This window comes from Kogia breviceps, chromosome 4, assembly GCF_026419965.1.
Source record: "Kogia breviceps isolate mKogBre1 chromosome 4, mKogBre1 haplotype 1, whole genome shotgun sequence".
Classification (NCBI taxonomy): Eukaryota; Metazoa; Chordata; class Mammalia; order Artiodactyla; family Physeteridae; genus Kogia; species Kogia breviceps.
Genome location: NC_081313.1, coordinates 87,030,194 through 87,102,282, shown reverse-complemented (window position 1 = coordinate 87,102,282; position 72,089 = coordinate 87,030,194). Strand labels below are relative to the sequence as shown.

At 37.2% G+C, this 72,089-nt stretch overlaps 1 long non-coding RNA gene across 2 annotated transcripts; it reads left to right on the top strand.

The window, feature by feature from the left end:
* The first annotated feature begins 15,246 nt into the window (after nucleotides 1-15,246).
* On the top strand, nucleotides 15,247-48,309 carry LOC131754746 (uncharacterized). 2 transcript variants are annotated; one of them, XR_010840538.1, is made up of 4 exons: nucleotides 15,247-15,754; nucleotides 26,836-26,887; nucleotides 44,498-44,532; nucleotides 47,749-48,309. It is a non-coding gene; the product is annotated as an uncharacterized lncRNA (long non-coding RNA). The 2 variants fall into 2 exon arrangements; XR_010840537.1 differs by lacking the exon at nucleotides 47,749-48,309 and having other exon boundaries at nucleotides 44,498-45,336.
* The last annotated feature ends 23,780 nt before the right edge of the window (nucleotides 48,310-72,089 follow it).

The window sequence follows — 72,089 nt, the reverse complement described above, 5'->3', positions numbered from 1 at the left end:
GGCATTAAAATAACTTAAGCTATTTGTATGTGTTTAGAAATTAGTTTCCAAAAGGTTTTACTGTTTTACTTAACTATTTGTTAAATCTTTTATTTACAAAGTTAAAACCCCTGATAAAATAATCTGAAACTAAAAAAATAAAATAAAATAATATCACAGTAATTAAGAGCATCAGCTTTGGAGTTAGTCATTTTAGGTTTGAATTTTACCTGTGTGACTCCAGGCAAAACAATTTCTGAGTCTCAATTCCACATCTGTAAATTTGGGATTATAATGCCTATTTTATAGCGTTACTGTAAGCTTTTTTTTTTTTTTTAACATCTTTATTGGAGTATAATTGCTTTACAATGGTGTGTTAGTTTCTGCTTTATAACAAAGTGGATCAGTTATACATATACGTATGTCCCCATTTCTCTTCCCTTTTGTATCTCTCTCCCTCCCACCCTCCCTATCCCACCCTTCTAGGTGGTCACAAAGCACCGAGCTGATCTCCCTGTGCTATGCAGCTGCTTCCCACTAGCTATTTTATGTTTGGTAGTGTATACATGTCCATGCCACTCTCTCACTTTGTCCCAGCTTACCCTTCCCCCTTCCTGTATCCTCAAGTCCATTCTCTAGTAGGTCTGTGTCTTCCCGTCTTGCCCCTAGGCTCTTCATGACCATTTTTTTTTTTTTAGATTCCATATATATGTGTTAGCATATGGTATTTGTTTTTCTCTTTCTGACTTATTTCACTCTGTATGACAGACTCCAGGTCCATCCACCTCACTACAAATAACTCAGTTTCACTTCTTTTTATGGCTGAGTAATATTCCATTGTATATATGTGCCACATCTTCTTCATCCATTCATCTGTTGATGGATACTTAGGTTGCTTTCATGACCTGGCTATTGTAAATAGAGCTGCAATGAACATTTTGGTACATGACTCTTTTTGAATTATGGTTTTCTGAAATGAGATATACGAAATAATTAGAACAATTTCTGGAAATTTCTCACTTGTTAAATGTCTCATCCATCCCATGCTTTAAAATGTATTCCTGTGCTGACAAATCACAACTAGATAGCTCCAGCTCAGCCCTGTTTTCTGAGTTCCTGACTTGCATATTCAGTTCTCTACTTGAAATTTCCATTTGGATGTCTCACAGGCACCCCAGTCATAAAGCTCTCAAAACTCTAACATTTGGTATATTTTCTGCAAGTTTTGTTTACAGGGACATATGCAAATATATTTTGTTTTACAAAATTATATCATTATTATATGTAATTTTCAAGGTTCTCCATAGAAACAGATGAATCTATATGTCTATGTCTATGTCTATAGAGAAAGAGAAAAGGGGATTTTAAAAAGTTGGTCCATTTGATTGTAGGGGCTTGGCTAGTCCAATATTTACAGGGTAGTTTGGCAGTCTGGAGACTCAGGGAAGCATCAATGTTGCGTGTCAAGTCTGAAGGCAGCTTGGAGGCAGAATTCTCTCTTCTCAGAGATCTGTCTCTTTCTCTTAAGGCCTTCAGCTGATTGGATGAGGCCCACTTACATTGTATAGAGCAGTCTGCTTTGTTCAAAGTCTACTGATTTAAATGTTAATCTCATCTAAAAAATACCCTCCAAACAACATCCAGACTGGTGTTGACCAAATATCTGGATACGAGGACCTAGCCAAGTTGACACATGAAATTAAATGTCTTGCTAAGTGTATGTGTGTACTAATTACTCATTAAATGACTCCTTACTGCATAATCATATGCCTTTTACAGCTTTCCACATCTCACTATATGCTTTCAGAATTTATCCAGTTGTACAAGCCAGATAACTGGAACTGATACAGTCTTCTCCCTTATCACCATACAAATCCTTCATGAAGTTTATGTATTTTGCTTTGTAAATGTTACTCCAACCTACCTTCTTCTCTCATCTACTTCTACTACCCTTGCCCAAGTCCCCATTGCCTCCAGTCTGGACTCCTGCACTGTTTCCACTCTTGCCCTGTCTATTTTCAACCTGGCAGGCAGAGTCATCTTTAAAAATCCAAATTTTTACTTTAAAAGTTTCCTATGTCTCTAAGAATAAAACCTGATTCCTTACCATTACCTATGAGGCTATGCATGCTCTGGTCCCTGTCTACCCCTCTGAATATATCTCCTGCCCTTCTCCCTTATACTTACTCACTCACTCTCCAACACTGCTGTCTGTTTAGTTCCCAGACTGCCTCAACCTTTACTGCTTCAGGGCCTTTGCCTAAATTTTTCCTTCTGCAAATTCCCTTGCTCCCTAATTCTTTGTGTGCCTGGGTCCTTCATATTCCAAAGTCTTAGCTTAAATCTTCCATAAAAGCAGCCTTCCTGGAATACTCTGCCTAGAGCTGTCCTTTTTATAGGACCTTGCTCTTTTTCCCATATGAGTAGCCACAATATATTGTAGGTATACATTTAGTTGTTAACTGAATGTCTCTCAGACTAGTCTATAACTTCCATGAAGGCAGCATGGATCACAGCTGCTTGATCCACCATGAACATCTATTGCCTAAAATACTGCCTGCAGGAAAAGGGCATTTGGTCAGTATTAAATAGATGAAAGAATGAATATAGTCTTACTTAATATGTAAGAGCTACTACTTTTTATAATTTATTATCATTAAAATTACAAGATTGTAAAAATTTGTTATTGGTTACAGTGGGTTGAATGGTAGCCCTAAAGAGGTACGTCCATGTCTTAATTCTCAGAACCTGTGAAGAAGGGTCTTCGCAATGTAATTAAGGCTCTAGGGGTGAGATCATCCTGAGTTATCCAGGTAGGCCCCAAGTCCAATGAAAAATGTCCTTATAAGAGACAGAAGAGAAGATACAGACACACAGGTAAGTCTATGTGAAAACGGAGCAGAGATTGGAGTGATATCCTCAAGGATTGCTGACAGCCACAAGAAGCTGAAAGAGGCAAGGAAGGATTCCCTACCAGAGCGTCTAGAGAGCGTGTGGGCCTGCTGGCACCTTGAGTTTGGATTCCTGGCCCCCAGAACTGTAAGAGAATAAATTTCTGTTGTTTTAAGCCACACAGTTCATGGTAATTTGTTACAACAGCCCTAGGAGATGAATACAGTAGTGAAGAATCTGGTATTAAACACTTGAAAAATTTCTACAGCAACCTTGTAATATAAGAATGTTCATATCATTAAAACCATTAGAAGTGTTATCTGTGTAAAATCCTGACATTATTAATTCAGAATATAGACCACTGTATTGTAATACTCATTATTATCACCACACATACACACAAATTACAACTTATTTGCTGAGATGAAGGGATGTTTGCATTTTTCTTTACCTTTTTGTATCACTGATTCCTACTGTTAATAGATTTTTCTTCCTAAAATAAATGCATCACGTATCATTATGAAATGGGTTCCACTTTCACTGTGCATAAGGAGAAGTTTAAATAGATTTAGCCATAAGTTGTAACGAAACAATAATTATCATCATTTAATACTCACAAGAATGTAAGGTTAGTAGTTTTACTAATTGTACAAGGGAGAAAATGAAGATTAAGTAACTTTCAAATCCACAGCACTAGGCAATGGAGAGTGGCACTTGGATATGGGCCTGTTTATTCTGTATTCTTAACCAAGACACCATAATCCAGGTGATGGTTGTGCTATGTTCCTTCTATAACTCACAGGAAGTGATTCGAAAAATCCATTCATTTTAATTGGCTAGAGATTTAATGTAATAGTTCCCCTATGGAGACATTTTGTTTTGTAAGAATACCTGGGCATAAAGCACTTATAGTAGAACTTATGATAGAAGGAAATTTTTAGGACATTCCTCTTGAATTAAAGACAGCCTAGGAGATGAAACTGTTTACTGTGCACACATATAAGGTTGACCCTGAACTTGCAGGATGTGACTCACTTGAAACAGAGGGAAAATTGAAATCTGATTTAGTGATCTGGGCTGACTATACAGTTTTATTCAACTGATTAGCTTCATATATATTTGTATAAAACATCATCTGTTCTATACAGGGGGAGGAACTCAAAGAAACTGTGCCTGTAGTATAATGTGGGCTGCTGAAGACCCACACATGATGTGCAGCTACACTGATCAATGCTGAGTAGCTCAAAGGTGGGAGTGTGAGAGCCTTCCACCCTTCCAGCCATTGATGTTCTCTTAATCAGTATGATTTTCTAATGTTTGGAGCAATAACCTCACCTTGCAAATGTGGAAAATCTTACTTGGAGAAAAATTATTTATTTGTGTTCAAATTCTCACTTTGTTACTTACTAGCCATCTGACTTTGAGCAGATTAACCAACTTCTTTGAATTCTGGTTTCCTCACCTTTAGCATACTGATGAAAAAATATCCTGGTATTGTTAAAAAAAAAAAAAAAAAGGCCCAAACACATAGTGCACAGCCTACCATATATTTATGTACTCAACTCATGTTAATTTCATTCTTTGAATCATTCAACAAATAGTTTTTGAAAACCTGCAATGTGCCAGTCAGAAAGAAAGCATCATCAGTTGACTTGATGTCGAGATATGTAAAAATCTGATCAAAAAGTTTTAGAGGTACCCATCTTTCCTTTTGCTATCTCCAACTATCCAGTTCAGGGGAAATCTGAGAAAATGAACTGGAACTCAATGGCTTTGGTGGAAGACTGACCTGGTGGAATGACATCAGTAGCTCCAGAGTTCTCTCTCTGGCAAGCCACCAGGGGGCACTGCTGTAGTGACCAGATGATGAGGTTGCTCAACATCACTTTGTCAGTAATGCTTTTTGACAGTTGTCAATTCTTAGGGAAGGCCTATATGGACGGGGAACTGTCTGTGTAGGCCGAATTATGCAGGATCAGAGACAGGGCTATAAATGACACTTCAAAGCACCTAATCATGCCAATGGAATGGAATTGGAAATGGTACTGGAAGACACTGGCTGGCTTTATGTTCTGATAGCATTTTTGCCTTAATGTTCTACTGGTTAATGTGTTGGCTAGCTATAATTCCAACCCTTTATTTTGACTAAATCATATGATTATATCTTCCTTAGTTACACCCATAATTCGGCCAAAACAAAAATATTTACATCAATTACTAAAATTGCTCTGTGACGAGAGGAAACTCAAAATGTATCAAGTCCAAATAGGTATATATTACTTGCAGGTACGGAGTTGGCTTGTCAAAAATACCAATTGAATGAATAATGTATGTAATTAACGAAAGAAGAAACAAGAAGCCTGTCCTCTAGGAGCTTGCAACATAATATTGGTGAGAGGAGAGTCCCATAAACATATGTAGCCAACAATAACTTTTTCAAGGGTAATGAGTGTTATTAGAATGATAGGATAAAGGCAATGTGAATCTGGGAAGGCTTCATGGAAAATGTGAGTTTTGAATAAGGTTTGGAATGTTTTGAAGGGATAAGTCTCGGCAAAAAGATTGTTTTGGGGCAACACAGGCAATGAGAATGTCATAGGCAATCATTTCTCATTTTACATCATTTCTACATCTCTAGGCCACATCAAGTCTTCAAACATTTCTGATTTGTTGAATATTCTCAAATTTGCATATGCAACCCAGTAGATCCAATTTCCTACTGATATATTTACTTGTCTCCTCCCGAAGATTCCTAAATGCAACCTATTTAAAACAAAACTCATCAATATCCTCTCCCTCCCCCCGACCCTGTTCCTCTTCCATACTGACTCTCTCAGTGAGGGGCATTATCATCCATCCATAGGCTTAACGAAGAAATTTATGGCTCATTCTTGACACCCCTACACCCTCACTCCTACTTCCAATCAGTGGATAAAGCCTATCAATCAGTTTTAATGCAGAAGTACTTCTATTAACTATCTACCCTTCTCCACCCTCACAGCATGTTCCTAGTCCAAACCATCCACAAGAACCTCCAAATCTATTTCTATGTAATCACTCTTGTCCCCTCCAGTGCATTTTTCACCTTTTACCTAGAGTGATCTATAGATGCAAGTCTGATCATATTACTCCTCTGCTTAGAATTCTTCATTGTCTTTCCATTATTAGTAGGTTAATAACCAAACTTCTCACCATGGATCGAGACGACTGCTCTACAATATCACCTCTTCAACCTTCATTTAGTGTCATGCTCAGTTATACTGGATTCCTTCCAGTGTCACAAATGGGCCACCATCTTTCTTTTCTCTGATCTTTTGCAAATGCTCTTCCCTTTACTTGGAGAAGCAATTGGAAGGATCCATTCACTCAGAAATAGATACTTACAGACCGTGATAAGGGCAACGGAAGAAAAGTACAGGGTGTGATAAGGAAATCCAATTAGAATGGAGGTTGGAGGAAGCTGCTGAGTAGGTTTTGGCTAGGGTGGGGTAAAGAACATTCCAGGAAAAGTGACAGAATGTTCAAAGGCTCTGAGGTAAAAAGAGCATGTCAAGTTAGGGGATATGAAAGGAAAAAAAAAAACAGTAGTGCTGAGTTGAGGCTGGAGAAGCAGGAGGGAGCCAGAAGACAAAGGGTCGTTGATCACATTGAGGTTTTCAGTGTGAGGAAATAGCAGTTGTTCTGTGTAATGGGGTCAGATAATCTGGAAATAGAGGCATTCGTTTGTAGGCTTTCAGTACTAATGCTGGTGGTTGTAGTTTAGCTGTGGGAACAAGGTGGAGCTATGAACACATGAGCCCAAATTAGGAAGGATAAATTGGTAGAATTTGTGCTGAACCTTGGGGAAAGAATGCAGAGGGGCTGAAGGGGACCCCACATCTATACTGCATGGTGCCTAGATGGGTAATGGTGTCCTCTGACCAGGGGAGACAAGCTGAAATGGAGCAAGGGTTTGAGGGAGAGGACACTGGGCTCAGCTTTGTCATAATTAGTTTCAGATCTTGGCAGATCACCAAGGAGAGTTATTTTGTAGACAACACAAAACACGTCATTAGAAAAAGGATGAGGGGTCAAGACCTGAGATATTGATCTGAGACCTGTCTGTGGTCAGGGAGAAGCAGTTATGTTGCTTTGCAGTAAGCAAGCCAGTGTGACAATATAGAATTTATTAGACCAGGTCAGCTGGGTTCCTGGATTTTCATTAACAGTGCTTAGCTGCATCAGCATGGGGCAGAAGTATGGACAGTGGTGCTTGCAAGGGAAAGGGAAAGCGGACAGAAGGGGAGGACAGAGAGAATGAGAAATGCATACAAGCCTAGTGGCCAATGTCAGGGTCAGAGTTAAGGAACACCTACAAAGAAAATCGTGTTCACATCAACACTTGGGAAAGCTTTGAACAGTAGCAGGAAGAATGCAGTATCAGAATAGGGGCTGAAAAATATATGCAGGTGGGAAGAATGAGTTGGTGGTGAGTTGATTTTATACAAGGGGTGTGTGTGTGTGTGTGTGTTTGATGCATTAGGGGCAAGTGTCTCCTTTTTTTTTTTGGCTGCTCCACATGCAGGGTCTTAGTTCCCCAACCAGGGATCATATCCGTGCCCCCAGGCTTCCCTGGCGGCGCAGTGGTTGACAGTCCGCCTGCCGATGCAGGGGACACGGGTTCGTGCCCCGGTCTGGGAAGATCCCATGTGCCGCGGAGTGGCTAGGCCCGTGAGCCATGGCTGCTGAGCCTGCGCATCCGGAGCCTGTGCTCCGCAACGGGAGAGGCCACAACAGTGAGAGGCCCACGTACTGCAAAAAACAAAAAACCAAAAACAAAAAACCGTGCCCCCTGCAGTGGGAGCACAGAGCCCTAACCACTTGGACTGCCAAGTAATTCCCTTGGTTCCTTTTTGAGTGAGAATCTGGCTATGGCATTTGTTAGCATGGTGATCTTAGAAAAGTCACTTAACCTTTTTGTATTTAAGCTTCCTCAACTTTAAATTAGAGAAGAGAATGCTACTCTATCAGGTGGCCATGAGCTTGAAGTGAGCTGAAGTACAAGAAAATGACCAGCAGTATGTCCACCCCATTTCGTCCCTCCAAGTTTCAGCAGGTAATTGAGGGAGTGAGGATCGTTGCCTCTGTTTCTGCACTTGCTGCCCACTGCTGTTGGAGCCCTCACACTATTTCACAAGGCCTCTTCATTTAGGAGGAAATCAGACGCCATCTGCTTGACGACTTCATAGATCTATTTCTATGAAAGAGATTATTGCCACGATTTTTGAATTCATGAGGATTTCATCAATGCAGCAATGAGCATCAGTGTCCTTGATAACTCTTTCATCTCTAGGTTACACAGAATAAGACAGCACCTGTAAACTCACTGTAATTTGCAGGGCTGTACATATCTTTGAAAGATGATTTGTAATTCTCATGGCTAGCTCTCAAAGTATTTTTTAAATGACTCTGAGCTGAACAAGGACAAGTCAACTACATAAGGCTTTAAAGAGACACCTGACAGACATAGATATCATACATCTGTTTTGATAGTCACTGGGACCCTAGGAAGAGGTCTAATTCAACTGATCACAAATATATTTCACAAAGACTTATACTTGATTTTTTTTTCACGTCCCTCCTACATTCTACAAAAATATGTTACTTTTGGAACTTTGCTTTCCTTGACTTAGGGGAACAAAAAAGTAAAAAACATCTTAGATCTTTTTTCTTTCTTTTTTTTAAAGACTAACATGGATTCCAAAAGCACTTATAAGCATAATAACAAGGCAAACACAGATAATGTTATAAGGATTGCTACGAATAGATGCTCACTTATTTCTGACTACAGCCAAAAGATTCCAACTAATAATCCCCAAATGGCTTGCCAGAACAAGTTTATTTTTCTTCTGGAAATATTTCAAGTTTCTACATTAGAATGCAGCAAGATACATTTTATTTTTTTTAAACTTCAGATCAGGGCAAAACCATATGCAAACGACAAAACCCACATCCTTGAATGATCAGAACACACGTAGCATTTAAGTGGGAGCTACTGGAAGATTTGTTCTTACAGTGGGTGAGAAATGGAGTGTTTGGGGACCCATGTTGTGTCAGGGCCAGGAGCTATCCCTGACCTTGGAAGGTAGGGCTGTAGTACGAGGCAAAGGTGAAAGAAAGTCTTAAACCTCACCTACCTACAATTAAATACCCTTTCATTGGCCCAAGGCAAAACTGTTGTGTTCACCCACATCTTCAGAGAAGCCTCAGGCTGCATATTTTGGCTTCGCACATCAGTCTTTTAGGTGGTCTCTCACTAGTACTTTACTCTGGGTTCTCTTATGTAAATATGTTGGAAGGATAATGAGAAATTAGCAATAATTAACTGTCGCGTGTAAAGCAAATAAGATTTTTGCCTTGAATACTGTATTCATTCTTCGGAATAAATTATACAAGTTTAACCTGAAAAATATGGTTTGATCACTACTGTCTCACTCTCAAAGTGATAACTTTGGACTTAATAATAATTAGCAGTAATAGTCATAGCAAAAAAATCATAAAAAATATGAAAGGATCACCCACATAAAAACTTTTTTATTTTTAGCCTATAGGTTTTAGTCAGTTAAAAGTCATTTTGTTCCTAAAGATTATTTGATCAGCTCTGTTTTTCTTATGTCTTTTTTTGAATCTGTTTTCTTGTTGCTAGCTAAGTAATTTATTTAAAATGTGACATTATTTAAAGCATATGATATTAGCATGATTTGCTCTGAGGGTGTTAACCTAATTCTTAAAAATTTTAAATTCATTTTAATATCTCAGTGGTATTATGCTCTGTTAAAATTGCATTTCTGGAAAAACTCACTCATCTGTAACAGTTTAAACATGAACCCTTTACCCATATATTAGCTGAGTAAAAAATGAATTTCCTTTTTACTGTTTTTCTTTTCAATACATCTTGTGAAACCATAAGAGAGTTCTGCAATTTATATTGGGAAATTTGGCTGCCATTTGCTTGGACTGTGACATATGACTATAATTTGTAACTTTCCTTCCAACACTTGGTTATTTGTTATCTGAATATCTGAGTTTCAGAAGTATGAATTAGTGTATGAACAATGGAAAAAGAAAAAAGGTACTCTGTAATTCTCAGGGGTTTGGTATGCGACCATCCTCAGAAATATGGGCTGGGAAACACGGTTAGGTACAGAATTTGTATTCTGCTTATCTTGGTGATTTACATGACTCTGTGTGACTTGCATCTTCATTTGATTTTTACATCTTTTTATTTGCATGTTATTCATTTTGTTTTGTGTCTGAGACTGTCCATATCTTTGGCTTTTTCCAAATGTCTCTGAAGCTTTATCAAAATCACAACTTTATTCTCTGGGTGCATTTTAAAGAAAAATATGTTAAAGCCATATAAGTCTTGCAGAGTAGGGCATTTATTCCTTTAACAAATATTTATCAAGCCACTGTTATCTGTCAGTTACTGTACTGGGCACTGGGAACACAGAATTAAATGAGGCAGACATGGTCCTGTCTCAGTGAGAAAACAGTTGAGTGGAGGTTACAGAGGAGCAAACATGATGTGGTAAGGGATAGGTGGCAGCACTGAGGCACATAGCGGGGGTACCTGCCCCAGAAGTGGCAAGTGAGAGAGGGCTTCCAGGAGGAAGTTACTCCACCTTGATACTTGAAGGATGCATAGGAATTAGTTAGACAAAAAGATTTCAGGGTTTGGCTGGGGGTAGTGGATGGGAGGATAGTGTTCTAGTCAGAGGGAACAGCTTTGTTATGCAAAAGACTAGAGGTGACAGAGAGCATCATTCTCTGAAAATTAAAATTAGTACACACTGGTAGTGGAGGTAGAGCACTAGAGACACAGTTAAGAGATATTTGGAAAGTAATATTCAACAGAGATGGTAATTATTGATTGGATATGGGCCTGGGAGAGGTAAAAAATCAAGGGTGACACCCTAATGTATTATTTGAGCAACTGGATAGTTGAAGAAGAGTAGGTTAATTGGGAACAAGGTGGGCCAAATTTGTTTGGACATGATGAACTTTAGCAACATTAAAGGAACATAAAATAACTCTAGGACATTTAGGTGGAGATAGGTTAGGTTGATATGGAGTTCAGGAGAGACATCTGGGCTGGACTTATACTGCTGGGATTTCTTAACATATAGATTGTATTTGAAGCCATGGGAATGGACTTGATAAAGAGTTTGGGAGGGGGTCAGTGTAATTCACTGGAATTTAAGCCTGGATAATAACATGTAAAAGAGTTGGTTCAGATGCCTACAAAACACCTGAAGTCCCTGCTTTGAGAGACCATATGCCACACTGAGTTAGAGTAAGTTGTCATCAAAGAGCATGCAAGAACCACAGAGGTCCTCTGATGGCTCCTGCTTAAAGGCCCACATAAATAAGAATGTTATAGAAACATAGTCTTAGCTTTGGTTTATGCTTCAGAGGGAAACCATCCTCAAAGATGGAGAAACTAGCATGATTTGAACTGAAATCTAAAGATCTTACTGGACAGGTCCATCATAATGCCTGCTGTACCAACAGTTTCCTTCTCCGGGAACGTGCCTCACCCACAAGTGGGCTGTGGGAGCAGCCCTGGGTCGTCATGCATCCCCTTTCTACAGACCTATCTGATTGGACCAGGGTGGTCCTATCCCTAACCAATCCCTAAGTTGGCCAGTGTCCTATGAGATGGTTTGGCATGAAAAACTGCCTGAACAGGCAAAATGGTGATTAGATGGGTCAGATGTTCTAGCTCAGGAATGTGAACTAGGGCATTTGGGAAGGGAGTCAATTAGTTGGTTTTGGGAGGGAGTATAAGCTAAAAAGAACCACAAGAAGAGGCTTTGTGGCAGCAAGAAAGATGAGAAAAATGATGGTAAAAGTAAACAGAATTTATGAGTAAGCAGAAACTGAGAAAGAAATGATAGAGAGAAGAGGGTAAGGTGGCTAATTAATACCAGTGAGAGGAATAGATGCAGCCAGAAAGGAGCTGAGTCACCACCATAAAGGGAAGAGATAAAGTCCTCCTGTTAAAGGGACAATAAGGTCAGTGGCCACTGGAACCATGCTGGAGTTTTCTTATTCCCAAATATCCTCATCTCTAAGGGTGTTCCATAATACTCTTTTGAGTCCTTGAATACCCTTATAATAAGCTCTAATTAATTAGGGTACCAAAGTAAGTCTTTATTTGTTGCAAACAAATTGCTTTACAAACAGAATCCTTCAACCCCAAAATTTCTTTGCAGGCTTGCCTGACACACAGCATGATGAAATACACCGTTAGAAATGCATTTCTTTGGGCTAAGAAATTGGGGGCTCATGATTCTTTAGTAAAATGTAAATATCACCGAGTGGTATGCTATAGAAAGCCATTTTTCAACACAAAGAACAATTATTGAACCTCTATTACGTATTGAATATTTTGTGTGTGTGTGTGTGTGTGTGTGTGTGTGTGTGTGTGTGTGTGTTGAGATGGGGGTGAGGATGAGAGAGATGTTGGTGAGAAGCTCTGAGGAATACTGAGTATGCATAAGAAAAAGTCCTTTCCTTTAGAAGTTTACAATTCCGTTAAAAATACATTCAGGACTAGGAAGGGCTTTAAAGATTATCTAGACTAGGGTTTGAAACTCAAATGTCTACAGGGGTTGGGTAAGGATAGTGTGAGTGAAGTGGGGTGAGTGGGAGCTGCGGGGAACTATAGAATGCATGTCCCGTCACAGTATGGTCTCTGGGCAGGTCTGCCGATGCTTATACATCAAATTTTTCAAGGGAAGCTCAATTTTTATGTAAAAACTCCAAATTTTAAGTGTTGGTATATACTTCAAGTTAAGGCAAAACAGAAGTCTTGGGAGTCGAACAAAAAAAAAAATCTGCTGGCTGCATTTAGACCATGGGTCAGCAGTTTATGATCTCTGTTCTAGACTAGTGAGTTTCAAAAGGTTTGAAGATTCAGAACCTTCTTGCAAAATAAATTTTATGCCTAAATATTACATATAAAAAGATAGAAGCAGAAATATTGGGGTTGAAACTGGATGAGGACTCAGAGCCTTGCTATCTTGACCAATCTTGAAAACCACTGAGGTGGTTCAATCCCACCTCAGTTCTACAGATGAGATACAGGGAAGATTCCAGAATTACTGGCCCAAGATAACACTTAGACAATTATGTAGATAATGTCCGTTTTTACACTATGGAGTGTGACCTGTTTTATAGATGATTAAGTATTCTGGTTCCAGAGCAACACTGTCTGGATTTGAACTCACTTAAGAGCAAATTTAAGAAAGTGGCATTTAGTCTCTCTGCCTAAATTTCCTGTCAGATGGGAATGATAAATATCAATACTACTACTAACCTCATTAGGTAGTTAACAAGATTAAATGAAATTACACACATACAGCATGAAGTGCAGTCCCTGGCACACCTAAGTATTGAATAAATGTTAGCTACTTTTATTACAGAGTATCTTTGCCAGTCTTAAACATCATAGCAAGATTTATTTCATGTGACAACCAGCTGACACCTATAAAATAGTCCTGGGGGAAAGGAATATAAGTTTTTTTTTTTTTAGGGATATAAGTTTTGATGAGAGCATCTTATATCTGGAGCAACTTATAGAAAGGGCAGGGAATAGTGGGTAGCTTTAGCCTAGGGTTTTTTTCCTTCTCTGTAGCTCTGGTCCTTGTAACTCCTTAGAATTAAAGATTTTACAGGTTGCTGGCAGACTTCTAACATTCATGCGTACACACAACCCATTATTATGATCTAAAGGGCTGTAAAGGTACCCAGAATCGGACTTGATAAGTTGATCAAGAAGTTTAAACACTTGGGGATTAATTCTTCATAATAGGAGCCATGTGTAAATATAACCTAATTTGTGGGTACATCCCCTTACTCCACTCACAATGGCAGGTATGGCTCATTTTACCCCTTGTCAAGCAACTGAGGAAGAGAGCTGTCATTGCTTAGGGGTCCAGTTTTGCAGGCTCTCTCAGTAGAAGCTGTTTCTGCTGGCAGCCTCCTTGGGATAATAACCCATGTAGACATTCAACAAGTAATTCCTGAACACCTACCATGTGCCCAACTTTATGGTTCAACTGTTTCCCAGTCAAGATGGCTTTATCAGTCCCATGTCGGTCTGGATAGTGACTCGATGGCCTGGTCAGCCCACCCTGCACCAGCCCCCCTCTGCTGGCACTTCAGGGGCATCTGGTCAAAGGAAGGAGTGGAGCCTCTTGGTAGAAAGAAACTTAACAAACAACCATAAAAGGATTTTCTAAATATGTCCACAATCCAATATAACCCTGGGTAATTTGATTTGTAGGAAATGGAGAGCAGAACATTACACACAGAGTGCTTATCTATAATTCATAATAATTACTGTAATGGGGAATCTATCGTACAGATAGATGTACGAACACAAATTACACTCCCAGAAGAATGCACTTCTGGCCAAAATAGCCCTTTACGCCCTCCTAATCTACCTACTCTTTAGTGCGCATCACTGAGTTGCCTAGCAGGTTTAAAGCTTTTTGGGGCCACCTGTTGAAAGCTGACGAGTTTCTCCTTTCAATGAGAGAGATCACTGACCCATTTTGCAAGAGAAATTCAGGCATTTTCTTAGCTTAGTTGTGCTCTAGTATTTTGGCCTTTGGGCAGTCACAGCATAATATTTGGGAATTTATTGAATGATTTATTTCTGATATTTATGATTTAGTGTTATGACAGGAGCATTTTCTCTTCAATGGAAAGGATAGAGCCTCTTCAGTCGCTTGTTCCACTGAAGGCTCAAATTCAGTTGGGCTGAAGGCTGATATGCCATCAGGAGATGTGGACCCTTGAAAAGGGGCTGCAGGGATAAACAAATTTGTGAGGAGCAATAAAACGAATGGAGACTGTAACCTTTGTTTCGAACGCAGACTTTAGAACTGCATATTCTTCTACTGTACGAGTCCATTTATCTTTGCTGAGTTGTGAGATATATACATATATTTACTGAGAGTAAGGGTAGAAGATGCTACATTTTTCACAAGAAAATGACTGTGGTATCTTTATTTTTTTTCCTTTAAGCATTGTTTTCGTATCTGACATCTCTCTTTCCCAGAGGCCCCTTCTGACCCTCCCATTCCGCCCCAGGAGAGATTTTGGTAGCCGTTACTTCCAATACTGATCATCGTTTCTTGTAGTAGTTCATTTTACAGTTTATGATTGTCCATCATCATTTACTTTGGTCTGTCTGGGAGACGTTCAAAACCTAGCCACTACTTTATTTTTAGTGGCAGAGCGTGTCTACGCTTCAGCTGCTGGGAATGCTGGTTCTGGCTGCGAATCTTGTTTGCTTTAAGTTGCAGTGCTTTTGGTCCCATGTGTTTTAGTTTTTGGAAGCAGCGGTATTGGTAAAGCTTCTGGCTGAATTACCGGACAAAGCCTGCATTATAAAAATCCTCAGCTTGTTTGCTCTTCACTTCAAAAAGACTGTGGGCTGCCAGCTTGTCATACTCATATTACCCACATGCCTGCTGAAGTTTTCACCAGCAGGCATGAATCTCTGGGTCTCTGCTTTTTTTTTCTTTTTTTTAATTGGTTGGCCTATAGCTATTTGGTTTGATATGTATTTGTCAAAGACAAATCATATAGGGGCTGGCACAAGACAGCTGGCAGTCTATGGCCCTCCCAGAAGCAAGGAGGTTTTGGATAAAGGATTTTACTTTTTCCCTTGGTCTGAATCTTCAGAAATAGGGCTGAACCTGGCATGGAAGACTTCTGTTGGCTTTTGGAAAGCTGATTGCTCAGTCCTTGAACTCAGAATGTGTTTGGAGTGAGAGTGTGTGTATGTACCGGCATCTGGGACCCTGATGCAGTAAAGCAGGCTAAGGTAGGAAACAAAAATACGCTGTGGTTCATAAACAATCCTATATGCCTAGGCATCAAGAGGAGGAGGAAGTTTCAGTTGGTTGGTGGCCCATGAACGCACTCGAATGCCATCAATGCCGTGTAGTTTTTCAAGTGGTTTAATTACCACCATATCACTGATTTCATTGCTCCTAAACTAATCCTTCTGTTTCTCCAATTTTCAAAATGCTTACTGGGCCTTCACTGCCATTTCTGATTTTTATTATCAGCACAACCCAACTATCTTTCATCTTTCCCTATGATTTGTTCTCTCCTTTAAAAAACTTCTGGATAGTTGAAGAGATTAGTAGATAGAAGCTGAATTGATCTGCAGTTGGTCATTGGTATTTATATTTGATATCATGGATTCCATCCTCCAGTGTTCAAGATAAATGATAGGTGACAAGGGAATTAGCTTCCTTAGGTTTTTACAGAGTCTGGCTCTTACAGGAGATGTCAGAGCAGACTTGAATAGCAGAACTCCAGATTTAGCTTTTGGAAGTGTTCTCAGTATCAAGACCTTAGTTTAAGTAGTAATGGATCTTGTGCTTGAATTAAAATCAGAAATTTTTTTTCTGAGCATTGCCAAGACTAGAGGTGCAGACTCTCAGCATGTGGACCTGATCTGGTCTACAGATGAGAGTTTAGCCTGAACATTTATAAATCCACCAAATGATGTTTTTTTTCTTTCAGTTGACTTAGTTGTCATCACTTTAAAAAACTTAAAAATTGGGAGAATTCACATAAAAATCTTGATTTCCAGCTTCTTGGCAAACTGTAAGGTCTGGCAATACTGGGCTTATGTTTTCTCCTATACAATTGGATGGAGCTTAATAACTGCTGACATTTTTAGATGGGCAAGCGTGCCACAGGCTCCAGGAGACCCTGTGACTTCTCTGTCACTGAGGCCAGTGTTAATTGCCAGCTCATCCTATTTGCAATTTTGCCTTTTTAAAGGCAGCATTTGGAACCTTTAACATTATGCTCATGTCACCTTGCTTTCTTCTCCCATTGTACCTACCTGCTTGGCTCCTAAAATTATTTATGTTTGGGGTGCCTGCCTTCATCTCTCTATGAGGCATGGGAAGTACAGAGCAGAAAATGATGGTTTTATCAAGACACTTAGGCACTTATCAAGACTCTCAGGCACTAGGGTCTGTTGGATTTATTTTGCATGGTTTGTTTTTGTAAGATTCTGGTGTCTGAATACTTGTGGTATCAGCAATAATGTCTAAGGCAGATGCAAAAGAGAGACTTTGTTATCTCTGTTAGCTATAAGTGATTCAGGATGGCAGTAATGCACTGGGTGTGGGGGAGGGAGTCTGCGAGGTCACAGTTTAAGTATAATGAACTGTGAATCCTTTGAAGAAAAATCAAGCTCTTCATATCCTTCTCTATGCTGGAGATTACAAAAGAAAACCCAGGCTTGAACCCTACCTCCTTTCGAGCTGACATCAAACAAGGAAACATGAGAGCCATTGTGCATTGTCTTAAAGCTCAATGGAGTACAGACTTCCCAGCAGAGTTCTATGTGCATATGTGGGGAGACGACCATGGACGGAAGAGACTGCTAAGAATTCAATCACTTTACTCTGAGCCTCTTAGATTTGGGGCATTTTATGCCCATCTGGCCTCTTTATGGGAAGAGGCAAATCAAGGGGAAATCACATAAAATATCCACTGGGTGCTTTATAAATATTTTTAGATGAATTTGTAGCACAATGTTTACCTGCTTGTTTGTAACAAGGAAATCAGGGATGAAAAGTGATCGGCTCCTGGCTTTTAAAATTGGCTCCCCAGGAAGATATTGCCATTTGAAATTACTTAACATTTTTCCCCCAATATAAATGCTTAAGGCAAGAACTAGGTTTTATACCTAGCAAATAGCAATGTAAATGTCAAAGAACATATTCCAGAGCATTACACTTACAGCTCTTAAAATGGCTTCTTAGAATGGTATTAATCACTGTCAGTTTTGTGTACAACATTTCATCAATTAAATAGCAAGAGGACCTGTCTTTCATGGAAAGCAAATAACACATATGGATTTCCTCTTAGCAATCAGCTGAACATTCTGCATTTCCTTCTTGTTTGCAAAAAGGATTTGGACTGAAACCATCAACATGTTTGTGTTCTTCATTGGTAAAGCAAAGCAGATGTGTAACAGCTTCAGTAGAATCCAGATTCATTTACAAAGTATCTTGTGAAACATCTTGATGTGGAAGTATTTCTGTATCGTTAGATCTTTCAGAGTTGGATAGAGGGTGACACCCTATAAAAATTGTGAAGTGCTTTAAAGTTTGTCATGTCTTGAGCCGAGGTTTTCAAGACTGTGTCACTACGTGTATGTAGAGGGGACTTTAAAATGTTCAAGCGTAATGTGAAAAATTTGTTTCCAGCAGGGACTACTTTCAACTAGGTCTGTAGATTTATAAAATGATGAGGCAATTTTATGCAGCAAAGACTGATGATAGAAGTGTAGTTTACATAAATGGCAATGGATTAGCACTTAGACCACTTTCCATGTATGTTTAAACAATCTTCCACAACCCTCAAAAATCTCTTTTTATAAACTTCATCATTTATCTGGGATTAAAAGGGCAATGTTTTGACAACATTGTTGATTTACATGTAACTCATCATTTGTTTATCATTTATCTGAGATGATTAGTGCCTGAACTTCATATGCCTGGAATGTATATTATACTTGTTTACATTTTTGGCAGACGATGCCCTTTTTAATGTACTTTTTAGGGCTCAGGACAGCTTGGTGACTTTGATGATCCTTCTAGTAATCAATCCCCTCTAAGACTGAGGGAAGTTGAAGACTTATAACTTTTCAGCACAGTTCAATTTTAGTGATAATCCATCAAAGTCTTTAGTATTCTTCTCAGATCCTAGCCTCAGATCTAGTCTGACAAGATACACTGGTCTCCGAAAATTGGTCCTTAGGGTCATGAAATCCTGTTGAGAGTCAGGAATACAGCACCAGGCACAGGTATTCCCAAATGTATAAGTGTAAGTGAACAAACAGAGATGTGGATATCAATACATCAAGAGATTCTCTATATTAGTAAAATACTTACACATACTCCCACATACATATTCTAAGCAAGATGTAACTATTATAATCCAAAACTGTCTGTTCATCTAAGATAGCTTTAGCATTCATTCATATTTCCAATGATAGACTACGCCTGTTGTCAACTATTTATGATTTTTTTCCCCATTTAGGACCATCTTAAATTGATTTCGTAGCTTAAAATAAGAAAGGCCATCCAGAAGAAGTGATTGAAAATAATTTCTATTTGTAGAATAATTTCAGTGGTTGGGTGTTAGGTGAAATTTTAGTTTATAAATTGAAAGTTTAACAAGGTGGAGAAGTTGTGTTTTTATTCAACATAATTCCTGTGAGAGCAGTTTGTAATGAGAAAAGCACTCTGAGCAGAGACAAACTCTGCTTCATGGGGACTGCAGATGGTGTGGAGATTCACAAGTTGGGAGCTCTAGATGTGTAAGCCACACTGGGCAGATTAGGAAGCAAAGAAACATGGCAGAAACCAAGCAGGGAAAGATCGTTCTCTCCATGAAAGGGGTACTGGGGTGAAAAAGACATGTCAAAAAATAATATTTAAGATGAATTCCTGTGAAATTTTGTGTAAATTGCCCACATTACCCATTAAAGCAATTCACAATCAAGATCTACATAATACTTCAGGTCTTCTGTGGCCAGATTGCTGTTTCACTGAATACAAAGCTCTACAGAGACTGGTCCAAGTGGGAGCCGGCTATATTTGGGCTACAAATGGGATTTTGCATCCAAATCATTACCCTATAACTAACTTAATTTCATAATTTCACTATGACTATCCATGTTTTGGGATTATATGGAATGAGTACTAAGAAAATTGGATTGCACGGTTATTTCAACTGAATGCCACTTCACAAAACATGGACACATAGGGGTGTTGCTTCAATTATGCATATATCTGTCTATAGAATATACCTATAGTAGGGAAAGATAAACACAGAGGTTTGGGAGAAATTTAGTTCTAGAACTAGATGGAGAACAACAAGAATTGACCTGTATCAATACACATAATGTCCAGGTAGAACTTAGATTCAACTGTATGTTATTAGATGATGGATTAGTCAAAACTATCAAGAGAAGAAGAGCTAACTCAGTCTCTTATCTTCTAGAAGATAAAGCCTCTGGATGAGAAGGTCAGGAGACATCAATAAGAAAACAGTAAAATAAGAAGGGGTATCCAACAGCTAGAACTTAAGGCAATGAGGATAGAGTGGTGAGTTGCTGGGGAAGAAACTGGAGATAAGAAAGGGGAGAGTAGAGGAGACAACGATTTCCTTGTATTATGTATAAGCCAGATCACCCATAGTGTCACTGACTCTTAGCCAGACTCTAACTGGCTACGGATTGCTTTTAAAGACAAAGCTTTCAGATGAGATAAAGTTAAGGTAGTCCATGCAATGGCTACAATTTCTTAAGAGGGAGGATGGCTGTTGCACCTGGCTTGCTAGGGAACCATCTTCTGGAAGGGGTGGATCTGGTGCTATCAGTCTGTGTTTTGTAGCCTCCAATTGGCTGGTTTGAGATTAATGGTTGGGGATTAACAGAGGAAGACTCAAATATTCCCTTGTGAACAAAAAGGCTCAAAACTGAATTTTAACTTTGACTTGATGGACACCCCTTTATGAGGAAATTGGAGTTGTTCTTGGAAAGGGATGTCAGTGACAGCCATGCTTGGGCTCATTCAAAGCTTTTGCATTATCTCACTGGACAAAAACATCTCTGGGGACTTGGCTGCAACTGTGGGACTGGAATTAAGCAAGCTTTGAGCACATGGGTAGAGGCCAGCTCCCCCGGAAATCTGTGAAATTGATAGGAGGTGCTATGCCAGGGATTGGAGGAAAAGTCTCTAAAAGTGGTTAGAAATGCCACTGAAATAGAACAAAGATAAATAGCCTCAGAGCAGGGAAACTAACTGAGAGCCTACAGGCACTCAGGTCATCCACAGATTCAAACTCACCAGAACTGCCATAGAGAATAGCTGAGACGCACATTTTGAATTGACAGCTACGAATCAACAAGAGGAACATATTTAGACCTCAGTATTGAGACTGAAGCAACTGGGACTGGGGGTCATCCACCAGGGGGCAGTAAAACAAAGCATGGTCACTTGAAGCCGATTTACTTAATAGGCAACCTTTTGGATTTTATAACTAAACACCAAGGAGACATCACAGTTCTTTCTGGAGGAGGAAGAGGCAACTCTAACAAGCCTCCAGGAACACAGACAACTAAGCTTCGATCTGAGATGCAGGCATGATCTGAGCAGCTAAAATGATATGGCTATGCTTCAATTTCATGGAGTCTAACCTCCCAGGACGTAAGGTCTTCCTAGCTAGGGACAAGCAGATTGCAAAAACAAACAAACAGAAACAACAACAACAATAAAACCCTGAAGAGGCTGCTTACAATCAACTGGGAAACTTCCCTCCTTGTCTGTTTCAGGAATGCTATGGTGATCATAAGCAAAGTTGCTTTGGTTCTCTAGCCACCCGTTCCTCAGGGTTTTGCAGACCTCAGTACACTCAGTCTGCTCAGAAATTTGGGGGGGGCAAGAGATGATCCCATTTTTGCTCTTGTTGCTTTAGCAAGGGCTTCTAGTACCTGTCAGCCCCATGAAGGAAGTAATTAACTGAATATACCTTTTGCCTTATTATTACCAGCAACACAGACTCTATAGGAGGCTAGGATCACCTCAGAAAGCTGACAAGTTTTGCTCCTAGACTTCCTAAGAGAAATGTTGAAGGGTCATAGTGCCCAAGAGGACTCATGGTCACCTCGGTAAAGGATGGGGAAGGAAACTGAGTATGAGATTCCATAAGGTGAACAGGAGGAGTCTCAGGGTAGCACATATAGAGATTACTTGTCTTTATGGAATACTACCAAGATATAACCAGAGAGATGCTGTAACAATACAGACTAGCTAACATGTACTTTGCATCTGCCATGTGTCAGACATTTTTTCCTAAATGTTTACATATAAGTTGTCGAATCTACACAATAACCCCAGAGTGAGATATTATCGTTACTCACATTTTGTAGGTGAAGAAACTGAGGCACAGAGAAGTTAAGATCCCACAGAAAGGCTTGGCAACTCAGCTTGTGCTTTTACTATGCTGTCCTGCTTTTGTCTGCAGACAATTTTATTCATCAGTTGCAGGGGGCAGAGTGTCAGAGTTGATTATTATGAGAAAGGTAGCTGTAAATTTTGAGGAGAAAGAAAACATGTCAAATAAGATATGTAGAAAGCATTTTATGTTGAATGCTATGTATATTCTGTCCCTGATACCCTAATACTTTAGTTTTAAGAAATTATGCATAAAAATCTCTAGTTAGTCAAGATTTCTGGAATTAAATTTTTCTATCTTTGAATGCAGCACTATGTGTAAAATTCCATGAGGGTGACCAGCTATATTCAGGTTGCAGTAGCTGGTATAATTTTGAAGAAACTTTATCACTGGTTATGCAGTTGCTGGTTTTCCTAGTCTTTTACGTAAGGTCCTTTCTCAAAGTTATTAAAGTTCTTTAAAAGTTGGAAATTCAGAATAATAAATACCACAGTGTGAGGTGGCATCACTGGCAGAGGAGTTATAAGCACTATGTGATGTTATCCTGTTTTGTGTCCCAGTTCCTCTTCTTAGGAGTTGTGTGACTTAAAGAAAATCACAAGAACTCTCTGAGCCTTAGGATATCTTCTATAAAAGAAGGGAGATGCAAGAGGGAGGAGATATGGGGATACATGTATATGTATAGTTGATTCACTTTGTTATAAAGCAGAAACTAACACACCATTGTAAAGCAATTATACTCCACTGAAGATGTTGAAAACAAAAAGAAGGGAAATAATCTTTATTTAATAGGGCTTTTGAGAGTATTAAATGACAATGTGATTGTAAAATGCTTGGTAAAATTACTGGCACATAGTAAGAATATAATGCGATATATTACATTGTTGTTATTAGCACTTCTCTTTCCTGATTGCTAATATCAGTTCTAGCCTGAATTGCGGAACACATCAAATTAGACTGACAAGATCTGACTGTTGTATCCTACTACTGTAATCATTAATAGCTATCAACAGTATTGGACATATCGATAACCCTCCATTTTTGAAGTAGTTTTTCCAGCTGGTTTCTGATGTCCTTTCTACCATGCTAGTGGTAGTGAACAGGTATGACTGCATGCTATGAGTGAATTTCAGTTCATTTGCAAGGCTGATTTCAAGTGTTTTGCACACACACACACACACACACACACACACACACACACACACAGAGATCTTGGCCTCTGTCATCCTAAATGTCTAAACATTTAGGATAATATTTCCTTCTGGGATGCGTAGTTAGGGAAATCATCTTAGTTCTTATTCCCCAGTCCCCACCAAAAAATAATGGAGAATGCCTCAGCAGAGCTAAAAATCATAAGAATGTATCTGTTTATCTCCTCTTTAGTGTTTATGATTATTTTCTTTTCATTTTCACTTGTGACACCAAAGGTAATGTAAATCACGGAACCCAATACTAAAATTTTCCTGCTATTTGGAATTCAGGCAATAGTTGCCTTCACCATGTGCTCTATTCTTGCCAACAATTGGAGGACCTATTATATTACACGCATGGACTGTCCAATGAGCAAAAGGCCAGGTGTCACTTTGAGTGACACCCTTCCAGTTGCAAAAACTGTAATTCCGCTCATTCAATTGAGTGATTGTGTGGCTGAATGTCACTTTGCCTTCAGAAAATCTCTTCTCAACTTCCATTGTTTTGACTACACTCTGGAGTTGATGTTGCAAAGAGAGGATAGTGTAATGCAGAGAGCACTGACAGTTTGCATCTGCAAGCTGGGGCATATCTCCTGCTGCAATGTTTATATCCTTGGCTAATAGTGATATAATTCCTCTAAAAAAAGTGACAGGTAGTTGGGATTTGTGCTTTTGTTCTTTTATAAAAGGAGAAGCAGATTCATGTGGTCTGTAAGGGTAGGATTTATCTAGTTCTAAGATTTGGATCTAATTCCTCAACAACATTCCTATATTAACTTAGTTGAATGGAAATAATAAAACTATGTCTGTGATAATCTGATTATGTCTGTCTGTCACCTTACTTAGAGTGGAGATGACTGCATGGCTGATTTGGCTGCAGCTGTTCTCATATGAAGTTACTGTGTCAAGACAGCCATAGTGATGAACTTGGAAATGAACTGGTCTGGTTAACTGGTCACAGCTGATAAGTCAATATGACTGGTGTTTTTCTTAGCAGCATTTAGCTGGGCTGTTTTTTCTCAAGTGTCCTATGATGTTAAGTGAAAACATCTACAATGCCACTGACACAGATATTAATATAGCTGCTTTGATTAGTTAAACAATCTCTTAAAAATTGGAAAGACTTATCATTCTTTGGGGTCAGATCTTGAAGTAAGTATAAAAGGCATCTCTCTTTATGGCATAATGGGGTTGGGCTCAGGCAATTCAGCCTTTAAACAATAGTGGCATCATATTATGAAGGTCTTGACACTTAGACTGGGGACTGGGACTTTATTCTTTCAGTGAAGACTTTGTCCCTGGGCAAGTTTCTGAGTCCTATTTCAGAAAGATGAATGTGTCAGAGACTTCTGTGCATTTACTGAAATTCATTTGCTGCTCTTCCTGGGTATACAGCTAGACTTATTTCCCAGTCTTTCTTTGGTTATGTGAAGCTAGATGATAAAGTTTTGGCCAATGAAATTTGAGTGGAAGTGATGTGTGTCACTTCTTTATCAAAGTGGTGAAGAAGTGGTGTGATCTCTCTAACTGCTGGCAGAATGGAGGTACTCCTCAAGGATCTACATATGCGTGGAGTGATGAGACAGAAAGATCCTGAATTCCTGAATGCAGATTGCTTTACTGGAAACACCCGTATTGGAGTGTAACATGAGTGTGTTTGGGTGTAGTAAAAGCCAATGAGACTTTAGAATTTACTAAATTACTACCCTAATTTAGCCTTTCAGCCATAGCTAGAATAAATAGGAAGGGGAAGATTCTGGAGTGAACAGGACTAGTTGGGCTGCTCTTGCAGATATAAAGTATATTGGCTGATTCTAGAGTTGAGACAATAAAGAACAAAGAATTCTGAAGGAATATTTATTGTACTGGATGTAAAGGATAAATTAAAAGAGACAATAAACAAAATTTTAGAAATTAAAACAAGTTACCTCAGACAAAAAGGGATAATTGGGAAAAAGATAGGAAGCAGATACAGTGAATGTTGTTTGACACATGGGTAATAAGACGAATTGGAAATACAGGATGGGAGACTAGGTGAGAGGTCAGGCTGTAGTTGTAGACTTATAACTCATTAATGTCTGCAAAGAAACCAAGAGGAGTGGTGGATGAGAAGTGTGATGGCAGCACAGATGAGGATACTACTGTTAAAGGAGAACTAGGAAGCAAGTAACGAAGGCAGAAAAATAGCCACTAGACAAAAGGAAAGAGCAATGTTGTGACAGAGAAGAGAGTTTAGTAATTTTTTATTTTAACACTGACAAATGATTCAGGTAATCAAAAAGGACAAGGAATGAGAAAAGGTCATTTGCTTTGACTTTTTTAGGCTTCTTCCTGGGGGCATCCCTTTGTATGACTGTGATAAATCTACATATGTATATATTCCTGCCATGAAATTTTAAAGGGGTATAAACTCAGGGCAAAGGAAGCACAAAAACGCATGAGACACATTTTGGATTTAGTGTATGTTTCAACATCTGTCAGATACATGTTGATCATTTTTTATATACTAAGCATTAAATGAAACAGGTCGAATTGGGGACGGTCAGACCAGTAGCCAGACTAAGAATCATAGGTGCCCTGTGTGCTTATGAACAAGTGCCTTGAGGACACAAGGCTGGAGTTGATGGAGTCTTTTTCAGGCCTGTGGGGTGGGTCAGAGAGAAGGTGCTATCAAAGCAAAGTGAATTTCAAACTGAGAGAAAAGAGTAAAGGCATACAAACGTGTGGATGGGACAGAATTGAGGAATGGCAAGAGTTTATGTGTGGCTGAATCCCTGGGTGATGAGGCTGGAAAAGGAGGGCCTTTGGGACATGTTCTGTAGCAGTTTCGCTCTACTGAGGATTTGAAACAGAGGAGGGAAACAAATCTGTGCTTTGGAAATATGATTCTGATATCCTTGAAGAGGATGGATTAGAGATGAAAGAAACTAGAAACATAGGCCCATTAAAAGATTATAACAATTGTCAGGTAAGAAATAATGAAGATCAGTGGGTAGGACAGTAGGCATGGGAAGGAAAGAGGAAACATATTTAAACATGTTTTAGAATTGGAAATTCTCTGACTGACTGGATGTGTAAGTAGGTGGAAGGTTTAAGAAAAATTCAGCAGTGCTCCCTAATCTGAGGAAACCATTACAGGCCAAGGGGGTGGGGAATTGGTATTATTTATCTACATTATTACCTATCACATCCAATCTGGGGAAAAAAAATTGCCTTCACCCTCAAAGAATATCCAGAATCCAAATGCTACTCATCACTTCCTCCTCTGCTAGTCTAGCTAGACCAAGCTGCTGCCCTCTTCTGCCTGGAACACTACAATATCTTCTAGTTTTCCTGCTTCTACCTTTAGCTTTCTATAGTCTACTCTCAATGCATTAGCCACAATTATCCTGCTAAGTGTAATGATAAGCCTCTCCTCTTCCTGATATCTTTCAACAGCTTTCCACCTCTCTCAGGGTAAAGTCAAAATTCTCACATGATCCACAAGATATTATCCAATCTGCCATCCCTTCTGTTCCCCTCACACCCACACATACATGCCCACACACCTATTATCTGCCACCTGGCTCCCTGAGCTCCAGTTTCACTGGCTTCCTTGTGTTTTCTATAATACACCAGGTATACTTCTGCCTCAGGTCCTTTGTACCTGCTTTTGTCTCCGTTGGGAATGCTGTTCCTTAGAAATCTGCATGATTTTACTCTCACTTTTTTTCAGGTCTTCACTTAAGTGTCATATTCACAGAGAGGCTTTCTACTCTACCTAAAATGTAAGCATGCCCCTTCTTCTTCCCCTTCTCTGCTTAATTTTGATTCCTAGCACTTTTCACTGTTTAGCATACTGCTTTTTACTTAATTATCTTGTTTATTGTGTGTCTTCCTCTCTAGAATGTAAGCTTCACAAGGGTGGGATTAAAAAATCTTTTTGAAAATGCTGTATCAGAGAATGCTTGGCACATAGTCATTGCTTTATATTTGTTGAATGAATAAAAGTTTAGGGAAATGCAACTTACAATGAAAAGGCTAAAATTTGGAAAACTATTTTTGTAAGAATAAAAAATGTTAAGAGATATTCCCAGATCTCCTTCAAACATGCTAATCATTAATATTTCTCCAAAATGCTTTAAAAAACATTTAAGATACGTTACCTAAATAATAAAGTAATGAAAAAAGATACTATATAATTATTGACTTTTAAATGCTGAAACTGGGATTACAGGAAGAATTTTGAGGACATGCACCAAAAAAAATACAGCCTAGAAACATGTCTTTTGGATGGGGTGAGGAGTGGAATCAGAGGATCAGCCAGGCCCTCTCTGTGAATTCTGCATGCACATTGGGAGGCTGGATGCAGAGCGTCAGTGAGAGGTTCCAAGTCACTGAAGGGCTCAAACACTTCCTTATATTTATACTTCTTTGAGACAGTAAAAAGTAATTCAGTCTTGCCTGTTCTCTACCCTAAATCAATACATTGAAAATTACATGACAACATATGTCACCGCTCTCTTAATATCTCCAAACAATTCACCAACGATGTAACTATGAACTGTAAGCTTTAGGGAAATGTGTCTTTTACAACAAATGAAGTGTAGGTAGAAAATATAATTGTATAATGTCTGCACTAAAGGATCGAAACAGTGAAAAAGGTAAAGATAATAAAGTCAGTCTTACGAATTGCATGATTGATTCAGCCACTTGTCAACATTGATTGAATTTTTCCTTTGTGCTAGGCACTGCTCTGATAGTAGGGATGCAAGATTAATAAGAAATAGTGCTCACTGCAGATAAAATTCTTTGTAATCAGGAACACAGGCAGGAAAATGAATAATTATTTTACCGTATGATAGAGTTAAACAAAAGATGCTGTGGAAGGCAATGAGAAGAAAATGTTCAACAACAAAAGCCTTTTGTTTGTGCAGTCCAGAATGTAACTGTGATGAGAAAAAGCAGTATGCAGAGTTTCATGAAAGTTTATAAGCTTAAAATAATATAAAATATAAAAATGAATGTGAATTTATGAATGATGCAGCATCCTTGCAGGTAACTGTGTTTTCAGCAGTTGAAAATTTGAATCTGAAGTTCAGGACAGAGGTAAGAACTAAAGAGCGACATTTTGATATTATTGGTTTTTAGGTGATAAAGCTATGTTGGTGAATAAGATTACCAGAGAGTACAGAGCAAGAAGAGGGTCCAATCTCTCTCTCTCTCTCTCTCTCTCTGTCTCCCTGTCTGTGTGCCTATCTATCTATCTGTCTATCTACCTACCTATCTATCTAAGGATGGATGGAGGAAGAGAAGGCTGTGACAAAAATGGTGGAAAATTTTCAAAGTAGTTGTAGTCAAGCCAGGATACCCATTCTAAATATCAAGAAGGGAAAATCTGAAGAAAGAAATTCTCAATCTTGTCAAATGCTTCATAGTATCAAAAGGAATGACTGAAATAAAATATTACTAATAAAATATTGCAGATGGCTTCTTTAATTGACAGGTACACCCAAAGTTTTAAACTGGTTTTGTTATTCTTTAGAATATTAGACACCTTTGTACCCACAAAAAGTAATTCAGGAACTAGAGAAAAAAAAAATACAGTTTCCAATGTGGTCTTGCCATTGTGTCAGCAAACATTTTTTTTTATTAGTCCAATGAAAGCTATGGCTTTTTCAAAAATTCAGGTTTGGATACCGTCCACATGGTTTCTGGATTTTCAAAACCTACCCTGTAAGACCATAAGGAGGGTATAGCATGGATCCAATTTTATGGTATCTATATATTTTTTTCCAGGTCACTTGTTTCTTGCCCTCTTCTTTCCTAATATTTCCTATAGATTTTCTCTGTGGTTTTCAAAATCCCGCTGGCATATTTTTGTCTTACCCGACATTCATCTTGTTGTAGGATCAGATATTTCTGGAAGATCAAATCACGGAGTCTAATAAAACACAGATAATGGCATTTTTGACTATGTGGCTCATCCATTTCTTAATGAGTTTAGGGGCCACACTCTCCGGTAAATGGAAGAACTGGCACTAAGGAAGTTTGGGTCACTGGTGGGTAGTGATATGATTAGTGGCTGGAAGAAATGTGGATGAGTTGGTCTATGTCTAATCCTTTTGAGGCTTCCTGTGTGACACACTGTAATGAAAACATCACCGCAAATTATAAGAATTGTCAAATGGGCTACCAGAAGGGTTTTATTTTTCGCTCTAGAGTTTGCTGCTGACCAAAAACGTACAGTGCATTGTATTATACATATAAGCTGCTCTCGCTCAGTGGATGTATATACGAGCTGAACAATTAACATGTGATAAGAAAGTTAAACTCTCTTAGAAGTCAATGGATTGGGGTGTAGAGGATAGTTGTTTCATAAATTGGAATATTGAAATAGGTTGAAAGTCAAGTTTTACTCGTGGAGCTAAAATCATATTTGCTTTTGAATGTTAGGTATAATATTAAAGATAGTTGTCCTTTACATTTACCATTATTTAAGAGGTTTTGGGTGTATGATGTAACAGTTAAATACACATAGACAAACTCTCTTCTATAAAACTGTTTAGTCATTTGGGTTCTTCCAGGAAATTTATATATTAGTCGTTTGCTTGAGCCCTGTAATGTAGATTAAAGTTCTTTGGGAAATTAAAAGATCTTAACCAACTTACTAGTGAAAGCACATCACTAGAGTAATAATAGATATAGTGCTAAATGCTTTTCATTGATTTTCTCACTTCTCCCAAGAGCTCTTGAGATATATACTATTCTTCTCCCATTTTAAAGATGAGGTATCACACAGGCACACAAAGGGAGCAAGGACAACATCACAATTCAAACCACAGAAAGTCTGACTCCAGAGCCCAGGCAGGCCCTTAGCCACTCATCTAGTCCTAGTCTACCTCTGTATACTTTTTCATGTGCTACCATCTACTTTATCTCATTTGAGCTTCTCAGTGCTATAAGGCAGGCAAGTAAGGACAATATTCCTATTTTGAACATTAGGTTCATAGACAATTAAATGACTTGTCCTATAAAATATATGTTACAGACTGGACTAAATTCCAGTTTCTTAATTTTATTTTAGACTTGTTATGTTAATCAGTTTCCTTCTTTTAGAGAGACTAGAATTTTTCCTAGGGAAAACAATGAGATGTTCTAAGGAAGTATATCTGTGCTTTTAAGAAAATATATCAATGGAAGCAACCTAAATGTCCATCAACAGATGAATGGATAAAGAAGATGTGGTACATATATACAATGGAATATTACTCAGCCATAAAAGAAGGAAACAATGCCATTTGCAGCAACATGGATGAACCTAGAAATTGTCATACTGAATGAAGTAAGTCAGAGTAAGACAAATATCATAAGATATCGTGTATATGTGGAATCTGAAAAAAGGGCACAAATGAACTTATCTACAAAACAGAAATAGAGTTTCAGATGTAGAAAACAAACTATGGTTACTGGGGGTAAGGGGAATTGGAAGATTGGAATTGACATATACACACTACTATATATAAAATAGATAATTAATAAGGATCTACCGTTTAGCACAGGGAACTCTACTCAATACTCTGTAATGACCTATATGGGAAAAGAATCTAAAAATGAGTGGATATATGAATATATATATATAACTTATCCCCTTTGCTGTACACCCGACACTAACACAACATTATAAATCAGCGATACTCCAATAAAAATTTAGAAAAAAAGAAAATATATCATTAACACTTCTCTTAAAGGTAACAAAATATAAAAGCATGTTAACTGTTCTTTGATGCATTAATTCAATAGGCAGTTGCAAGGCAGTCTTGTGGGGCCAGAAATAAAACTTTGGAAGTATTTGGTTTATAGGTAGTAAGCTAAGGTCACAGAGAATGGGCTCCCCCAGGGAGAAGTATTGTGAAAGTATCAGGCCATGGTCAACAAAGAAATAAACCCCCCCAAAAGATTCTGAAGCATATGATTAAGAGTTTGAAATAGTTCAAGATTATTATTCTACTTTAGATAGCCCCCATAGCTACTCCCCCCAAACCTAAAGGACAAAGTGAGTTAAACACATACTTAATGCATACTTAACATGTCCAAAGCACTAGGAGAGGAGGCCAAGGGTGACTGACAACAAGCCTCAGCTTTCAAGGAAGGTCTTTTTAATAAGGAATAGTCAATATGGCAATAGCATTAATAGGAGACAGAATGTAAGAAGTGCCAAAAGAAAAGTAAACAATACAATGGGGTTCAAGGGAGGGTGAGAGCACATCTGGTTGGGGGCAATCCAGAAAGTTCTGTAGGGAAACATTTTGTAGGATGGGTAGGGTTTCAACAGGGGAGAGGTGGGTGGGGGGAGGGTAGTGGGGAAATTTCAACAGAGTGACTTTCAATCCCCAAGAAAGAATGGAAGGAAGTTTATATTTTACCTTAATTTAAAAAAATTACACCAATTTTTAGTGGTCCTCTGAAAAGAGAAACTTGAAATATACTATAATTAAATCTAAAACTTTACATTGATAAGGCTTTTCTTCCAAGGAAGTTAAAGAATTGTACAATCAAGATAATCTGAATGATTACATCCTTTGCAGTAAGTGAAAACTTAAAAAAAAAAAAAAAAAAAAAAGAGTGCCTAAGTAATTGGCCTTTCAAGAAAAAGTCACTGGAGAGTTAAAAATAGAGTTAGAACCATCTTTGGAGTTTCTTCTACTTCCCCATTTCTTAGTACAAAATGACAGAGATTATAAAAGCTTAATTCCAGAACTGAAAAGTGGATATTAATGAACTGAGTAGAAAAATGTTTTATAATATACTTGCAATCTACAACTTTTTATAACAATTTCTTCTTAAATATGGTTAAGTTTACAAAGCCCCCTGCTTTTCACAAACATCCAAAAGCTATTTTCCACCTGATAAAAATCTCTCAGCTCATCATGCTAGAATGTCTGAGACTCATTAGAACACACGAAATACATTCCACTTATCAAATGAATGAAAGTACCAGAAGGTTGCTATGCTGAACACGACCTATATAACAAACATGTGTGGAGACTCCCTGTGGACCACTGAATTGCGGTGGTAACAGACGGTATACTCAGTTCTTAGCTAAATCCGAGATTCTCCTTTCTCTCAGGGCACAAAGCATCATTTCCCAGGAATTCTTGCCTACAAATGTTTAAATTATTAGCACTTAATTATGTTTTAGCTAATATAGGCCCCAACATGGTTCAGAACAAGAGAAACTGGGGGATGAGGAGTCTGCAGTAAATTTGAAATTGAGAATGGCCAAAGAGTTTTTATACAATATTGTCAGGCTGATTTAGGTGAAGCTTGAAGCTGTTTTAATGAACTCAAACTTCAACTCCTGAGAAAAAAGAATGGAATTTTCTTCTGAGTGAAAATAATGTTCTAATCATATGATTTAAGGCCCTCCTAATCTAATTTTCTATCAATTTGATAACAGGAATTTAGTCTAAGCTGAGGAAGAACTAATAACTGATTAATCCATGATAACAGACCACTTGGAAAGTCCTATATTTAAATGGCTCAAGTGCATTATTTTGAGAGTTTAAGAAAATTACTTATAGAGGATTTTGGGATATTATTTTTTTTGTTATTTCTACATTTGGTCCCTAGTTTGCCTTTATTTAAAGATAGACTTTATTTTTTAGAGTAATTTTAGGTTCATAGCAAAATTGAGCAGAAAGTAGAGTTCCCATATACCCCTGTTACCTCTCATATGAACTCTGCACCAGAGTGGTACATTTGTCACAACTGATGAACCTACAATGATACATCATTATCACCCAAAGTCCATAGTTTACATTAGTTCACCTTGGTGTGGTACATTCTATGGCTTTGGAGAAATGTATAGGACATGCATCCATCACTGTAGTATCATTCAGAATAATTTCACTGCCCTAAAATCCTTTGTGTCTGTTCCTTCTCTTCCTCCTGCACTCTTGGCAATCCCTAATCTTTTTACTGTCTTCATAGTTTTGCCTTTTCCAGAATATCATATAGGTGGCATTATATAGTGTGTGGCCATTTCATATTGGCTTCTTTCACTTAGTAATATGCATGTAAGTTTCCTTCGTATCTTCACATGGCTTGAGAGCTCATTTCTTTTCAGCTCTGAGTCATATTTTATTGTCTAAATATATCACAGTTTATTTGTTCATTCACCTAGTGAAAGACACCTTGGTGGCTTCCAAGTTTAGGCAATTAGGAATAAAGCTGCTATAAACATCCATGTGCAGGTTTTTGTGTGGACATAATTTTCAACTCCTGTAGGTAGACACCAACGAGCATGATTGCTTATAAGAGTATGTTTAATTTTGTAGGGAAACTGCCAAACTGTCTTCCAAAGTAACTGTACCACTTTGCATTCCCACCCATAATGAACGAGAGCTCCTGTACTCCACATCCTGTCCAGCATTTGGTGTTTTCAATTTTGGATTTTGGCTACTCTCATAGGTTGGTAGTGGTATCTCATTGTTGTTTTAATTTGCATTTCCCTAATGACATATGATGTGGGACATCTTTACATATGTTTCTTTGCCATTGGTTTATCTTCTTTGGTGAGGTCTTTGTTTAGGTCTTTTGCCCATTTTAAAAATCAGGTTGTTTGTTTTCTTATTGTTGAGTGTTAAGAGTTCTTTGTATACTTTGGATACCAGTCCTTTATCAGATGTGCCTTTTACAAATATTTTCTCCCAGTCTGTGTCTTGTCCTCTCATTCGTTTGACAGTGTCTTTCACAGAGCAGAAGTTTTTAATTTAAATGAAGTCCAGCTTTTCAGTAATTTATTTCATAGAATACACCTGTGTTGTTACATCTATAAAGTTATCACCATGCTCAAGGTCATGTAATTTTCTCCTATGTTATCTTCTAGGAGTTTTATAGGCTTGCATTTTACATTTAGGTCTGTGAACTATTTTCGGTTAATTTTTGTGAAGGTTGTAAAGTCTGTGTTTAGATTCATTTTTTGCATGTGGATGTCCAGTTAAGCACCACTTGTTGAAAAGACTATCTTTGCTCCATTTTATTGCTTTTGCTCCTTTGTCAAAGATCAGTTGATTATATTTGTGTAGATCTATTTCTGGACTCTCTGTTCTGTTCCCCTGATATATCTGTCCATACTTTTGTCATTATGGAGGCATCTTTTTTTTTAACAATACAAATTATAATTAGTTGTTACTCTGGATTTATGAAAACAAAAGAGAAAACTCTTACACGTTCTTCAAAGAGGTCACAATATTTCAGTTACACTAATAACTTTTTTCAAGTCTGTGAGACACAGTGGGCAGAACAACACAATTCTCTTTCCAGGGAGTTGTGAAATGGGATACTTAAATTTCTAGAGAAGAGGTCTGGAATTTTAGGTCTTAGAAGAAGGCTTCCTTGTCTTGTCTTTCCACTGCTGACACTGAGACTGCACTGGATTGACTAGTTTTCTCACACTCACCCACTCCTGGCTGGGGAAGAGAAGGTTCCCATGCCTGTGCTCTCACAGTGAATTTGAATGTGAAAGAACCAATTCTACTGGAAGGAAAGGTGTGGCGGGAAGTGTTTCTATAATCCTCAGGCTTGGCTGAGGGTAGAATCAAGTGTGCAAATTTCCCTCCCTTTACCACCTATCCCTCTCTCTTTACTCTCTCTCTTCCATGTAACTACAGCCCTTTGCAAATACACTCACTGCAAATGTAGTGGTTCTAAGTCTTAGGGTGTTTTTGAAGCATCTTTTTCAAAATACTGATTCCTAGGTCTCATCATCCAGAAGCTGTGATTCTGCAGGTTTGACTGGGTCACAGTAACCTGCCTTTAGAGCAAGGTCCAGCAGGTGTTCAAATACAGAAGTCCCTAGAGTGCACTTTGAGAAATTTTGGCATGGAGGTAGTTTAATACTAATAAATCAAGCACTAGGGCATTAAAATAAATAAGTAAAAATAAGTACAAAAGTTGGGCTAAATATCATTTAAAATTCAAGATGTTATCAAATAAAAATGCAAATAATCGGGCTTCCCTAGTGGCGCAGTGGTTGGGAGTCCGCCTGCTGATGCAGGGGACGTGGGTTCGTGTCCCGGTCCCGGAGGATCCCGCATGCCGCGGAGCGGCTGGGCCCGTGAGCCATGGCCGCTGAGCCTGCGCGTCCGGAGCCTGTGCTCCGCAACGGGAGAGGCCACGGTGGTGAGAGGCCTGTGTACCACCCCCACCCCCCCAAAAATGCAAATAATCAACTCAAATAACAATATTGCTTTGGAGAGGTTACTATTTCTAAGTTTCGCTATAAGAACAATGGACATACAAAGATTTATATGCCCATATATGTAACTAATGGACTCAGAATATTATAACGAGGCTCAGGATAAGGCACTGCAAGTGGTTTTAGTATATATTGACATAACTTGACCATGACTTTTCTTATTTGATACTACTTATTCCTCCAAACTCATGTTTTCCAAGTGACTATACCGTCAATGGACCTAAAATAGAAATCACAATTTTAGATAATTTGTTTCTAAGTGCTGGTACTTTCTAGGAAAGAACTTATGTTAAAGCAAAGATTGACCGAACATGAAGGTGGAACTCATTTCACTAATCCATGGATTCATTTTGATTACTAAATATTTTCTAATTTCATTTTTCCCTTTATTAAAATTCCACACTGTCCATGTCCAAGGTATTTTGATTTGCCTCTTTCCACTTAATCTATGTGGGTTTAGCCAATATGTATTTCTAACCTAACAGGGAATTTGATTCTTTACTGAGATAGTACTCTTAAGAAGCTTTTTTCATTTAGCAGCACACTGTCCTTTCTTTGAAAATTTATTTGAAAGGTGTCAAGAAAAATATGGTAGAGCCAGACCTTATTTGCGTCATATTGAACAGGCTGCATAATCTCTATTTTAAAACCTTAAGATCCTTAGTATTTTTCAAGAATATTTAAAAATAATCCCACCACCAATGATTAAATATATAATTAAACCTATTTTGGTAACAGCTTAATTTTATTATTAGCTTTTCAAGAACAATATGAACAAAGCTTTTTTATGATTTGTTCCTGGAAAGCAACTGTCAGCTGTCAATTCCATCATAGCACAGATCCCTTTATGGGTAAATCCAACATTAGTAACTCCTCCCTCATCTCATGGACTAATACCTTCTGAATGTAATAGCTTGATTTATTCATTTAACGACTGTTTACTGAGAGCCTACCTGGAGCAGGGTATTGTTCCAGGCACTTAATGCAAATGAAGCTATTCCAGATTCCATCATTCAGTTCTAACAACTTTTTGTACTAAAAACATTTATAAGAGTGAATCACTCACACAGTTAAAAAAAATTACACAATGTGCTACTGTTGGAAGGAGAAAATAAAGGCTTCTCCTAATCTTACCCTTTTTGTATCTAATTCCCTAGGGTTAACCCATTTTTCAGATATTCAAAGGTATACATAGATAATTTTCTATGCATACACAAGAATATAAACATACATAAACATTTACATAAACTTTATAACAAAATGGAACAAAAAGTATTGTTGAGCAACTTGCTTTTAAGTTTCAGTAAATGTAGAGTGGATATAGTTATGCATATAATCTGATACTCTTTTACTATTATTTATGTAGGCTAAACTCTAAAGAATCAGCACTGGAATTGTTAGGTCAAAAACAGTTATAATTAAAAAGTTTTAATAGGTACTATCAAATGATATTTATGTCAGTTTTCTATTGTTGTATAACAAATTACCACAAATTTAGTGGCTTAAACAATATACAATTATTTTCTTACAGTTTCCAAGGGCCAAGAATCCAGGCATGGTTTAGTTAGGTCTTTTGCTCAGGGTCTCACAAGGCTGCAATCAAGGTGTCAGATGGGGCTGGAGTCTCATCTGAGGTTCCAGGCCTCTTCCAAACTCATGTAGTTGTTGGCAGAATTCAAGTCCTTGTAACTATAGAACTCAAGCTGGCTTGCTTCCTCAAGACCAGAAGGAGAGATTCTCTGCACCTCTGACTCTAGACCTTCTACTGAGGGCCCACTCAGGACCAGGCCCACTCAGGATAATATCCCTTTTAATTAACTTAAAGTTGATTGATTAATTATACCCAAAGATCCTTCACTTTTGTCATTGAATGAAATATGATCATGAGAATGACATCCCATCATTTTTGCCATATTCTATTGATTAGAAGCAAGTTACAGGTCTCACCCTAAATGTGAAGGGAGAATAAAAGGATATGAGTCATTGAAGGTCATTTTAGAATTCTGTATACCACGTTATAATAAGAGTGTTATAATAATCTAGATTCTCACCAGACTTTTTGAGAAGGCCTTTAACAGTCAGGGTTTAGTCAAGAAATCAGAGGGTACTCTATGAATTCCATATATCAGACATTTTAGTACTTGGAATGAGAAGATTCTACACCCTTTGGAAGGGCTAGGGAAGCAGATTCAGAGAGCTGCCAGAAAGGATTTCTGGCTGCAGCAATGATTTCTGGTGATTCTTTAGAACCTATCAGTACTTACCTGTAAATTGCCAAAATCTCCAGGGGTCTCTGGGAAGCTCTGACTAACTACCTCAGTCAGCAGCAGGGACATGTGGGTCTCTGGAGCTAGTAAGAATCTCACATCTGCACACTCATCTGGCTGCAACAGCCTCTGGAGAATGATGTTCCTTCCCTCCCTTCAGCATCGCTAATCTGGCACAAGAGTCTCATTAACATGGTACCTGGAACCATGCAATGAAGGAGATCTGGAAAAGGGCAACTCCTAGCTTCCTTTCTGTGATGAAAGGGACTTTAAAAGGGGGGATAGTGACGCTGAAGTAACACCAAATTAGTGCCTACTCCCCACATGCATTTCAACAGTTAAGAACGATCAGTTTTTAAAAAATTTTGCCATTCTGACAAGTGTGAAAAATAGTCCTGTGTGGTTAGTTTTAACTTGCATTTCTTTGATCACCAGTAAGGTGGATCACCTCTTTGTTCTAATATTTTAATCCAATCTGAGCAGTGTATATTTTACCTCTTGGAAGACACTGATATAAACCTGTTTCTACATATAATATCCAGCCTGCCCCCAGACTCCCATTTAACCACTGATTTAAAAGGAAAAGAAAACAGAGCCAATTCTGAAAATCCAGCTTCATCTTTCATTTTCAGGGCTTTGTTAAAATTACTTTATCATACAGAAAATGTTTAAATATTAAAACAAGCCCAAGGGTCCAATGGCACAGGTAACTCTGAGTTAAAAAGGGAATAATTAAAGAGAAAATAACATTTTCTATGTGTCCTAGTGTTAAACTTAGAAGATATCAATGTTGCTATATTTTATATTTAAAAGCTAATTTTAATTTCTTCCTTTTAACTTTATATCTAATAATAAATTGTTTCTGGAGACAGTAAATGGGTAACACACAAAAAATGCCTTATAGTCAGACTCTTATGTTGTCAATAATTCAAAGGCTAAAAATGGGACCTAGTGGCAATCATTGTTATTTTAAAAAATCATTATGTTTAATCTCTACATTCTGATCAGTCAACTTGGAAGGTATACATTGATATTTCTTTTACGTGACGTTTTTTGTTTCTTATATAGTTTAGGCTCATTTTAGCTATTAAATGTATATGTTGTATAGCATCAAGCTTTGCTTTTTTTAAAGTAATGGTTATTATAATTCAAATTTTAATTTGATCAACAGAAAATTAGGTGAACAGCAAATAAATTGCATCTCCTGGCAAACCTGTACATGATTATTTTTTATTTTGGTCATTATAGAAGGTGTTATATATACTCTATAAAAATATCTCAATTACTATCCACTGAGTAATAATTCTACCTACTATATCAACAAATAAAACAATATTTTTAGAATGTTCCTGAGCAATTGATTGTATAAACTGGGGAACTGCCAACTGTAGTAAGAAATAAACCTGTAAGGTTCAATGGCTAAAAACAAGAGAAGTTAATTCTTACTCATGGAATAGTCTGATTCTGCAGGTGTTTTTGATCTGTAGTCAGCTTTCCTCTATGTGGTGATTCAGAGATCTAGGTTTCCATTATCTGTGGCTGTATAATCTCCTAGGACAGGAGGGATGTCCTGTGCATCCAGCTTGCAGTGGAAAAATCCCCAGAAAAATCTTTCAGTTGATTAAACTGCCCCTGGGAGAAGATCATACCAAGTGTATGGCACCAGAAAAACTGTTCAGTTGGACAGAAAGGCTCATGCAAAAAAGCAGATTAAAGATTTAGCTTTCCACAAGAAAGCCTGCAGTCTCAAGGAGTGCCCCTTAAATTGAAAAAGAAATACTGTGTGTGTGTGTGTGTGTGTGTGTGTGTGTGTGTGTGTGTGTGTGTGTGTTGCAGAGGGAGGAGATGATGGAGGTGGTGGTGTTGAGGAAGCAAAAAAAAAATAAACAAAAATAAACAAAGGGAATATGAGACCATGTCTTGAAATGAACTGTGGTTATTTCATGAAAGAATCCTATCACTTTTTTTTTTTTTTTTGGTTAAAATCACATTGCTAAAGAATCCATGAACCTGGACTAAAGGACTGTGATTGCTCAAGATTTAAAATGTCTTGGGACTCCATCCTCCTCATGTGCATGTAACTGAGAAATCTGTGCATCCCCTATGGGGCTTTTTCTAACAAGCACTTCAGTCATAGCCAAAGAGGATACTGAAAAGGGAAAAAAATCTCTTAGAGGATGGAGCCAGGGAGATATTCCTAAGAGGTGGAGTTAGGGCCTATAATTAAAAGGAAGATCTCCATATTCTTGACTGGAAGACTTCATAATGTTTGTTTAGTAGAATTTCACAATTTTACAAGCCAGTGGGTTCTGTGTGTCTCTCAACCATCCTATTTCAACAGGACTTTTACTGTGGTAACTGTTCCATCACTGTGCATTGAGTGGCTGTAGGACAGATGGATTCACATTTGAAATTGATTTAGAGATGACTATGCATCCCTCACAGATAATAGACTTTGATGAGGATGCCAAGAGGATGGGCCTTCCAGCTTTCTCCCTTGAGGAGGGCTTGAATGGGATCCATGTGTAGAAAGAAGGGAGCAAAGGAATGTTTGGTGCTCAGAAAGGCAGACTGGCAAACATATTGATGTTCACCCAATGTTCCATCTGTTTCCTGAAATTTCCCAGCCTGAGTCCCTGATTGTGTGGAACAGAGTTCTTGCAGAGTGTCAACTCTAAGGGTGGGGTGGGAGGTGGGGGGAAGGGGGGCAGGTAACATGGAGGGTAAGGCATGGAATTGGGAGAGAAGAAAAAAAGTAGAAAAACTGATTTTTTTTTTTAATGTTCTGCTTTCTTTCACTTTTTTTTTTTTTTAAATAAATTTCTTTGTTTAATTTTTGGCTGCATTGGGTTTTCGTTGCTGGGTGTGGGCTTTCTCTAGTTGCGGCGAGCGGGGGCTACTCTTCACTGCAGGGCATGGGCTTCTCATTGCGGTGGCATCTCTTGTTGCAGAGCATGGGCCCTAAGCACGCAGGCTTCAGTAGTTATGGCATATGGGCTCAGTAGTTGTGGTTCATGGGCTCTAGAGCACAGGCTCAGTAGTTGTGGCGCATGGACTTAGTTGCTCCGCGGCATGTGGGATCTTCCCGGACCAGGGCTGGAACCTGTGTCCCCTGCATTGGCAGGCGGGTTCTCAACCACTGCACCATCAGGGAAGTCCCTAAATGAACATAGTTAAGACACATTTTGCTTATTTTAAAATTTATCTAGGAATGATACAGAATTTATCATCCATTTGATAGAAATAATAGTAGCTGACACTTATTGAGCATTTACATAAGCCAGCCACTGTATCAACTCATTTAGTCATCACAATTACTCTATGAGTTGGTACTATTATTATTCCTATTTTACAAATGAGGAAACTAACGCAGAGTGAAGTTAAGCAGCTTTTAAGTGGCATACATACAGGTAGGTAGTGGCAAGATGGTTTAAGTGACCTCAAGCAGATTTATAAACAGAGCAGAAGGCAAAGTTAGGAAAGGGTCAAGAACCAAGGTTAGAGTACCAGAAGACTCTGTAATTATAATAATTGGTACGTTTGCCAGATGGACAGGAAGTACCAGAGGCCAGTTATTTCCAACTTATTCTGTCGATTTGTCTAACCAGGTGACTGTTATTTGAGGGGAGAATTTTATGATAAAATTTTACTTAGAGCTATTTTCCTCCTCTTTTTTTCTTTTTGTATTTCAATCATGAATCTATGTGAAATATGTTTAGCTGAAATACATAATAGGTATTTTATAAATCAAATTTTAAATTTCAAATACTAGTTTAACACTATATAAAATTAGAATAGGCCTTCAAATTGTACTTAAAAATCATTGTATGTATAAGGTATGTTATTCTCTGAAACAGTCTCTTTAAAATTTCCCTAAATATAACATTTTTAAAGGAAAAAAGGAACAAAATACAGTAGTTTACATTAAACTGTTGGTGTTTGGTGATTTTTTTTTTTGTTTTAAATTGAGTTTAATATATTATTCTTCAGAATGATTTGCTCTTAGTGCTACCACACTATAGATGCCATCAAAAATAATACAGTGTTATTGTTGCTATACTTTGTTATAAGAACTGCCAAATTTAAAGGTGTCATGGATGATATTTTCCTTTTCACTAGGCACCATTAATTGGGTGTCAGAACGCTTATTTTATTTTTTATTGCAATAGTAGTTACCCATTAACTTTTCTGCTCCAGATTCTTTATTTTTAAGTTTCAAATTCTAACATTTACATTACTAGAAACTTTAACAGTAAGAAGAGTAAAGTAAATAAACTATAATACTGTGGTCCTGTTATATTTTTGCCTGATCTTTTCCATTTAAAAAAATGCCCAATTTATGCTGCTCCTATAATATTGCTAATTTTCTTTTTATTTTCTCCATGAAAGAGGATACATAAATTGAAAATAGAACCTAACCTAAAAGTGATGGCTTAGGATAAATATTTGGGTCTGAAGTAGTCCTCCCCTAAAGCACCCTAAACTTCATAAGAAGACACAACCTACCCATAGTACCCAACACAGATTCTCTTTTGTTGCATGAAAACCTTTCTATCCTTTTAGTTATCATAACAAGTTGCTCATTGTAAGATGCAAGTTCAGAACTCACAGTGCCATCTAAGAATAACACCTATTTTAGTTTAAACAAACACCTCTTGTTTCAGAAATGACTTAATTGACATGACCTAATAGGTATACCATGTCCAATGGACCAATCTCATTTTAGCATGGTTTTTTCCTACAGTTCTCATCACTGTTACACAAGAGTTGACTTGTGTAAGATGAATAATGTTTTTAAAACCTATGCAACAATGTAATGAACTCAGAGAAGGCTGTACTGGCATATAAAGTGCTGAACAAGCACACTCCAATTAACATGGGAATCTTTGTGATTCACATCGATACTTCAAAAGCAAATTATGTGCGTCACTATTTTGCAATTTATTCCCTGGGATAAATCTAACAATATTAATGAAACATCCAAGGAATTCCCTGAGATTCTAAAGGATAAATAAAATTTTATCTTGCTTTTCTGCATATAAATTTTGTTGCCTATACCTATAGAAGTTGTGGCTCTAATGACTGAAGGACTTGCTGCAAAAGAATTCCAGAGCTGCATTTTGAACCTGCAATTACACTTGCTGTTAGGTGACAGGAAACCTCATAAAAATATATGATGTTAAACATTATCCATCTGTGTATTCAGATAGTTCAAAATGTCAAGAAATATATTTTCAGGTTTCCTATAGCTTTTATACAATCAAAATATAAAATGGATATTAAAGAGAAAAGTTCTTAGCTTTTTAATTTTTGAACTATAAAGCTAGCTAAAAATCATAGTGCTCTTTTAAAATGTATTATTATTGGATGTATAATCATTTTTATTTTTTCTTAATATTTTAAATAATTCAACAGGAGCTGATATCGGTAAGCTTGATGAACAAAATATCACAATGTATTTCATTTATCTAATCTAGACAAAATAAGAGTCCATCCAAGTAAACATTCCCAAGTAGACTGTAAACTTTAGCTGTAAATAGATTTTTTAAAATGAATTCAAGAATAAGCTAAAGGGAATGGAATGTTACAGCAGAGATAGTCTGGGGCCATTAACTGCTTGAGTGATCAGCACCAGGAACAGTAAGGCAGACAAAAAGATTTATTCAGTGTCTGGAATATTAAAAAGATATTTGGTGACACAAAAAAGTAATTCTTAAGCTTGTGAGGAAGTACATGATTATTTTTATAAACATATTTTAAAAATTTGTATTTTGACCATGCAAACATATATTTAAACAATGCCATAATCTTTTTAACATTCGCCTTCTGCTTTCACCTAATAAGTTCTAGTTGTGATTCCACAAACAGCGACTGACCCTCCCAGACGGTCAGGTTTCCAGGACATGAGGCTTGTGACCAGTGCCTCAGCGCACTCTATTAAAGAAATGTTTACGAAGAATGCTGGCTGGATGTGCATATTGGCAGAATTTATTATAGATAACATTGTATTTCTGGTGGCATTACAAGAGTTATTATTTCTCCATTAACCTGTTAAGCACAGAGGGTATAAAAATCCTAATAGGTAGAAAATCATGGATACTGGGAGGAAGGATTCTGCTGCAGTGCTGTGTTCTAAATGGAAGAGAGAGATTCAGAAAGCTGTTTGCGCATGGAACTAGGTCTTAATCTCTTTGTCATAAAAAGGGAGGGACTTTTCGAAAATGGACACCTGCTTTATCTCCTCCCTCCTCAGGGAGCCCTCTGGCAGCAGCACAAGTCAACATGATTCCAGTGTGGGCATGTACTTGTGGACCTTGGCCACATTTCCCAGCACATATTGCTCTCTGCAGAAGTCTATGCAGTCGTATGGTTGTCCCTGGGTGGCCATCTGTGACCATTCTGCAGCGTGTCGGTACTCACAGAGTGCCTCAGATGTTACTCTAGAGAACTGGCAGTTTTCGTTCCCATTCATGCATTTTGGGAGGAAAATGTGGAAGCTGCCTAATAGAGACAAGGGCTGTAACTGAGCATAGGTTCAGTGGCCATCAGCCTTCGTGCTGAGATTTGAGGGGGAACGAGTACTCACAAGCCTTCAGTCTTGCTTCAAAGGTGCTATGAAGAATGAGAAAGAATAAATATGGTCTCTAAGTCTGCTGATGTGAAAAGGCAAATTATGCTGGCTGATTTCAGCGCACCCAGGAATGTTCACTGATCCCAAATCTCTCCCTTTTCTGCCTGTCCTTGTTCCTGAAATTGAACCAATCAAGTATTCATTCGTTGGGAGTTAAGGCTTTTCCCTTTCTAGGAATAATCTTTGAAAATATATTTATTGCAGTGAAGGAAAATGCTTTTATATTTTTTTTTTTCAGGAAACAGGAACTTGAAGGAAAGACAATTTGAGAAGGTGAGGACAGAAGATATGGCTCCATTTGTTTCCATTCATTTATTCAGTCATTCATTCAACAAATGCTAGGTTTTGTGGAAGAGATACAGAGACTACAGCTGTTGCTGACCTCAAGTTCTTACCATATAGAAGTATTAATAAAAGTATTTGAATAATAATTCAAGGCAAAAATCTGATTATTGGTATAACTTAGTGGTTGTCTTAAACAGGTCCACTATCAAACTGTTTGCTAAGTACCACCAAAATCCTTTAAAAATAATTATAATAGATAACATGTCTATCAATGTAGCAACCACTATCCTACGTATTCTCCTTGAATTAACTCATTTAATTCCCACAACAGCTTTGGGAGATGGCTCTATTTTACCATCTCTGTTTTACAAAGAGATTAAATAATTTTCCAAGTTATTCTCCAACTTTTCTCTCATCACTAGTAAGAGAGAGTAGGCTTCTAAATCATGCCTAAACAAAATGTCGTGGATACCAAAATATCAACAGAACCAGAAAGAAAAATATAATTGGAGCACTTGCCTGAAAGGACCTAATAGCTGCTGTGTTCAAAGTGCCTGAATATTTGACTGAATTAAACTTTTCTCTCCCAAATTAGCACTACAATCATATTCTTAATCAAAGGGCCCGTGGTGAACCTTCTGTTGAGGTCAATTTGATCCATCTAATGGGATATACATTACTAGGGTCACCCAAGGCTTATTTGTCTATGTGGAAGGGCCTCATCTTTTGCATAAATAAAATAAAAGTAATCTACTTGATGGTATTTGAAGGAAATAAAATATTTACATGCTCCATTTCCCTCCCTGTCTCTTTCCCTCTTCTCCGATTTTCTTGCTCTTAGTACTGATTTTTTTATTCTAGAATTGTTACTCTAGATTGGGATATTGTTTTAAAGTCCCCACTAGATGGTTTTAATGTATATCTACTGCTTTTCCCTGCCCAACATCTACTTCTGATAATAGCACCTTATTTTGTCTTTGGGGAAGCAGCTCTTGCCAACTTCCAATCAAGGTGTTTTGGGTGAGGTCAAACCCATTTCCTAGGGGCCTACGATTTAGGTCTGAACAAAGTGCTACATTTTTAGGTCACCCAGGCCAAGTTAATGGCAGTCAGGACTGGGTTTCTTGTCAAAGTTCTGGAAAAGAGAAATTCCTTCCTTGGTGTTTATAAATAGAGTAGTAGGTGAGATTGTAGTTGCTGTTGGCTATTCTGCCACTGTGCTGGAAGAACCTACAAGAGAATAAACCTGACAGAGGAAAGCAGAAGCCAGAGATGATGAGAGATAACTTTCTGACAACGTTGCTTGACTACCTGAATCCAGCTGTACTTAGAAAATCCCTAGAATTTTCCATTTAATGAGTCAAAAAATGTTTTCTTTGTGTGAGCCAATTTGCTTTGCTTTTTCTGTCTTGCAACTGAAAAAGTCCTGACTGACACAATGATCGCAGTCTTTTGCAAATGTAGCACCTGAGACCATTAAAAGCTATTAACAATGGAAGGGTTCGGATTTGCTAAAATTCACCAAGAAAGAAGTTGGCCAAGAGTTAGGAGAATCAGGGTGTTGTATTAACAAAGACACAACAGTGTTAAAATCTCTAGATCACAGTCTTCTGGTCGGGGAAGTAGTACCTAGTATGAACTGGTACAACCTTAAACTTATACCATGATGTAAATTCCACCAAAGCAGGGACTTCATGTTACTCATCATTGTATTTCCATCACTAAGCACAAAGTATGGCACCAAATGGGAAGTCAGTACACTGCTGACGCATGAGCATAAGAGGATACAGTGCTAAGGGAGTCACTGAGAAATTCATTCACTTCATCAGGCTAGATCCAACTACACTGGTTGTTGTGAGAAAGTGAAGCCAGGTTTAATCTTCAAGCAATGGAGCCACTTTGTAGCTAGACTGAGTGAGTCATACCAGAGAGGCTGTAGGGCAGAGTGATTAGAGCACATGGTTTAAAGTCAGGCAGAACATTTGGATCTAGGCACCATAATTTTCTTCCTTTATGATCTCAGGCAATCTAATTTAATTTTCCTGAGCCTTAATTTCCTCAACTTTAAAACTGGAAGCATAGTATTTCATGTGTTTTTATGGAGATTAAATGCAATAATGAACACAGAATCTTAGCATAGTGGCCTGGCACATTGGTAGGGCTGCTATCATTTTTTCCTTTTTATTGTTATTCATGTCATCATAATTTTTATTACTGTGAATCAGAACAGTAGAGTGGAAGGAGCTCTAGACATTACTAAAATACCTTTGCTCTATTCCTAATCTTTTTTTTAAAATAACTTTATTTATTTATTTATTTATTTATTTAGTTTTGGCTGTGTTGGGTCTTTGTTGCTGTGCACGGACTTTCTCTAGTTGCGGCGAGCGGGGGTTACTCTTTGTCGCGGTGCGCGGGCTTCTCATTGCAGTGGCTTCTCTTGCTGCGGAGCATGGGCTCTAGGCGCATGGATTTCAGTAGTTGTGGCTCACGGGCTTAGTTGCTCTGCAGCATGTGGGATCTTGCCGGACCAGGGCTTGAACCCGTGTCCCCTGCATTGGCAGGTGGATTCTTAACCACTGTGCCACCAGGGAAGTCCCTCTATCCCTAACCTTTTTTTTTTTTTTTGGTACGCGGGCCTCTCACTGCTGTGGCCTCTCCCGTTGCGGAGCACAGGCTCCGGACGCACAGGCTCTGTGGCCATGGCTCACGAACCCAGCTGCTCCGCGGCACGTGGGATCCTCCCGGACCGGGGCACGAACCCGTGTGCCCTGCATCGGCAGGCAGACTCAACCACTGCGCCACCAGGGAAGCCCTATTCCTAACCTGAAAAAAATTTTTTTTTAACTATGTTTCTAATCTTGGACAATTCAGATTTCCTAAGTATTGTCTTTTCTGTAAATGTAGCTGTGGAGAAATGAGATTACATATAAAAGTACTTGGTGAATTACAAAGCATAATAAGAATGCGAGATGATATTATTTTCCTCTACTTTATATGGTTTTGTAGTTTGTGCTTTTGGTATCCCTTTTTTTGGCTCATTTGACCTTGGCTTTCAAACCAAAGTGTTCATAAGAAACACCAAAGAATCTTAAAAATGCAGTTTACTGGGCCTTGCTTTCAGAGATTCTGATTCAATAGGTCTGAGGTGGGGGTAGAAGCTGCATTTTTAAACAAGCTTTTTTTTTTTTTTTGATGCCAATGCAGGTGGACATCCTTTGAGAAGTACCATTCTGTAATGTTTAACTGATTTGAAGACTGCCATGACCACTCTGGAATTCTATATCCTGCTTGGTCTTAAAGCAGTGGTTGGCGAAGGCTACTATGAGAACTGTGGCCCACTGTGCATCGTCATTTCTATTTGTAGCTGAGTGGAGTTGGCAGCAGGCACAGGCTGGCAGTGGCTTGCAACACACTCCTTGTCAAAGCACATACTGTTTCTGCAGCTGGCATCTATTCCCTGTACAACCCAATTATAACAGTATTACTGAGTCTTGTGACAGTCACACATTTCATCACCTGGGCGACTGGGCAGCAGGCTGGCCATGGCATGGGTGCCCTGTTCCCTCCTTTCCTCATATTCATCATGGCTTAGGAATCTTGCTGGTCTCTCTTGGCACTGAGCATTTGCTGTTCTTAACTGGAGATGTTTGGAGCACAGACCAGGTCAGATGTTATGTACAAGCTGCAGGTTATGCAGAATTTACCTGCTGTAAAACACTAATTTCTGAAGCATTTCTACTATTAAAGTTGTCAGTATTATGATGATTACCACGCCTTTGCCTTCCTTTGCTGGGCCTGTATGTCTCAGCAAACCATTCCTACCCCTGGATGCACATGGCTAGCTCTCCATAATTTGACAGAACTATAGGGTGCATTTCACTCTACCTGTGTAATGGAGACCTACATAGCTTTTTCCTCTTAAGGGAAGCAAAGGGGCTTAATAAAATAGATTTTGTATTATTATATGAAATACAGTTGCTATATGATACATGCTCAAAATGCCTCTCTTAGTCACCTAACTAAAAAAAAAAAAACAGTAGCAAGTTGACACACAGAGAAGCATGTTGAGAGTATCCATCATTTGGAAAATTACCACCACTATGTTGTATTTAAAAGTTACAATTAGGCAAGATATAAAATAAAACATCTTTCTTCTTTTTATATTTTGAAGCTATCCTGACGTGTACGTGGAATCAATAAATGTTAGCAACAACAACTTCTCCTTTGGGGGTTAAGACCAAGACAGTAGAACAGGAGGACTGACAGTTCATGTCCTCCCATGAACACATCAAGAATACATCTACATGTGGAGCAATTTTCATGAAAACAAACTGGAGACTGGCAGAAAGACTCTTGTACTAACAAGGCTGTAAGAAAGATCCACGTGGAATTGGGTAGAAAGGGAAGAAAAGCAATCAGGTTGGACCTGTGCACCTGGGAGGGGACACAGAAGAGCGGGGATTATGTGGGCTCAGAAATCTTCCCTGGGGAGTGAGTAGTTTGAGCCACATATTGGATACTCCAGCCATGGGGGCTGACACTCATGAGTCCTCTTCGTTGGCTTGAAAACCAGTGGGACCGAGAGGAGGGCTTTAAGAAACCTAGACTCTGCTCGTGAAGACCACACACACAACTACCCAGGAATCTGGCCAGTTTTCTGTGCCTGTCCCAGAGTCTGCTCTGGCCCCATTGGCTCCACAGCACAGTTCCACACAGGGAGAGGGCTGCAGTGGCCAAGAGGAGTAAGTACTTGTGAGGCATTGAGCTGGCTTAGACCCAGAATGGCATCTAAATGGGGTAAGGTTGGCCATTGCTGGTACCTACTGAGGAGGTAGATCAGAATCAATCCAGAACACCAACTGGGGCCAGGACCACCACGGGCCATACCCTGACTCATGCTGAGTGCCTGCTTTGGGCCCTCTTGCTCTAGCACTGCTCACCTCTGGGCTGAGGGCGCAGGTGCTGGGATGGGGGAGAGCACACTCTTAGAGGGAATAGAACCAGCTTGGATTCAACCCTTAGGGATTCTGCTCCAGCAACTTGGGACTCGATCCTACCTCCATTAGGGTGGTGCTGGCCACTGAGCAGAGGAAATGCCCTGGCTCACATGTGACTCGAGCTCTAGCCTCTCATCTCCAGCCCCACATTCCACCAAGGTGATAGCTGCCAGCACACCCTGGGGAAAGACATGACTTGTGCTCACAGTCAGACCCAGCTATCCAACCAAAGCCACTGGACACACGTAGACTATGTAGGGATGTTCTTATATAAGGACACCTCTTCAAGACTGCAATAGGTAACTGTTTCACCTAATTTCATAGAAATAGAGAAAGTTAAACAAAATGAGACAACAAAGGAATTTATTTCAAATGAATGAACAAGAGAAAACCCCTGAAAAAACAATTAATGAAAGAGAAATAAATGATTTACCAGATAAAGAGTTCAAATCATTAGTAATAAGAATGATAACTGAATTAGGTAAAGACTAGATGAACACAGTGAGAATTTTAACAAAGAACTAGAAAATATAAAAAAGAACTAGTCAGAACTAGAGAATACAATAACTGAAATGAAAAACAGACTAGAAGGAATTGACAGCAGATTAAGTGATGCAGAAAAATGCATAAGTGATCTGGAAGATAGAACAGTGGAAATCACCCATTTAGAATAGCAAAAATTAAAAAAAATTAAAAATGAGAATTTTAAGGGACATTTTGGAACAATATCGAGTATACCAACATTCATGTTACAGGGATCCCAGAAGGAGAAGAGAGACAGAGAAAGGGATAGAAAATGTATTGGATGAAATTATGGCTGACAACTTCCCAAACATGAGAAAGAAAACAGATATCCAGATAAAAGAAGCACAGAGGGTCCCAAACCAGATGAACCCAAACAGAACCAAACCAAGACACACAATAATGAAAAAGGCAAAAGTTAAAGATAATGAGAGAATTCTAAAGGAAGCAAAAGAAAAACAAATGAGTCACATGGAAGGGAACTCCCACAAGGCTATCAGCTGATTTTTTTGCAGAAACTTTGCAGGCCAGAAGGGAGTGGCATGATATATTAAAAGCACTGAAAGGGAAAAACTTGCAACCCAGGACACTCTGTCCAGCAAGGTTATCATTTAGAATTAAAGGAGATAAATAATTTCTCAGACAAGCAAAAGCTAAAAGAGTTCAACAACAGTAAACCTACCTAAGAGAAATATTAAAAGGTCTCCTCTAATTGGAAAAGAAAAGGCTACAACAAGGAGTAAAATCTAGAAGGAAGGAAAAATCCCACTAGTAAAGGCAAATATGTAGTAAGGGCTATGGCACAACCACTTAAATAAGCTAGTACACAGATTAAAAGAGAAAAAATTATAGCAGCAACTATAATTATCAATATAATAAACAATGAAGGGATAAACATGAAGATATAAAATATGACATCAAAAACACAAAACGTGGGTGAGGAGAGTTAAAATATGTACATCTTTTAGAGTGTGTTTAAACTTAAATGACTACCAATTTTTAAAAAGTAGATATAGCTATAGGCCAACATATATGTGGAATCCCATGGTAACCACAAATCAAAAACCTATAACAGATACACAAAAACTACAGAGAAAAGCACACAAGCATATCAATAATCATTTTAAATGTCAATGGACAAAAGGCTCCAATCAAAAGACATAGGGTAGCTGACTGGGTTAAAGAACAAGACTCATCTGTATGCTGCTTACAAGAGACTCACTTCAGAGCTAAAGGCACACACAGACTGAAAGTGAGAGGATGGAAAAAGATATTTCATGCAAATGGAAACAACAAGAAAGTGAGGGTAACAATATTCATAACAGACAAAATTGACTGTAAAACAAAGTCTATAACAAAAGACAAAAAAAAGGTATTATATAATGCTAATGGGATCAATACAAGAAAATATGATACACCTTAACATACATGCACCTAATATAGCAGCACCTGAATATACAAAGCAAATATTTACCAACTTAAATGGAGAAACAGACAAGAAAACAATAATAGTGGGGTACTTTAACACTCCACAAACATCAATGGACAGATCATCCAGACAGAAAATCAATAAAGAAACAGTAGACTCAAATGGCTATTTAGGTCAGTTGGACTTAATAGATGTCTATAGTACATTCCATCTAAACCTAGCAGAACACACATTCTCTTCAACTACCCATGGAACATTCTCTAGGATAGATCACATGCTAGGTCACAAAACAAGTCTCAAATTTAAGAGGCTATAAATTATATCAAGCATTTTTTCCAAATACAATGGTATGAAATTAGAAATCAATTACTGGAAGAAAAAAATAGGAAAAACACAAATGTGGAGACTAAACAACATGCTACTAAAAATCCAATGAGTCAACAAATAAATGAAAGAGGAAATCAGAAAATACCTTGAGACAAATGAAAATAACAGAACTTTCCAAAATCTATGGGGCATAGCAAAAGCAGTCCCAAGAGAGAAGTTTATAGCAATATAGGCCTACACAAGAAACAAGAAAAATCTCAAATAAACAACCTAACCTACCATCTAAAGAAATTAGAGGGCTTCCCTGGTGGCACAGTGGTTAAGAATCCACCTGCCAATGCAGGGGACACGGATTCGAGCGCTGGTCCAGGAAAATCCCACGTGCCGCGGAGCAACTAAACCTGTGAGCCACAACTACTGAGCCTGTGTGCCTGGAGCCCCTGCTCTGCAACAAGAGTAGCCACTGCAAATGAGAAGCCCACGCACCGCAACGAAGAGTAGTTCCTGCTAGCCACAACTAAAGAAAGCCCACATGCAGCAATGAAGACCCAATGAAGCCAAAAATAAAATAAAATAAATTAAAAAAAAGAAATTAGGGGGCTTCCCTGGTGGTACAGTGGTTGAGAGTCTGCCTGCCGACGCAGGGGACACGGGTTCGTGCCCCGGTCCGGGAAGTTCCCACATGCCGTGGAGTGGCTGGGCCCGTGAGCCATGGCCGCTGAGCCTGCCCGTCCGGAGCCTGTGCTCTGCAATGGGAGAGGCCACAGCAGTGAGAGGCCCGCGTACCACAAAAAAAAAAAAAAAAAAAAAAAAAAAAAAAAAAAAAAAGAAATTAGATAAAGAAGAACAAAATCAGCAGGAGGGAAATAATAGAGATTAGAAAGAAAATAAATAAAAGAGACAAAAAAAAAAGGAAAAGATCAATGAAACCAACAGCTTTTTTTTTTTTTTAAAGATAAATAAAATTGATAAGCCTTTAGCCAAGCTCATCAAGAAAAACGAGAGGGGACTATTCCCCCCTCTAAAAAAAACCATGAAACATTAAAAGAGGAGAAATAGCAACTGATACCACAGAGACAAAAATTCATGAGAGTAGTATGAACAGTTATATGCCCCAAATTGAAAAACCTAGAAGAAATGGATGAATTTCTAGAAACATACAACCTTCGAAAACTGAATCAGGAAGAAATAGACAACCTGAACAGACTGATCACTAGTAGTGAAATTGAATTTGTAATTAAAAAAAAAAGCCTCCCAGAAAACTCCCAGGACCAGATGGCTTTACAGAGGAATTCTACCAAACATATAAAAAAGAGCTAATACCTATCCTTCTCAAACTATTTCAAACAGTGAAGATGAGGGAACACTCTCAAATTCATTCTATGAGGCTACCATTACCCTGATACCAAAACCAGACAAAAACACTACAAAAAAAAATTACAGGCCAATATCTGTGATAATTATAGATGCAAAAATCCTGAACAAAATATTAGAAAACTGAATTCAACAATGTATAAAAAGGACCATACACCATGATCAAGTGGAATTTATCCCAGGGATTCAAGGATGAGTCAATATCCACAAATCAACCAATGTGATATACTACATTAACAAAAGGAAGGATAAAAATCACATGGTCATCTACATAGGTACAGAAAAAGTATTCAACAAAATTTAACATCCATTTACGATAAAAACTCTTATCAAAGTGGGTAAAGAGAGAAGATATCTCAACATAATAAAGACCACTTATGACAAACCCACAGCTAACATCATACTCAATGGTGAAAAGCTGCAAGCTTTTCCTTTAAAATCAGTAACATGACAAAGATGTCCACTCCTGCCACTACTATTTAACATAGTATTGGAGGTCCTAGCTACAGCAGCTAGACAAGGAAAAGAAATAAGAGGCAACTAAATTGGAAGGGAAAGTAAACATGTCATTATTTGCAGATGACATGATACTACATATAGAAAACTCTAAAGTTTCCATCAAAACACTATTAGAACTAATAAATGAATTCAGTAAAGTTGCAGGATACAAAATTAATATAAAAAAATCTGTTACTTTTCTGTACACTAATAATAAACTATCAGAAAAGAATTCAAGAAAAGAATTCCATTTATAATTACAACAAAAAGAATAAAATACCTAGAAATAAACTTCACCAAGGAAGGGAAAGACCTATACTCTGAAAATTATAAGACACTGATGAAGAAAACTGATGACAATACAATAAATGGAAAGATATCCCATGTTCATGGACTGGATGAATTAATATTGTTAAAATGTCCATACTACCAAAAGCAATCTACAGATTTGATGCAATCCCTATCAAAATACCCAGGACATTTTTCATAGAACTAGAACAAATAAACCTAAAATTTATATGGAACCACAAAATACCCTGAGTGGCCAAAACAATCCTGAGAAAAAAGAACAAAGCTGGAGGTATCACACTCCCTGACTTTTGACTATACTACAAAGCTACAGTAATCAAAAAGTATTGTACTGGCACAAAAACAGACACAACCAATGGAACAAAATAGAGAGCCCAGAAATAAACCCGTGCACCCATGGTCAATTAATTTATGACAAAAGAGGCAAGAATAGACAATGGAGAGAAGACAGTCTCTTCAATAAATTACGCTGGGAAAACTGGACAGCTACATGTAAAAGAATGAAATGAGAACATTTTTTCACACCATGTACAAAAATAAACTCAAAATGGACTCAAGACCTAAATGTAAGACTGGAGACCATAAAACTCCCAGAAGACACAGGTAGAGTATTCTTTAATATAAATCACAGCAATAGTCTTTGGATCTGTCTCCTAAGGAAAATAAAACAAACAATATTAAACAAATGGGACCTAACAAAACTTAAAAATTTTTGCACAGCAAAGGAAACCGCAACAAAACAAAAAGACAACCTGCTGAATGGGAGAAAATATTTGCTAGTGATATGTCTAATAAAGGGTTAATATCCAAAATATATAAACAGCTCATACAACTCAATATCAAACAACCCCGTTAAAAAATAGGTGGAAGACCTGAATAGACACTTCTCCAAAGAAGATATACAGATGATAACAGGTACATGAAAAGATCTCAACATCACTAATCATCAAAGAAATGTAAAGCAAAACCACAATGAAATATGACCTCACACCTGTCAGAAAGGCTATCATCGAAAAGTCTACAAATAACAAACGTTGACAAGGATGTGGAGAAAAGGAAACTCTAGTGCACTGTTGGTGGGAATGTAAATTGGTGCAGCCACTGTGGAGAACAGTATGGAGGTTTCTTAGAAAACTAAAAATAGAACTACAACATGATCCAGCAATTCCACTCCTGGGTATATATCCAAAGAAAACAAAAACACTAATTTGAAAAGATACATGTACCCCAATGTTCATAGAAGCATTATTTACAATAGCCAACATATTTAAGCAACCTTAATGTCCATCAACTAATAATGGATAAAGAAGATGTGGTGTTCATGTATGTGTGTGTGTGAATGCATACACACACAATGGAATTTTCAACAACATTGATGAACTTGGAGGGAATTATGCTCAGTGAAATAAGTTAGCCAGAGGAAAAAAATACTATATGTTATCACTTATGTGTGGGATCTAAAAAATAAAACAAATAGATATAACAAAACAGAAACAGACTCACAGATACAGAAAATAAACTAGTGGTTACCAGTAGGGATATGGAAGGGTGGAGGGGCAAGTTAGGGGTTGGGGATTAAGAGGTACAAACTACTATGTATAAAATAAATATGCTACAAGGATATATTTTTCAGTTTAGGGAATACCGACAATATTTTATAATAACTTTAAATGGAGTATATAATCTACAAAAATAATGAATCACTATTTTGTACACTTGAAACTAATATAATTGGTAAATCAACTATACCTCAATTTAAAAAGCAAAGCAAAAAAACAAAAATACCCAGCTTCAGGGCTTCCCTGGTGGCGCAGTGGTCGAGAGTCTGCCTGCCGATGCAGTCCGGGAAGATCACACATGCTGCGGAGCGGCTGGGCCCGTGAGCCATGGCCGCTGAGCCTGCGCGTCCGGAGCCTGCGCTCCGCAATGGGAGAGGCCACAACAGTGACTGGCCCGTGTACCGCAAAAAATAAAAAATACCCAGCTTCTCCTCTGAGATCAGTGTTACATTTAAAAGTTACTTGGTATCAGCTTGAAAAACATGATTGCTAATATTAAAAGCCTGGCTCAGTATAATTGATACAAATAATAGAAATGACTGGCAAATGTAAATATTGCCAATAAGTGTGATAGTAGTCATCTGAGAGGAACAATTAATCTTAAGCTATATATAAGTCTGTAGTAGAATCTCTCTCATAAAAAAATTAGTATGGTCCTAAAATGTAAGAAGATGCAGACATTAATAAAAGAATTATCTTATTTGAGTGTTCTTCCCTCTATAACTCACAGAAATAGGAGGAATTTGGAAAAGAAAAAGAAAATGGTCACAGACTTTGTAAGAATAGAAATCCAATCTTCTATGTTGAAGTTCAAAGGATGAGAGTTATTTAGCTGTACAAGAGACAGTTTGGATCTGATATCAATTTAATAATGGCCTTTAAAAACTGGATATAAAAAATTAATACAAAAAGTAATCAATTTTCACCCCCATTCCATTTTAGCAAGTGCAAGAAGAAATGTGCCTTAATACAAAGTCTGACAGATATAGATCTGAAGTTCATGTTTCTAGAAGGAGAACAATTCCTGATGGATGGATTTATGAGAGAGAGAGCTCTGAAAGACAACACAATCTATAGTGTTTTGTTAGAATGGTTTTTGAGTGGATATGCCCAACGTGGAAAGGTCACAGTACTTTTTAAGGTTCCTCAACCCTAGAATTCTATGATTAAGCCTAGCTATAGAATGGTACCCAGGAGGAACAGGCAATTGCTGTGATAGAAGTTCTCAGAATTGCCTCAAACTCAAAGGTTAAAAGAAATGACAGGGCAGTTTTTAGTTTCACTTGGGTCAGATGAGCTAGAGCTGTAGGAAGACTGGTGACGTACTGATCTGAGCTAAATTTCCTGTTGGAGAAGTCCACACAGACTGAAAAAGTGGCATGGCTAAAAATATCAATTAGGACAGTCATGAACCAGGAACTTGGTAAGACAATTCTCACCCTAATTTTTATGCATGATGATGAACAGTCATTTCTTTGAATACAGTTGGCACCACTGATTTCCTTATTCTTCTAAAATATTGATAAAGTTGCATTGTCCCCAAAGTTTTTTTTATTGTGACAAAGTACACATAGCCCCAAATTTGCCATTTTAACCATTTTTATGTGTACGCTTTAGTGACATTAAGTACATTCACATTGTCATGTAATTATACATCTCCAAAACTTTTTCATCATCCCAAACTGAAACTCTATACCCATTAAACAATAACTCCTCCTCCCTCCCTCCAATAAAGTTACTTTTATAATTAATCACACTAAGAAACCGTTGATTAGTGGGTAGTTTTGTCAAGAGGATAAATTTAATTACGGTTATCCTATGTTATGGAAAAAACTGTGAAATATTTATTACCAGCTGAAGGATATGTTCATTCATGGTTACAAGTAATTGGAGGAAGAAAGATCTACCATGATTTAAAAAAAAAAAAACTTTAAAACTGGAGCATTATCTACATGGGAGATTCTCTCCACCCCCCAAATCTGTACACATCTAAATATTTAGTCTTTGGTTGGAAATACTTTCTCATTTATATCTATACTGTTACTAGACTATAGCTATAATATAGTCCATGTTTGGGCTTATATTAGGAAATCATCAGCTCACAGGTGACAAGAAGATGATTAATTTTACATCACAGCAGCACACCTTAAGACTGTTGTGCCTTCCAGGCTATTTTTTTTTGGTGGGGGGCGGGTGTGGTTTCTAATGACCACAGTTCAGTGATCGATTCAAAATATTATTAACTTCGATGGAGAGGATTCTACATTTTATATTAAACTTTATTTTAGCTGTTGTAAACGGTTGTTATTTTTGTAAAGATACCAGTGCTATTCTACATTTATTAGCTATAAAATCAAAACAAAACTGGCTCCGATAACATACAGAATGTCTGTAGGGTATGCATAAAACTTAACTGAAAAACTGGAAGGAATATTTAACCATTTAAAGTAAAGTACTTTTTCAGGTAATGTCTATGTCAACTTTCATTCTTTTAAAAAAGTTATCTGTCTTATCTTGCTGAGCTTGTTAATATTTTATCTTTATATTTATTGTTCTGCAATTTCACCATGCTGTACTTAGGTTAGACTTATTTCTATTTACACTTTTTTGCATCTTAAATCTTGGAAAATTCTCTGGTATTATCTCTTTAAATATGGCTTATCTTCCATATTCATTTGGTGGACCATATCAATCTGTCTTTTGGTCCTGCATTCTGAGTGGATTGGTTAGTCCTATCTTCAAATTAATTGAATATCTCTTTGTGATACTACAGAGGTTTAAAAAAATTTTCAATAAATACTTTTGTCTTAAATTTCTAATTGGTTGTATTTTTTCTTCATCTGTTTGATTTCATTATTGCTTTTTTTGTTTTTTAAAGATAAAACTATTTTTAGAAGGAATTCAGACTTTCTATTATAGTCATTTTGAAATTTAAAAAACTTTACTTTATTGGTAGTGACTGAGTCTCTCATCTATTGGTTTTGTGCTAATCACTAGGGCTTCCTAAATTTACCATGACTGAGCTGTCTTTCCTGCCTGCCTGCCTGCCTTCCCCCATTCTCAAACTCATTATTACCTTCCCTCTAGTTTTGGGGTGGTTTTCCCTGCCCCGGGATCTTGACTTAGACCCCAACACAGATCTGGTGATCAGCACAGCCCGGGTCTGGCCAGAAGTCCTTTGAGCTTCCAACCTCTGAAGAGTCACAGCTTTATTCAAGGGTAGCCTCGTGCAATGGAGAGTTTTGTCACCATTCTTTCATGGGCTAGCAGGGCAGGTTAACGATGCCCTTCCTTGTTTCTCTCCTTGAATCTGCAAAGGCCCACAGATTCATTCTCTGCTTTTAAAGCTATTTGGGGGGGGGGCACAATTTTTTTTATTATTATTACTTAAAAATTTTTTTTAGTGTGATTGTATTTTTAGTTATTTATTTATCTTTTTAAAAAGATTGCTCTCTTCAGAGTGGAGGAAAAAAAGTAAAGGTTGAACTGACAGTGTCAACCTGCCTGTGAGGCCAAGGTCTGTATGTGCAGACTACTGAGATAATTAATGCTAAAATCTGTTTATGAACATAATAAATCAATTTGCCTCTCTGTACTCAACATTAAATAACTTTTTTGTGTATGCTCTAGCTTGAAACTTGGAAGATGAATCAGCTGATTTAGAACAATGCCCCTCCGGTTATTAAATGATTATTTCAAGAAAAAGGGAGGAGAGACATAACTGATATGAGGCAGTCTGGCTTCTAATAGCTAGATGATTCATTAATTCTAGAGTCCATTATTTTGATATTTGTGTATTTTTTTTGTAAAAGCATAATGACTTGGATATTTATCTCAGATATTCTCAGGAAAATGTATAAGCTGGGGGAAAATGCTTGGTAATTCATATTATGATAAGGGTGAAAAATGAAAATAGCTACAATAGCCTACAGTACCAATACTGCAGGAAAAATTGAAACTAGTTAATTTAAAATTTCAAGTGGGTCAGTGCACTGAGTCACTAACTTTGCAAAGTTTTCTTGCATATAGTTCTTTTTCTAATGAGTTGTCACATGTGCTTAATGTCAACAAGCGCTTCTTGTGAGATTCAAAAATGGTTGCATTTGCTTGAAATATTGAGCATATGAGTCATTTACAAAAGCTTGTACAATAATTAAAGTGGAGCAAGAGTAATGAGGTATAAACACATTCACTAGCTAAATTTAAGAGTGATGTTTTTTGGTGAACTGCCAAGAAAATTAAGATCAAAATATTCTCATATAACTTTATGAATGGTATAGAAATCTTTGACAACGGTATATGATTGTTACTCCACTTTTAAAATTAAACATTCAGCCAGAGATCAGCAAATATGATGAAATGGAACTGAAAAAGGCTCGTGCCTTTATTTTATTTTATTAGCCTTAAAGACCCAGTTTTGCTAAGACATGATTCACCCAAACCTTGTCTAAAGGAAACTGACCACGCTTTTCAGTTAATTTGCACATAGAGAGTATTTGTTCTGGGAATGGACAGAAAAATAGGGATCATGTAAACATGTCTTTTTCCATCCTAGAGGAAAAGGCTGGGCAACAGAAAAAAAACATGTGTATGTACTGATGTCAGAGAAACTCTAAGGGTACATTAAGCCTGATTTGGCACACCATGTAACTCTTCCAGGCACAATGTACAGTTATCATAAGCAGTTTGCACTGAGAGATTCCCTACCATTGTTCTGTCATTCAGCTGCCCCTGAGTGCAACTATACAAGATATTTTAAGCTAGGCTATATGCAGTATTTTTTCAGAAAACTAGATTGATAATTAGGGATTCACAAAACTATGGACATAATTTATAAAATGAACCAATCATTTATTTTTAAGTGTAAGTGGAAAACTTGCTGAATATGTTTCTTGGGCAATCTCTATGGCCCAAATGGCTCATGCCATTAAACCAATATAATCTATTTGAGAATTCATTAAGATATACAGCAAATCTAGTGACCATGTATGTATAAACATGATTTGTGAATTCCCCATCTCTTTTAGAAAGAGGTAACTGGAACTTCCAGATCTGCTCTCTTTTATGTTTTCATTGAAATATATACTTGTGTTTTCATTATTATTTGTGCACTTCCACAAGATCTTGTTTTCTGGCACAAGAATATTGATATTTCAGATTCTTTACTATGTCAAGCACAGTAAATGTAATCAAAGAGTAAATAAAAATAAGTCAATTTCAGATTTTTCAGTGGAAAAATTCGGTATGCCAGCATTCCTGTATGCTTCTAAGGAAATTCAAGAACTTAGCAAGCAAGGATGGCAGATGGAACCTTGAATAGAGACTGGTTCACTTTGCTCATCTAAGTCATGGAAGCGATAAAGATCTCTGATTAATAATATATTAATAATATTATTAACTAAATAGTTCAGTTAAAAATCCTCTGCCCGTTATACTTAGGTTCCTTTTTATATTTTCTTTTCTTCATCCACAGGATATTTAACTTTGACTAGAAACACCAAAATCTTTGGTGTTTTTTTAACCCAGGGAAAACTATACAAATCAGTGATTATATTGATTAATGATTATAACATAATACTATGTTTACAACAACACAATAAAAACTGTTTACAATACAATCGAATTTCCAACTTGCCAACAGACTGCATAGGAGTCAAATGCTAATAGATTTTAAATCTTAATCATTCTATTCTAAATATTATTTCCATTTAGATCATAGAAAATAATGTGGGATAAAGATTTTTAGCCTTCTGATCTGAGATTTATATGAAAACCATAAGAACCTACTTTTGTATGTTTTGTCTTCTTTAAAAATTAGAAATATTTAAGACATTCAGAAATGAATAAAAATCAGTATACCCAATAACCTATCACAAGCTTAAGAAATAATACATTACTTGTACAATTAAAGCTAAAAAGTATCCCCTCTGATTCCATTAACCACCACCCCTGTCCTCCTCTAAGGAAAGCACTCTCTTGAATTTGATATTTAAAGTTCCAGTGCACTTTTTATTATTTTACATCATAAATACGGTTTAAGTTTTATGTATATGGTACAAAGCTGGATGCACACTTCTGCTTATTGCTTTTATTGTTTGATATAAATATCTGAGATTCATCTATGTTGATAAATGTAGCTCCACTTTATTCATTTTCAGTGCATTGGATAAATGTACCATCATTCACTTATCTCTTCTCCTATGTATGGACATGGCTATTACAATTTTTTTAGTATTACAAGCAATGATGCCATAAGCAGTCTTGTGTGAATACAACTGTATCATTCATGAAAGTTTCTCTAGGATATATAACTAGAAGTGAAATTGGTGGGTCGTAGGCTATTCTATCTTCAAATTTATTAATTTTCAAGTGGTTTTTCAAATAGATTGAACCAATTTATACCCTCACCAACAGTAAATAAGGGTTTCCACTTCTCTATATCCTTGCTAACTCTTGATATTATCAGATTTTTTTTTTCTTAACGTGATTAGTGTGAAATATTATTTCATTATGGTACATTCCATTCTATAAAAGGATGAGCCTCTTTTTTATGTATTGAGTGATTGATTATCATAGCCCTATGATTCCCTCCTGTGAATCATTTGACTCATAATTTTTGCTTACTTTTCTTTGTGGTATTTATTTTTTCCTTATTAATTTGTAAATTAAAAAATATGGATACCAATAATTTGTTGGTTATATGTTTTGCCTATACCTTCTTCTGGTCCATGTCTCACTGTTTAATGTTTTTAATACTATATATTTTTTTAAAAGAAGAGTGATCCTTTTCTAGTGTATGCATATGTAAACATATTTATGTTTATGCATATCATACACACCCACACACAAACATATAAATGCATGGATGCATACATATATATACACACGCACACACAGAGAAAAAGACTTGGAATGATATATAGCAAGCAGATATCTCTACTTGCTGGAATTCAGAATTATTTTTGGTTTAAAATATCTTATCTGGGACTTCCGGTTTCTGGTCCAGCAGGTAAGGAGCTTGGAAGTTACTAGTCTATCCTAACAAGTAAAAAGCTGAACAGGGCTCCGCTGGTAGCACAGTGGTTGAGAATCTGCCTGCCAATGCAGGGGACACGGGTTCATGCCCCGGTCCGGGAGGACCCCACATGTTGCGGAGTGGCTGGGCCCGTGAGCCATGGCCGCTGAGCCTGTGCATCCGGAGCCTGTGCTCCGCAACGGGAGAGGCCACAACAGTGAGAGGCCCGCGTACCACACACCCCCCCCCCCACCACAAAGCTGAACAAACTAAAAAAATTAACAACTTTCCTTAGACCCATAAAAGAAGCGAGGTCACAAAGCAAACTGCTGCCCTCCCCCCAAATTGGAGAGACAGACAGGTGAATACAGACAATAACAACCAACTAGAATAGAAATTTCTGTGGAAACCAGTGCCAGGATAGGAAAACCTGAACTATAATTGATGAATTGTTGGGGGTGCAGGGAGGGCACGCCTGAGAGACAGAAACTCCAAGGGGGCCAGTTATTGTAATGCCCCCACACTTCTGTGAGTTTTACCTCCTGAAGCTCTACCAGGTTCTCACAATGAATACTGGAGAAAAATTTTCTCCTGCTTCTGGTAGAGGGAGGGGAAAAGGAACAATTTTTAAATATACCAAAGTATTCTGTTCTTCTTAACAAGGTTAGCCCTTAGGGGAAAAAATTTAACAGATCCTAACCTACTGAGATTTTATCAGAGCCTAACTGGCCTGGCAGAAAGGAAATACCCAACTACAGCCCATGCTAACAATTCTGCCTTGCCTAAGCGGTGGAAAAACTGAGAAGCGTGTGCGAAGTTCAAAGTTCAGAGCCAAAGGCTCACTAAATGACTGAAACCTAATCATAAGTCTATAGAACACTTCCCCTTTCCCCAAACCTTACCACATTACTAAAATGTCTATTTACAGAAGTTCCTTTTACCCAGTACATCATGTCTGGCTATCAAGGAAAAATTACAAGACATACTAAAAGGCAAAAAATCAGAACCAGATTCAGATATGGCAGTGATGTTGGAATGATCAGACCTGGAATTTAAAACTATGATTAATATGCTAAGGGTACCAATGGATACAGTAGACAGCATGCAAGAACAGATGCGCAAGGTAGGCAAAGAAATGGAAATTCTATGGAAGAACCAAAAAGAAATGCTAGGGATCAAAAACACTGTAACAGAAATTAAGAATGCTTTTCATGGATTTAGTAGACTGGACCCAGCTGATGAAAAAGAATCTCTGAGCTTGGGGATCTCTCAATAGGATTTCTCCAAAACTAAAAAGCAAACAGAAAAAATACTGAAGAAAAAAATGGAACAGAATATCCAAAAACTGTGGTACAACTACCAAAGGTACAACCTATTTTTAATGGGACTATCAGAGGAGAAAAAAGGAACTGAGAATTTCCTCAAATTAACATCAGACATCAAACCACAGATCCAGAAAGTGCAGGAAACACAAAGCAGGATAAACACCAAAAAACAAACAAACAAAAAACCCCCACAACTGTACCTAGGCATATTATTCTCAAATGCAGAAAATCAAACATAAAGAAAAAATCCTGAAAGAAGCTGGAGGAGAAAAACCTCTCTCCTACAGAAAAGCAAAAATAAGAATTACCTCGACTTCTCCTCTGAAACCATGCAAACACATAGGGAGGGAGTGAAATATTTAAAATGTTGAGAGAAAAAAAACTCCATCTACCTAGAATTGTGTACACTGTGAAATTATCCTTCAAAAAGTGAAGGAGAAATAATGACTTTCTCAGACAAAAATGAAGGGAATTTGTTGCCAGTAGAACTGCCTTGCAAGAAATGATAAAAGACATTGTTTAGAGAGAAGGCAAATGATACAGGTCAGCAACTCAGATCTACATTAAAAAAAAAAAGAAAGCATCAGAGAAGGAATAAGTAAATAGGGAGTGGGGGAACCTGAAGCAGACTAGATTTCCATCTATGCCTCTTGTAAAAGTACGACCATAAACCTTCCATTGATTATGGTTGTGAGGAATCACAGAACCTCCAGATATGTGCATTTCCAGTAGCTGAGCTCATTGTCAGAGCAAATAATCTAATGGTTTTGTGAATTCCTGTAGTCTTTCTGGGTTGTCAACCTCAAGTACAAAAAAACGAGGATAGGGAGAGAGGAGATCTGCGGATGTGGTTTTTCCAGCCCATGTTCTTGTTGTCTAAGACTGGAACAGGCTTCACTGCTTGCCAGCATTTCTTGTACTGATGCAGGGCTTGCCTTCCTCAGGCATGAGGAAAGAAAAAGTGGAGTCAATATGGGGTTGCTAAGCCTAGTTATAAAAAAAGAGTGGGAGATCCAGATTTTTTTGAACTATTAAAAAAACTTTATTAAGGTATAATTGACATATAATAATCTATATGTATTTAAGGTATACACTTTGAAAAGTTTTGTCATACATATAAGCCTATGCAACCACTATAGCCATGATAAAATTAGGAATAGAGGGAAATTTCCCCAATTTGGTAAAGAATAGCTATAAAAATCCTACAGCTAATATCATATTTAATGGTGAGAAATCTGAAGCTTTCCCACTAAGATCAGGAACAAAATATGAATGTCCCCTCTCACCACTGCTTTTCAACATTGTACTAGAAGTCCTAGCAAATGCACTAAGACAAGGAAACAGAAGGTATACAAACTGGATAGGAAGAAATAAAACTATATTTGTTTGCAGATGACAGATTGTCTATGTAGAAAACCCGAAAAAAGTGACAAAAAAACTTCTGGAGCTAAGTGATTATAACAAGCTTGCAAGATACAAGGTTAATAAAAAAGTCAATTGCTTTCCTATATACCCACAATGAACAAGTGGAATTTGAAATTTAAAACACACTATCATTTAAAATGGCATCCCCCAAAATGAAATACTGATGTATAAATCTAACAAAATATATACATGATCTATGTGGAAAACTACAAATCTCCAATGAAAGATATCAAAGAATAAAAAAATAAATGGAGAAATATTCCATGTTCATGAATAGGAAGACTCAATATTATCAAGAAAAAACATTTATTTCCAACTTAATCTATAGATTCAATGCAATCCCAATCAAAATAGCAGCATGTTATCTTGTGAATATCAACAAATTGATTCTAAAATTTTAATGGAGAAGCAAAATACCCAGAATAGCCAATACAATTTTGAAGAGGAAGAACAAAATTGAAGACTTGACATTACCTGACTTTATGTCTTATTACTATAAAGCTGCAGCAATCAAGACAGTGTGGTATTGACACTTTTCAGATTGCCTCCTTTTGCTTAGTAATACACATTTAAGTTTCCTCCATGTCTTTTCATGGCTTGATAGCTCATTTCTTTTCAGTGCTAAAAAATATTCCATTGTCTGGATGTATCACAGTATATTTATCTATTCACCTACTGAAGGGCATGTCAAATGCTTCCAACTTTTGGCAATTAAGAATAAAGCTACTATAAACATCTGTGTGCAGATTTTTATGTGGACATGTCTTCAATTCCTTTGGGAAGATACTAAGAAGCAGTCCTTGTGCTTTTAATATTTTTCTTGTCATATTTCCCTGGTTATAACCCCTAAGTACAATGTTAAGTTAGTCATAATGGGCAATGTTTTTTCCAGATTTATAGAATTGATTTACTACATTTTATAAGTTCATAAAGTATACAATGTAATGATTGGATATATGTATATACTGCAAAATGATTACCACAATAAGTTTAGTTAACACATCCATCATCTCATATAGTTACAATTTTTAAGATTTATTCTCTCAGTGATTTTCAAATATGCAATACAGAACTGTCATCATGCTGTATACTACATCCTCAGAACTTGTTGTTGTCACAAGGCAAGATTTCATTCTTTTGTATGGTTGAATAATATTCCATTGTATATATACACCACATTTTCTTTATACATTCACCCACTGATGGACACTTAGGTTGTTTCCACATCTTGGCTACTTTAATAATGGAATGAACATGTTGGGGGAGGCAAATATCTCTTTGAGATAGTAAGTTCATTTCCTTTAGATATATACCCAGAAGTGGAACTGCCGAATCATATGGTAATTTTAAATTTTTTTTAGGAATTCCATACTTTCTAGATAGTGGCTGTACTGACTTATGGTCCCACAAATAGTACACAAGGGTTCCCTTTTCTTGATGTTCTCAACAGCACGTATTATCTCTGTTGTTTTGATAACAGCCATTCTAATAGGTATGAGGTGATATCTTATTGTGGTTTTGATTTGCATTTCCCTGATGATTTGTGATGTTGAGCGTATTATCTCTGTTGTTTTGATAACAGCCATTCTAATAGGTATGAGGTGATATCTTATTGTGGTTTTGATTTGCATTTCCCTGATGATTTGTGATGTTGAGCATATTTTCATGTACCTGTTGGCCATCTGAATATTTTCTTTGAAAAAATATCTACTCAGGTCCTTTGCCCGTTTTAAGGTTGGATTGTTTATTTTTTTGCTATTGAGTTGTATGAGTTCCTTATACATTTTAGATATTAACCCCTTATCAGATATTTGGTTTACAATATTATCTCCTGTTCCATAAGTTGACTTTCCATTGTTTTGATCATTTCTTTTGCTGTGCAGAAGCCTTTTAGTTTGATGTAATCCCACTTATTTTTGCTTTTGTTGTTTAAGCCTTAGGTGTCATATCCAAAAAAAAATTATTGCCAACACCAATATCAAGATTTTTCTCTGTTTTCTTAGAGAAAGTTTTGGGGTTTTATGGTTTCAGATCTTACATTTAAGTTTTTAATCAATTTTTAGTTAATTTTTGTGAGTGGTCTAAGATAGTGGTCCAGTTTCAGTTTTTGCATGTGAATATCCAATTTTCCCAGCACCACTATTTGAAGAGACTTTTTCCAATGAGTATTCTTGGCTTCCTTAACAAATACTAGTTGCCTGTATACGTGAGGGTTTATTTTGGGGCTCTGATTCTGTTTCATTGGTTTTCTGTATGTTTTAATGACAATATCCTGCTGTTTTGATTACTATAACTTTGTAGAGTTTGAAATCAGGAAGTGTAGTTCCTCCTGCTTTGTTCTAAATACTTTCTCAGGATTGCTTTGGCTATTCAGGGTCTTTTATGGTTTCGCACAAATTAAATTTTTTTTTCCACTTCTGTAAAAAATGCCATTAGAATCTTGATAGGGATTATACTGAATCCATCCTACAGCTGGTATGGACATTTTAACAATATTAATTCTTCCAAGTCATGAACATGGGATATCTTTCCATTTATTTTGTTTTCTTCATTTCATTTCATCAATGTCTTAAAGTTTTCAGTGTAAAGATCATTTACCTTCTTAGTTAAATTTATTCCTAAATATTCTGGTTTTGATGCTATTGTGAGATTTTCTTTATTTCTTTTTCAAATAATTTATTGTTATGGGCATTCCTATCTTACTCCTGAATTTACTCCTGGAAATTCTGCTTAAGTTTCACATGTAAATATGATATTTGCTGCAAATTTTTACTAGCTACACTTTATTAGATTAGAAATGCTCCATTATTGTTAAAAAGGTTTTTCATGAATGAGAGTTGAATTTTATTAAATACTTTCCTGCGTTGGTTAAGATAAACATATGGCATTTTGATTTAAGCTGTAAATATGAGTGATTATAATAAAATATTTTCTTATGTTAAACCATCTTTGAATACCTACAATAAACCTAGCTAAGTTATGATTTTTTTTAACTTAGAGCATTCATTTTACTAATATTTCATTAATGATTTGTGCATCTATGTTTATAGGTGATTTCTTCCACTTTTGATCTGTATATTTTCCTAGTGATCTGATCTCAATGATTTTTCCCCAATAAAAATACTTTCTTCTATAGATGACTTTTCAATCATTCTTAAAGAGAAAGATGAAAGTAAGGTTATCTGTGAACGTGGGAACACTTATTTATAAAGGAATTCACCAACATTTTATATGTATTTTCCTCTTTTTCTTAAATCTTAAAGCCATTTTCCTTCCTACATTCCTACACTTTATAGCTTTCTTTTCCTTCCCTGTCTCTCCTAGAACTTATTAACTATAGAATTCATTTACAATTTACACATGATTTTTCTAATTATTTTCTACTATTGTTTAGAATGTTAGTTATTTTGCTTATTTCATGTCATCCTCATATATTATAAATACTTCTATTCACATCTTAGTACCGGGCTTTACACTGAATTTTTTGGGAACTCAATGAATATTTTAATTTTGACTTGATTTTTATTAATGAAAATATTACCTTACTCTAAATAATACTTAGTTTGGTGATCTAAGAATTTTGGGGAAATTTGAGGGAAATTTCAAATATCTTTTCAGTCCATTAGTCTTAAAATTTCTGTTTTTCATTTTATCCTTTGCTTTCATTTTTGATCAGCTCTCTACTTCTCCAGCACCCTTTTCTCTCTCCCAGGAGATTGTGAGTTGACACTTCTACATGGTCAGCTTTTCTAGGTCACTGAGGTTACTGTCAGAGGAATGAAACATGTTCTTGGCTAAATATCTGATTATTCTAGTCCATGCCATATTCATTTATTCCTAAAACCATGACTGTCAACAAAATTTCAATATATTCTGAACAGCTTCTGAAGGTATATTGAGTTCTTTTACTTTAAAAGGCAACACAAATCTTCTCAGTGGGAAAATAAAGAACTGAATCTCACTTCATTCCAAATGAATTAGAGTTGGCAGGCTTGTGTGTCTGGAGCTGACTTACAGTACTTGATGCTAAAATGTAACCTCTTGTAGTAGTTATAAAATTAAGACCCTGTCAGAGGCTGGAGTCATGAAAGTTAAAAGAAAATATATATTGCTACTTTTTATATTTTAGGCTCTGATAGGAATTTTGGTCTTCAGCAGGTTGACAGCACAAAAGAGACAAATTCAATATTTCAGGATACTGTGCCAAATTTCATGTATAGAAGTCTGTGTGTGTCTTGCATTAAGCTGTAAGTTATAGCGGTGAAGGCCTAGAAACTGAGAAATGGCATATTTCTTGAGGCCTGTAGGGCATGCAAGTTCCGCAGTTCTCCCTTTTGAATGACAATATGGTCCAGCTTCCCAGTGAGAAACATGCTGGTGTGTTTCTCTTCCTGTACTCTTTGCTGAAAAACGTGAAGGTGCTATTAATTTAAAAACTGTCACTCACAGGGCATAAGAAAGTTTTTCAGTTAAAAGTCCAGTGACAAGCAGAAGAAAACAATGACAGTGGGTACTGTAAGACAGGTGATAATTTTCTACAGCTAATTATCATTATTTTTCTACATGGAACATTGTCAAAAACATACTGAATAATATATGCTCTGATAAGATGTGCTTATAAAAAGCAGCATTCCACATTAAGTCTATCAAATAACTTGACTATCTTTTATAAGAAAAAAGAGAGTGAGAAGGTCACTTCTAGACTATTAGTCTCATTCAGAGCTGGAATAAATTTGCTGGGATTATTTTTTGTCCTTTTATCTATGTTATCTTTGCTACTGTAACCAAGTAAAAAATGAGGAAAACCCTAAGGGTAAGCTGGAAACAGTTTCAAGGTATCAGTGTTCTGAAACTGGATCTATTTTGCTTCCCTGTACCTTTCCTTTCTTGATAAATTTCATAGTAACCTAGGACTCTTTCTGCTCCAGAGCACTGCAGCAACAGGAAACTGCCCAGACATCTTCAAATGCCTGGAGTCATCCATTTGTTAGTGGACTGAAAATAATTTTAATGATGTGACTCACTTGTCTATCCAGTTATTATTTTTTAAATTGTGACAAATTAAGTGGGCATCCTCTGGCTTCAAATGGAGAGCCTGAAATATTAGCAGTGAAAACAATCCAAAATATTTTTTAAAAAAGAATCAAAGAATGTCTCAGATTTCCTCAACTATAATTACCATAAAACCAATAGCAATGGAAAACAGCAAGGGTTCATATAGCTTCTGGTGTTGGGTATTAAGAGTTATGAAAATAGAGATGAATTTCGTGATTTCTGAAGATAATCCAAGTAGAGCTGATGCTCAAAAAACAATGTATCAGTACAGAACTGGAAAATGAAAGAAAGCAGATTTATTCCAAATGTGACTTAAATCTCATTATATTTTGAATATTCAGTAAGAATCTCCTAAGGTTTCAATTTCTCTTTGGGAGTAAAATGGTTTCTTAAAAGTGCATTCATCTACACTGCTAGAGTATCATTTACTAACAAATGATTGCAGCTGTACCCAAGTGGCCTAAAAGAGTTTTAATGTTGCTTCCAGATGTGCTTAATTTATTTCCAGGGTATAATGTTTGCCTTGGGAGCCTTGGGTGATTTTCTCACTTATCAGTGCCAATTTCTTGGGGGTAGGTAAAATTTTAGTCCTATTCTAGATAGTGAAACAGAATAAGAAGGTATTATGACTTCATTAATATCAAATGAGAAACCTTTAACAATCCTGGGTAAAATATTAAATCTAGTGTGCATTCAAGAGCTAGACACCTGGTCTTGTTTCTGCAAGGGTTTCCTAGGAGTCTTCTTACCAATACTCAATATTATACAAGTAATGATGTCTTTCAGGAATTTTTAAAATTCAGAATTTTGCAAATTGCTCTCTAAGTTTACCTTTCAAAACTCCACTGGTTGCTTTATTATAAAATATCAAGAGAATAAAACAAATCTAATTTTCATCTACTCAGAGGACTACTGAATTGTAGCTATTAACATTCTCTGAATATTGGATATGAATAAGAAGGTATGTATTACAGAGCAATATATAAATTTTATTTTGGAGCACATTAAAATGAAAACCAGTTTAAATGTAAAATCCATAATGTATCTAGAATAATTATGAGATACTTATGAAAGCTACTTTGGTGATGTCCAAACTATGCAATTGGGTTTTAGGAGGTTTTTCAAAAATACAAATCATTTGTTGGGACTTCCTTGGTGGTCCAGTGGTAAAGAATCTGCCTTACAATGGGGATGCAGGTTAGATCCCTGGTCAGGGAATTAAGATCCCACATGCCACGGGGCAACTAAACCCACATGCCACAACTACTCAGCTCATGTGCCTCAGCTAGAGAGCCTGTGTGCTGCAAACTACAAAACCCATGCACTCTGGAACTCACAAGCCACAACTACAGAGCCCATGTGCCTTGGAGCCTGCATGCCACAATTAGAGAGAGAAAAACTCACACACCACAACTACAGAGAAGCCCGCGTGCTGCAACGAAGAGCCTGTGTGACACAACGAAAGATGTCGCATGCCTCAGCAAAGATCTCATGTACCATAACTAAGACACAATGCAGCCAAAAAAATAAATAAATAAATAGTAAATAAATCTTTTAAAAAAGGTCATTTGTTGAAGATATTCAAATGTATTCAATTGAATTTAAATATCTGCTAAAATAGAAAATCTAAACTAACATATATGAGAAGCACAGAAATCACCTTGTAAATGTATACAAAAACAAGACCTGTATATATGCTACCTATAAGAT